We start from the raw sequence: 72089 nt of genomic DNA, 5'->3' as shown, positions 1-72089 counted from the left end.
GATCGAAACCAGGTTTTATTGACTGTTTCAGTGTGGTACCGCATTACTACGTGATACAATCCAGAAACAGCCCAGGATCTAGCCATGAAGTATGAGAAATATGCGAAAGTATGAGCCTGATGAGGGACAATCCTAGACCTAACCCAGACCTAACATGCGCTATCCTCTAAAATATTTATCATGACCAGGTTTAATTGACTGTTTCAGTGTGGTCCCACATTACTACGTGATCCAAACCAAAAAAACCCAGGACCCGTTCAACAAGTATGTGAAGAACGCGAAAGTATGAGTCTGATGAGTGAAAATCCCAGGCCTAACCTAGACCTAACATGCGTTATCCTCAAAATTATTGATCGAAACCTGGTTTAATCGACTGTTTCAGTGTGGTACCACATTATTACGTGACCCAAACCAGAAAAAACCCAGGATCTGTTCAACAAGTATGTGAAAAACGCGAAAGTATGAGCCTGATGAGGGCAAATCCCAGACCTATCCCTGACCAAACTTGCGTTATCCTCTAAAATATTGATCGAAACCAGGTTTAATCGACTGTCTCAGTGTGGTACCACATTGCTACGTGATCCAAACCAGAAAAAACCCAGGATCAGTTCAACAAGTACGTGAAAAACGCGAAAGTATGAGCCTGATGAGGGCGAATCCCAGACCTATCCCAGATCTAACTTGCGTTATCCTCTAAAATATTGATCGAAACCAGGTTTAATTGACTGTTTCAGCGTGGTACCGCATTACTACGTGATACAATCCAGAAACAGCCCAGGATCTAGCCATGAAGTATGAGAAATATGCGAAAGTATGAGCCTGATGAGGGCAAATCCCAGACCTATCCCAGACCTAACTTGCGTTATCCTCTAAAATATTGATCGAAACCAGGTTTAATGGACTGCCTCAGTGTGGTACCGCATTACTACGTGATACAATCCAGAAACAGCCCAGGATCTGGCCATGAAGTATGAGAAATATGCGAAAGTATGAGCCTGATGAGGGAAAATCCTAGACCTAACACAAACCTAACATGCGTTATCCTCTAAAATATTGATCCAAACAAGGTTTAATGGACTGCTTCAGTGTGGTACCACTTTACTACGTGATGCAAACGAGAAAAAACCCAGGATCAGTTCAACAAGTAAGTGAAAAACGCGAAAGATTGAGCCTGATGAGGGCAAATCCCAGACCTATCCCAGACCTAACTTGCGTTATCCTCTAAAATATTGATCGAAACCAGGTTTAATTGACTGTTTCAGTGTGGTACCACATTACTACGTGTCCAATCCAGAAATAGCCCAGGATCTAGCCATGAAGTATGAGAAACATGCGAAAGTATGAGCCTGACGAGGGCAAAGCCTAGACCTAACCCAGACCTAACATGCGCTATCCTCTAAAGTATTTATCATGACCAGGTTTAATTGACTGTTTCAGTGTGGTCCCACATTACTACGTGATCCAAACCAAAAAACCCAGGACCCGTTCAACAAGTATGTGAAGAACGCGAAAGTATGAGTCTGATGAGTGAAAATCCCAGGCCTAACCTAGACCTAACACGCGTTATCCTCAAAATTATTGATCGAAACCTGGTTTAATCGACTGTTTCAGTGTGGTACCACATTACTACGTGACCCAAACCAGAAAAAACCCAGGATCTGTTCAACAAGTATGTGATAAACGCGAAAGTATGAGCCTGATGAGGGCAAATCCCAGACCTATCCCTGACCAAACTTGCGTTATCCTCTAAAATATTGATCGAAACCAGGTTTAATCGACTGTCTCAGTGTGGTACCACATTGCTACGTGATCCAAACCAGAAAAAACCCAGGATCAGTTCAACAAGTACGTGAAAAACGCGAAAGTATGAGCCTGATGAGGGCGAATCCCAGACCTATCCCAGATCTAACTTGCGTTATCCTCTAAAATATTGATCGAAACCAGGTTTAATTGACTGTTTCAGCGTGGTACCGCATTACTACGTGATACAATCCAGAAACAGCCCAGGATCTAGCCATGAAGTATGAGAAATATGCGAAAGTATGAGCCTGATGAGGGCAAATCCTAGACCTAACCCAAACCTAACATGCGTTATCCTCTAAAATATTGATCCAAACCAGGTTTTATGGACTGCTTCAGTGTGGTACCACTTTACTACGTGATGCAAAGCAGAAAAAACCCTCGATCAGGTCAACATGTATGTTAAAACTGCGAAAGCATGACCCTGATGAGGGCAAATCCCAGGCCTATCCCAGACCTAACATGCGTTGTGCTCTAAAATATTGATGGAAACCAGGTTTAATTGGCTGTTTCAGAGTGGTACCACATTACTACGTGGTGCAATCAAGAAAAAGTCCAGGATCTAGCCATCAAGTATGAGAAAAATGCGAAAGAGTGAGCCTGATGAGAGCAAATCCCAGACCTAACCTAGACCTATCATGAATTATTCTCTAAAATATTTATCAAGACCAGGTTTAATCGACTGTCTCAGTGTGGTACCACATTGCTACGTGATACAAACCAGAAAAAACCCAGGATCAGTTCAACAAGTATGTGAAGAATGTGAAAGTATGAGTCTGATGAGTGAAAATCCCCGGCCTTACCTAGACCTAACATGCGTTATCCTCTAAAATATTGATCCAAACCAGGTTTAATGGACTGTTTCAGTGTGGTACCACATTTCTACGTGACGCAAACCAGAAAAAACCCAGGATCTGTTCAACAAGTATGTGAAAAACGCGAAAGTATGAGCCTGATGAGGGCAAATCCCAGACCTATCCCAGACCTAACATGCGTTGTCCTCTGAAACATTGATGCAAACCAGATTTAATTGACTGGTTCAGTGTTGTACTTCATTACTACGTGATGCAATCCAGAAAAAGCCCAGGATCTATCCATCAAGTATGAGAAATATGCGAAAGTATGAGCCTGATGAGGGAAAATCCTAGTCCTAACCCAAACCTAACATGCGTTATCCTCTAAAATATTGATCCAAACCAGGTTTAATAGACTGCTTCAGTGTGGTGCCACTTTACTACGTGATGCAAACCAGAAAAAACCCAGGATCAGTTCAACTAGTACGTGAAAAACGCGAAAGTATGAGCCTGATGTGAGCAAATCCCAGACCTAACCTAGACCTACCATGAATTATTCTCTAATATATTGATCGAAACCAGGTTTAATTGACTGTTTCAGTGTGGTCCCACATTACTACGTGATCCAAACCAGAAAAAACCCTGGATCCGTTCAACAAGTATGTGAAGAATGCGAAATTATGAGCCTGATGAGGGCGAATCCCAGACCTATGCCACACCTATCTTGCGTTATCCTCTAAAATATTGATCGAAACCAGGTTTAATTGACTGTTTCAGCGTGGTACCACATTACTACGTGATACAATCCAGAAACAGCCCAGGATCTAGCCATGAAGTATGAGAAATATGCGAAAGTATGAGCCTTATGAGGGCAAATCCTAGACCTAACCCAGACCTAACATGCGTTATCCTCTAAAATATTTATCAACACCAGGTTTCATGGACTGTTTCAGTGTGGTACCACTTTACTACGTGATCCAAAGCGGAAAAAACCCTCGATCAGACCAATATGTATGTTAAAACTTCGAAAGTATGTCCCTGATGAGAGCAAATCCCAGGCCTAACCTAGACCTGACATGCGTTGTCCTCTAAAATATTGATGGAAACCAGGTTTAATTGACTGTTTCAGTGTTGTACTTCATTACTACGTGATGCAATCCAGAGAAAGCCCAGGATCTAGCCATCAAGTATGAGATATATGCGAAAGAATGAGCCTGATGACAGCAAATCCCAGACCTAACCTAGACCTAACATGAATTATTCTCTAAAATATTTATCATGACCAGGTTTAATTGATTGTTTCAGTGTGGTCCCACATTACTACGTGATCCAAACCAGAAAAAACCCAGGATCAGTTCAACAAGTACGTGAAAAACGCGAAAGTATGAGCCTGATGAGGGCGAATCCCAGACCTATCCCAGATCTAACTTGCGTTATCCTCTAAAATATTGATCGAAACCAGGTTTAATTGACTGTTTCAGCGTGGTACCGCATTACTACGTGATACAATCCAGAAACAGCCCAGGATCTAGCCATGAAGTATGAGAAATATGCGAAAGTATGAGCCTGATGAGGGCAAATCCCAGACCTATCCCAGACCTAACTTGCGTTATCCTCTAAAATATTGATCGAAACCAGGTTTAATGGACTGCCTCAGTGTGGTACCGCATTACTACGTGATACAATCCAGAAACAGCCCAGGATCTAGCCATGAAGTATGAGAAATATGCGAAAGTATGAGCCTGATGAGGGACAATCCTAGACCTAACCCAAACCTAACATGCGTCATCCTCTAAAATATTGATCCAAACCAGGTTTAATGGACTGCTTCAGTGTGGTACCACTTTACTACGTGATGCAAACGAGAAAAAACCCACGATCAGTTCAACAAGTACGTGAAAAACGCGAAAGTATGAGCCTGACGAGGGCAAAGCCTAGACCTAACCCAGACCTAACATGCGCTATCCTCTAAAATATTTATCATGACCAGGTTTAATTGACTGTTTCAGTGTGGTCCCACATTACTACGTGATCCAAACCAAAAAAACCCAGGACCCGTTCAACAAGTATGTGAAGAACGCGAAAGTATGAGTCTGATGAGTGAAAATCCCAGACCTATCCCTGACCAAACTTGCGTTATCCTCTAAAATATTGATCGAAACCAGGTTTAATCGACTGTCTCAGTGTGGTACCACATTGCTACGTGATCCAAACCAGAAAAAACCCAGGATCAGTTCAACAAGTACGTGAAAAACGCGAAAGTATGAGCCTGATGAGGGCGAATCCCAGACCTATCCCAGATCTAACTTGCGTTATCCTCTAAAATATTGATCGAAACCAGGTTTAATTGACTGTTTCAGCGTGGTACCGCATTACTACGTGATACAATCCAGAAACAGCCCAGGATCTAGCCATGAAGTATGAGAAATATGCGAAAGTATGAGCCTGATGAGGGCAAATCCTAGACCTAACCCAAACCTAACATGCGTTATCCTCTAAAATATTGATCCAAACCAGGTTTTATGGACTGCTTCAGTGTGGTACCACTTTACTACGTGATGCAAAGCAGAAAAAACCCTCGATCAGGTCAACATGTATGTTAAAACTGCGAAAGCATGACCCTGATGAGGGCAAATCCCAGGCCTATCCCAGACCTAACATGCGTCGTGCTCTAAAATATTGATGGAAACCAGGTTTAATTGGCTGTTTCAGAGTGGTACCACATTACTACGTGGTGCAATCAAGAAAAAGTCCAGGATCTAGCCATCAAGTATGAGAAAAATGCGAAAGAGTGAGTCTGATGAGTGAAAATCCCCGGCCTTACCTAGACCTAACATGCGTTATCCTCTAAAATATTGATCCAAACCAGGTTTAATGGACTGTTTCAGTGTGGTACCACATTTCTACGTGACGCAAACCAGAAAAAACCCAGGATCTGTTCAACAAGTATGTGAAAAACGCGAAAGTATGAGCCTGATGAGGGCAAATCCCAGACCTATCCCAGACCTAACATGCGTTGTCCTCTGAAACATTGATGCAAACCAGATTTAATTGACTGGTTCAGTGTTGTACTTCATTACTACGTGATGCAATCCAGAAAAAGCCCAGGATCTATCCATCAAGTATGAGAAATATGCGAAAGTATGAGCCTGATGAGGGAAAATCCTAGTCCTAACCCAAACCTAACATGCGTTATCCTCTAAAATATTGATCCAAACCAGGTTTAATAGACTGCTTCAGTGTGGTGCCACTTTACTACGTGATGCAAACCAGAAAAAACCCAGGATCAGTTCAACTAGTACGTGAAAAACGCGAAAGTATGAGCCTGATGTGAGCAAATCCCAGACCTAACCTAGACCTACCATGAATTATTCTCTAATATATTGATCGAAACCAGGTTTAATTGACTGTTTCAGTGTGGTCCCACATTACTACGTGATCCAAACCAGAAAAAACCCTGGATCCGTTCAACAAGTATGTGAAGAATGCGAAATTATGAGCCTGATGAGGGCGAATCCCAGACCTATGCCACACCTATCTTGCGTTATCCTCTAAAATATTGATCGAAACCAGGTTTAATTGACTGTTTCAGCGTGGTACCACATTACTACGTGATACAATCCAGAAACAGCCCAGGATCTAGCCATGAAGTATGAGAAATATGCGAAAGTATGAGCCTTATGAGGGCAAATCCTAGACCTAACCCAGACCTAACATGCGTTATCCTCTAAAATATTTATCAACACCAGGTTTCATGGACTGTTTCAGTGTGGTACCACTTTACTACGTGATCCAAAGCGGAAAAAACCCTCGATCAGACCAATATGTATGTTAAAACTTCGAAAGTATGTCCCTGATGAGAGCAAATCCCAGGCCTAACCTAGACCTGACATGCGTTGTCCTCTAAAATATTGATGGAAACCAGGTTTAATTGACTGTTTCAGTGTTGTACTTCATTACTACGTGATGCAATCCAGAGAAAGCCCAGGATCTAGCCATCAAGTATGAGATATATGCGAAAGAATGAGCCTGATGACAGCAAATCCCAGACCTAACCTAGACCTAACATGAATTATTCTCTAAAATATTTATCATGACCAGGTTTAATTGATTGTTTCAGTGTGGTCCCACATTACTACGTGATCCAAACCAGAAAAAACCCAGGATCAGTTCAACAAGTACGTGAAAAACGCGAAAGTATGAGCCTGATGAGGGCGAATCCCAGACCTATCCCAGATCTAACTTGCGTTATCCTCTAAAATATTGATCGAAACCAGGTTTAATTGACTGTTTCAGCGTGGTACCGCATTACTACGTGATACAATCCAGAAACAGCCCAGGATCTAGCCATGAAGTATGAGAAATATGCGAAAGTATGAGCCTGATGAGGGCAAATCCCAGACCTATCCCAGACCTAACTTGCGTTATCCTCTAAAATATTGATCGAAACCAGGTTTAATGGACTGCCTCAGTGTGGTACCGCATTACTACGTGATACAATCCAGAAACAGCCCAGGATCTAGCCATGAAGTATGAGAAATATGCGAAAGTATGAGCCTGATGAGGGACAATCCTAGACCTAACCCAAACCTAACATGCGTCATCCTCTAAAATATTGATCCAAACCAGGTTTAATGGACTGCTTCAGTGTGGTACCACTTTACTACGTGATGCAAACGAGAAAAAACCCACGATCAGTTCAACAAGTACGTGAAAAACGCGAAAGTATGAGCCTGACGAGGGCAAAGCCTAGACCTAACCCAGACCTAACATGCGCTATCCTCTAAAATATTTATCATGACCAGGTTTAATTGACTGTTTCAGTGTGGTCCCACATTACTACGTGATCCAAACCAAAAAAACCCAGGACCCGTTCAACAAGTATGTGAAGAACGCGAAAGTATGAGTCTGATGAGTGAAAATCCCAGACCTATCCCTGACCAAACTTGCGTTATCCTCTAAAATATTGATCGAAACCAGGTTTAATCGACTGTCTCAGTGTGGTACCACATTGCTACGTGATCCAAACCAGAAAAAACCCAGGATCAGTTCAACAAGTACGTGAAAAACGCGAAAGTATGAGCCTGATGAGGGCGAATCCCAGACCTATCCCAGATCTAACTTGCGTTATCCTCTAAAATATTGATCGAAACCAGGTTTAATTGACTGTTTCAGCGTGGTACCGCATTACTACGTGATACAATCCAGAAACAGCCCAGGATCTAGCCATGAAGTATGAGAAATATGCGAAAGTATGAGCCTGATGAGGGCAAATCCTAGACCTAACCCAAACCTAACATGCGTTATCCTCTAAAATATTGATCCAAACCAGGTTTTATGGACTGCTTCAGTGTGGTACCACTTTACTACGTGATGCAAAGCAGAAAAAACCCTCGATCAGGTCAACATGTATGTTAAAACTGCAAAAGCATGACCCTGATGAGGGCAAATCCCAGGCCTATCCCAGACCTAACATGCGTTGTGCTCTAAAATATTGATGGAAACCAGGTTTAATTGGCTGTTTCAGAGTGGTACCACATTACTACGTGGTGCAATCAAGAAAAAGTCCAGGATCTAGCCATCAAGTATGAGAAAAATGCGAAAGAGTGAGCCTGATGAGAGCAAATCCCAGACCTAACCTAGACCTATCATGAATTATTCTCTAAAATATTTATCAAGACCAGGTTTAATCGACTGTCTCAGTGTGGTACCACATTGCTACGTGATACAAACCAGAAAAAACCCAGGATCAGTTCAACAAGTATGTGAAGAATGTGAAAGTATGAGTCTGATGAGTGAAAATCCCCGGCCTTACCTAGACCTAACATGCGTTATCCTCTAAAATATTGATCCAAACCAGGTTTAATGGACTGTTTCAGTGTGGTACCACATTTCTACGTGACGCAAACCAGAAAAAACCCAGGATCTGTTCAACAAGTATGTGAAAAACGCGAAAGTATGAGCCTGATGAGGGCAAATCCCAGACCTATCCCAGACCTAACATGCGTTGTCCTCTGAAACATTGATGCAAACCAGATTTAATTGACTGGTTCAGTGTTGTACTTCATTACTACGTGATGCAATCCAGAAAAAGCCCAGGATCTATCCATCAAGTATGAGAAATATGCGAAAGTATGAGCCTGATGAGGGAAAATCCTAGTCCTAACCCAAACCTAACATGCGTTATCCTCTAAAATATTGATCCAAACCAGGTTTAATAGACTGCTTCAGTGTGGTGCCACTTTACTACGTGATGCAAACCAGAAAAAACCCAGGATCAGTTCAACTAGTACGTGAAAAACGCGAAAGTATGAGCCTGATGTGAGCAAATCCCAGACCTAACCTAGACCTACCATGAATTATTCTCTAATATATTGATCGAAACCAGGTTTAATTGACTGTTTCAGTGTGGTCCCACATTACTACGTGATCCAAACCAGAAAAAACCCTGGATCCGTTCAACAAGTATGTGAAGAATGCGAAATTATGAGCCTGATGAGGGCGAATCCCAGACCTATGCCACACCTATCTTGCGTTATCCTCTAAAATATTGATCGAAACCAGGTTTAATTGACTGTTTCAGCGTGGTACCACATTACTACGTGATACAATCCAGAAACAGCCCAGGATCTAGCCATGAAGTATGAGAAATATGCGAAAGTATGAGCCTTATGAGGGCAAATCCTAGACCTAACCCAGACCTAACATGCGTTATCCTCTAAAATATTTATCAACACCAGGTTTCATGGACTGTTTCAGTGTGGTACCACTTTACTACGTGATCCAAAGCGGAAAAAACCCTCGATCAGACCAATATGTATGTTAAAACTTCGAAAGTATGTCCCTGATGAGAGCAAATCCCAGGCCTAACCTAGACCTGACATGCGTTGTCCTCTAAAATATTGATGGAAACCAGGTTTAATTGACTGTTTCAGTGTTGTACTTCATTACTACGTGATGCAATCCAGAGAAAGCCCAGGATCTAGCCATCAAGTATGAGATATATGCGAAAGAATGAGCCTGATGACAGCAAATCCCAGACCTAACCTAGACCTAACATGAATTATTCTCTAAAATATTTATCATGACCAGGTTTAATTGATTGTTTCAGTGTGGTCCCACATTACTACGTGATCCAAACCAGAAAAAACCCAGGATCAGTTCAACAAGTACGTGAAAAACGCGAAAGTATGAGCCTGATGAGGGCGAATCCCAGACCTATCCCAGATCTAACTTGCGTTATCCTCTAAAATATTGATCGAAACCAGGTTTAATTGACTGTTTCAGCGTGGTACCGCATTACTACGTGATACAATCCAGAAACAGCCCAGGATCTAGCCATGAAGTATGAGAAATATGCGAAAGTATGAGCCTGATGAGGGCAAATCCCAGACCTATCCCAGACCTAACTTGCGTTATCCTCTAAAATATTGATCGAAACCAGGTTTAATGGACTGCCTCAGTGTGGTACCGCATTACTACGTGATACAATCCAGAAACAGCCCAGGATCTAGCCATGAAGTATGAGAAATATGCGAAAGTATGAGCCTGATGAGGGACAATCCTAGACCTAACCCAAACCTAACATGCGTCATCCTCTAAAATATTGATCCAAACCAGGTTTAATGGACTGCTTCAGTGTGGTACCACTTTACTACGTGATGCAAACGAGAAAAAACCCACGATCAGTTCAACAAGTACGTGAAAAACGCGAAAGTATGAGCCTGACGAGGGCAAAGCCTAGACCTAACCCAGACCTAACATGCGCTATCCTCTAAAATATTTATCATGACCAGGTTTAATTGACTGTTTCAGTGTGGTCCCACATTACTACGTGATCCAAACCAAAAAAACCCAGGACCCGTTCAACAAGTATGTGAAGAACGCGAAAGTATGAGTCTGATGAGTGAAAATCCCAGGCCTAACCTAGACCTAACATGCGTTATCCTCAAAATTATTGATCGAAACCTGGTTTAATCGACTGTTTCAGTGTGGTACCACATTATTACGTGACCCAAACCAGAAAAAACCCAGGATCTGTTCAACAAGTATGTGAAAAACGCGAAAGTATGAGCCTGATGAGGGCGAATCCCAGACCTATCCCAGATCTAACTTGCGTTATCCTCTAAAATATTGATCGAAACCAGGTTTAATTGACTGTTTCAGCGTGGTACCGCATTACTACGTGATACAATCCAGAAACAGCCCAGGATCTAGCCATGAAGTATGAGAAATATGCGAAAGTATGAGCCTGATGAGGGAAAATCCTAGACCTAACCCAAACCTAACATGCGTTATCCTCTAAAATATTGATCCAAACCAGGTTTAATGGACTGCCTCAGTGTGGTACCACTTTACTACGTGATGCAAAGCAGAAAAAACCCAGGATCAGTTCAACAAGTACGTGAAAAACGCGAAAGTATGAGCCTGATGTGGACGAATCCCAGACCTATCCCAGACCTAACATGCGTTGTGCTCTAAAATATTGATGGAAACCAGGTTTAATTGCCTGTTTCAGTGTGGTACCACATTACTACGTGGTGCAATCCAGAAAAAGTCCAGGATCTAGCCATCAAGTATGAGAAATATGCGAAAGTATGAGCCTGATGAGGGAAAATCCTAGTCCTAACCCAAACCTAACATGCGTTATCCTCTAAAATATTGATCCAAACCAGGTTTAATAGACTGCTTCAGTGTGGTGCCACTTTACTACGTGATGCAAACCAGAAAAAACCCAGGATCAGTTCAACTAGTACGTGAAAAACGCGAAAGTATGAGCCTGATGTGAGCAAATCCCAGACCTAACCTAGACCTAACATGAATTATTCTCTAAAATATTTATCAAGACCAGGTTTAATTGATTGCTTCAGAGTGGGCCCACATTACTACGTGATGCAAACCAGGAAAAGCCCAGGATCCGTTCAACAAGTATGTGAAGAATGCGAAAGTATGAGTCTGATGAGTGAAAATCCCAGGCCTTACATAGACCTAACGTGCGTTATCCTCTAAAATATTGATCCAAACCAGGTATAATGGACTGCTTCAGTGTGGTACCACATTTCTACGTGACGCAAACCAGAAGAAACCCAGGATCTGTTCAACAAGTATGTGAAAAACGCGAAAGTATGAGCCTGATGAGGGCAAATCCCAGACCTATCCCAGACCTAACATGCGTTGTCCTCTAAAACATTGATGCAAACCAGGTTTAATTGACTGGTTCAGTGTTGTACTTCATTACTACGTGATGCAATCCAGAAAAAGCCCAGGATCTATCCATGAAGTATGAGAAATATGCGAAAGAATGAGCCTGATGAGAGCAAATCCCAGACCTAACCTAGACCTTACAAGAATTATTCTCTAAAATATTGATCAAAACCAGGTTTAATTGACTGTTTCAGTGTGGTACCACATTACTAGGTGATCCAATCCAGAAATAGCCCAGGATCCAGCCATGAAGTATGAGAAATATGCGAAAGTATGAGCCTGATGGGGGCAAATCCTAGACCTAACCCAGACCTAACATGCGTTATCCTCTAAAATATTTATCAAGACCAGGTTTAATTGAATGTTTCAGTGTTGTACCACATTACTACGTGATCCAAACCAGTAAAAACACAGGATCCGTTCAACAAGTATGTGAAGAATGCGAAAGTATGAGTCTGATGAGTGAAAATCTCCGGCCTAACCTAGACCTAACAAGCGTTGTCCTCAAAAATATTGATCGAAACCAGGTTTAATCGACTGTTTCAGTGTGGTACCACACTACTACGTGACCCAAACCTGAAAAAACCCAGGATCTGTTCAACAAGTATGTGAAAAACGCGAAAGTATGAGCCTGATGAGGGCAAATCCCAGACCTATCCCAGACCTAACTTGCGTTGTCCTCTCAGATATTGATGGAAACCAGGTTAAATTGACTGTTTCAGTGTTGTACTTCATTACTACGTGATGCAATCCAGAAAAAGCCCAGGATCTAGCCATGAAGTGTGAGAAATATGCGAAAGTATGAGCCTGATGAGGGGAAATCACAGGCCTATCCCAGACCTAACATGCGTTGTGCTCTAAAATATTGACGGAAACCAGGTTTAATTGAATGTTTCAGTGTGGTACCACATTACTACGTGAACCAAACCAGAAAAAACACAGGAGCCGTTCAACAAGTATGTGAAGAATGCGAAAGTATGAGTCTGATGTGTGAAAATCCCAGACCTAACCTAGACCTAGCATGCGTTATCCTCTAAAATATTGATCGAAACCAGGTTTAATTGACTGTTTCAGTGTGGTACCACATTACTACGTGACCCAAACCTGAAAAAACCCAGGATCTGTTCAACAAGTATGTGAAAAACGCGAAAGTATGAGCCTGATGAGGGCAAATCCCAGACCTATCCCTGACCAAACTTGCGTTATCCTCTAAAATATTGATCGAAACCAGGTTTAATCGACTGTCTCAGTGTGGTACCACATTGCTACGTGATCCAAACCAGAAAAAACCCAGGATCAGTTCAACAAGTACGTGAAAAACGCGAAAGTATGAGCCTGATGAGGGCGAATCCTAGACCTAACCCAAACCTAACATGCGTTATCCTCTAAAATATTGATCCAAACCAGGTTTTATGGACTGCTTCAGTGTGGTACCGCATTACTACGTGATACAATCCAGAAACAGCCCAGGATCTAGCCATGAAGTATGAGAAATATGCGAAAGTATGAGCCTGATGAGGGAAAATCCTAGACCTAACCCAAACCTAACATGCGTTATCCTCTAAAATATTGATCCAAACCAGGTTTAATTGATTGCTTCAGAGTGGGCCCACATTACTACGTGATGCAAACCAGAAAAAGCCCAGGATCTAGCCATCAAGTATGAGAAATATGCGATAGAATGAGCCTGATGAGAGCAAATCCCAGACCTAACCTAGACCTAACATGAATTATTCTCTAAAATATTGATCGAAACCAGGTTTAATTGACCGTTTCAGTGTGATCCCACATTACTACGTGATCCAAACCGGAAAAAACCCATGATCCGTTCAACAAGTATGTGAAGAATGCGAAAGTATGAGTCTGATGTGTGAAAATCCCAGACCTAACCTAGACCTAGCATGCGTTATCCTCAAAAATATTGACCGAAACCTGGTTTAATCGACTGTTTCAGTGTGGTACCACATTACAATGTGATCCAAACCAGAAAATAACCCAGGATCTGTTCAACGAGTATATGAAGTGTGCGAAAGTATGAGTCTGATGAGGTCAAATCCCAGATCAATCCCAGACTTAACTTGCGTTATACTCTAAAATATTGATCGAGACCTGGTTTAATCGACTGTTTCAGTGTGGTACCACATTACAATGTGATCCAAACCAGAAAATAACCCAGTATCTGTTCAACGAGTATGTGAAGTGTGCGAAAGTATGAGTCTGATGAGGTCAAATCCCAGATCAATCCCAGACTTAACTTGCGTTATCCTCTAAAATATTGATCGAAACCTGGTTTAATCGACTGTTTCAGTGTGGTACCACATTATTACGTGACCCAAACCAGAAAAAACCCAGGATCTGTTCAACAAGTATGTGAAAAACGCGAAAGTATGAGCCTGATGAGGGCAAATCCCAGACCTATCCCTGACTAAACTTGCGTTATCCTCTAAAATATTGATCGAAACCAGGTTTAATCGACTGTCTCAGTGTGGTACCACATTGCTACGTGATCCAAACCAGAAAAAACCCAGGATCAGTTCAACAAGTACGTGAAAAACGCGAAAGTATGAGCCTGATGAGGGCGAATCCCAGACCTATCCCAGATCTAACTTGCGTTATCCTCTAAAATATTGATCGAAACCAGGTTTAATTGACTGTTTCAGCGTGGTACCGCATTACTACGTGATACAATCCAGAAACAGCCCAGGATCTAGCCATGAAGTATGAGAAATATGCGAAAGTATGAGCCTAATGAGGGAAAATCCTAGACCTAACCCAAACCTAACATGCGTTATCCTCTAAAATATTGATCCAAACCAGGTTTAATGGACTGCTTCAGTGTGGTACCACTTTACTACGTGATGCAAAGCAGAAAAAACCCAGGATCAGTTCAACAAGTACGTGAAAAACGCGAAAGTATGAGCCTGATGTGGGCGAATCCCAGACCTATCCCAGACCTAACATGCGTTGTGCTCTAAAATATTGATGGAAACCAGGTTTAATTGCCTGTTTCAGTGTGGTACCACATTACTACGTGGTGCAATCCAGAAAAAGTCCAGGATCTAGCCATCAAGTATGAGAAAAATGCGAAAGAATGAGCCTGATGAGAGCAAATCCCAGACCTAACCTAGACCTATCATGAATTATTCTCTAAAATATTTATCAAGACCAGGTTTAATCGACTGTCTCAGTGTGGTACCACATTGCTACGTGATACAAACCAGAAAAAACCCAGGATCAGTTCAACAAGTATGTGAAGAATGTGAAAGTATGAGTCTGATGAGTGAAAATCCCAGGCCTTACCTAGACCTAACATGCGTTATCCTCTAAAATATTGATCCAAACCAGGTTTAATGGACTGTTTCAGTGTGGTACCACATTACTACATGACACAAGCCAGAAAAAACCCAGGATCTGTTCAACAAGTATGTGAAAAACGCGAAAGTATGAGCCTGATGAGGGCAAATCCCAGACCTATCCCAGACCTAACTTGCGTTATCCTCTAAAATATTGATCGAAACCAGTTTTAATTGACTGTTTCAGTGTGGTACCACATTACTACGTGTCCAATCCAGAAATAGCCCAGGATCTAGCCATGAAGTATGAGAAACATGCGAAAGTATGAGCCTGACGAGGGCAAAGCCGAGACCTAACCCAGACCTAACATGCGTTATCCTCTGAAATATGTATCATGACCAGGTTTAATTGACTGTTTCAGTGTGGTCCCACATTACTACGTGATCCAAACCAGAAAAAACCCAGGATCAGTTCAACAAGTACGTGAAAAACGCGAAAGTATGAGCCTGACGAGGGCAAATCCCAGACCTATCCCAGACCTAACTTGCGTTATCCTCTAAAATATTGATCGAAACCAGGTTTAATTGACTGTTTCAGTGTGGTACCGCATTACTACGTGATACAATCCAGAAACAGCCCAGGATCTAGCCATGAAGTATGAGAAATATGCGAAAGTATGAGCCTGATCAGGGAAAATCCTAGACCTAACCCAAACCTAACATGCGTTATCCTCTAAAATATTGATCCAAACCAGGTTTAATGGACTGCTTCAGTGTGGTACCACTTTACTACGTGATGCAAACGAGAAAAAACCCAGGATCAGTTCAAGAAGTAAGTGAAAAACGCGAAAGTATGAGCCTGATGAGGGCAAATCCCAGACCTATCCCAGACCTAACTTGCGTTATCCTCTAAAATATTGATCGAAACCAGGTTTAATTGACTGTTTCAGTGTGGTACCACATTACTACGTGTCCAATCCAGAAATAGCCCAGGATCTAGCCATGAAGTATGAGAAACATGCGAAAGTATGAGCCTGACGAGGGCAAAGCCTAGACCTAACCCAGACCTAACATGCGCTATCCTCTAAAGTATTTATCATGACCAGGTTTAATTGACTGTTTCAGTGTGGTCCCACATTACTACGTGATCCAAAGCAAAAAAACCCAGGACCCGTTCAACAAGTATGTGAAGAACGCGAAAGTATGAGTCTGATGAGTGAAAATCCCAGGCCTAACCTAGACCTAACATGCGTTATCCTCAAAATTATTGATCGAAACCTGGTTTAATCGACTGTTTCAGTGTGGTACCACATTACTACGTGACCCAAACCAGAAAAAACCCAGCATCTGTTCAACAAGTATGTGATAAACGCGAAAGTATGAGCCTGATGAGGGCAAATCCCAGACCTATCCCTGACCAAACTTGCGTTATCCTCTAAAATATTGATCGAAACCAGGTTTAATCGACTGTCTCAGTGTGGTACCACATTGCTACGTGATCCAAACCAGAAAAAACCCAGGATCACTTCAACAAGTACGTGAAAAACGCGAAAGTATGAGCCTGATGAGGGCGAATCCCAGACCTATCCCAGATCTAACTTGCGTTATCCTCTAAAATATTGATCGAAACCAGGTTTAATTGACTGTTTCAGCGTGGTACCGCATTACTACGTGATACAATCCAGAAACAGCCCAGGATCTAGCCATGAAGTATGAGAAATATGCGAAAGTATGAGCCTGATGAGGGCAAATCCTAGACCTAACCCAAACCTAACATGCGTTATCCTCTAAAATATTGATCCAAACCAGGTTTTATGGACTGCTTCAGTGTGGTACCACTTTACTACGTGATGCAAAGCAGAAAAAACCCTCGATCAGGTCAACATGTATGTTAAAACTGCGAAAGCATGACCCTGATGAGGGCAAATCCCAGGCCTATCCCAGACCTAACATGCGTTGTGCTCTAAAATATTGATGGAAACCAGGTTTAATTGGCTGTTTCAGAGTGGTACCACATTACTACGTGGTGCAATCCAGAAAAAGTCCAGGATCTAGCCATCAAGTATGAGAAAAATGCGAAAGAATGAGCCTGATGAGAGCAAATCGCAGACCTAACCTAGACCTATCATGAATTATTCTCTAAAATATTTATCAAGACCAGGTTTAATCGACTGTCTCAGTGTGGTACCACATTGCTACGTGATACAAACCAGAAAAAACCCAGGATCAGTTCAACAAGTATGTGAAGAATGTGAAAGTATGTGTCTGATGAGTGAAAATCCCCGGCCTTACCTAGACCTAACATGCGTTATCCTCTAAAATATTGATCCAAACCAGGTTTAATGGACTGTTTCAGTGTGGTACCACATTTCTACGTGACGCAAACCAGAAAAAACCCAGGATCTGTTCAACAAGTATTTGAAAAACGCGAAAGTATGAGCCTGATGAGGGCAAATCCCAGACCTATCCCAGACCTAACATGCGTTGTCCTCTAAAACATTGATGCAAACCAGATTTAATTGACTGGTTCAGTGTTGTACTTCATTACTACGTGATGCAATCCAGAAAAAGCCCAGGATCTATCCATGAAGTATGAGAAATATGCGAAAGAATGAGCCTGATGAGAGCAAATCCCAGACCTAACCTAGACCTTACAAGAATTATTCTCTAAAATATTGATCAAAACCAGGTTTAATTGACTGTTTCAGTGTGGTACCACATTACTAGGTGATCCAATCCAGAAATAGCCCAGGATCCAGCCATGAAGTATGAGAAATATGCGAAAGTATGAGCCTGATAGGGGCAAATCCTAGACCTAACCCAGACCTAACATGCGTTATCCTCTAAAATATTTATCAAGACCAGGTTTAATTGAATGTTTCAGTGTTGTACCACATTACTACGTGATCCAAACCAGTAAAAACACAGGATCCTTCAACAAGTATGTGAAGAATGCGAAAGTATGAGTCTGATGAGTGAAAATCTCCGGCCTAACCTAGACCTAACAAGCGTTGTCCTCAAAAATATTGATCGAAACCAGGTTTAATCGACTGTTTCAGTGTGGTACCACACTACTACGTGACCCAAACCTGAAAAAACCCAGGATCTGTTCAACAAGTATGTGAAAAACGCGAAAGTATGAGCCTGATGAGGGCAAATCCCAGACCTATCCCAGACCTAACTTGCGTTGTCCTCTCTGATATTGATGGAAACCAGGTTAAATTGACTGTTTCAGTGTTGTACTTCATTACTACGTGATGCAATCCAGAAAAAGCCCAGGATCTAGCCATGAAGTGTGAGAAATATGCGAAAGTATGAGCCTGATGTGGGGAAATCCCAGGCCTATCCCAGACCTAACATGCGTTGTGCTCTAAAATATTGACGGAAACCAGGTTTAATTGAATGTTTCAGTGTGGTACCACATTACTACGTGAACCGAACCAGAAAAAACACAGGAGCCGTTCAACAAGTATGTGAAGAATGCGAAAGTATGAGTCTGATGAGTGAAAATCCACGGCCTAACCTAGACCTAACATGCGTTATCCCCAAAAATATTGATCGAAACCAGGTTTCATTGAATGTTCCAGTGTTGTACCACATTACTACGTGATCCAAACCAGTAAAAACCCAGGATCCGTTCAACAAGTATGTGAAGAATGCGAAAGTATGAGTCCGATGAGTGAAAATCCCCGGCCTAACCTAGACCTAACATGCGTTATCCTCTAAAATATTGATCGAAACCAGGTTTAATCGACTGTTTCAGTGTGGTACCACATTACTACGTGACCCAAACCTGAAAAAACCCAGGATCTGTTCAACAAGTATGTGAAAAACGCGAAAGTATGAGCCTGATGAGGGCAAATCCCAGACCTATCCCTGACCAAACTTGCGTTATCCTCTAAAATATTGATCGAAACCAGGTTTAATCGACTGTCTCAGTGTGGTACCACATTGCTACGTGATCCAAACCAGAAAAAACCCAGGATCAGTTCAACAAGTACGTGAAAAACGCGAAAGTATGAGTCTGATGAGTGAAAATCCCAGACCTAACCTAGACCTAACATAAGTTATCCTCTAAAATATTGATCCAAACCAGGTTTAATGGACTGTCTCAGTGTGGTACCACACTACTACGTGATCCAAACCAGAAAAAACCCAGGATCTGTTCAACAAGTATGTGAAAAACGCGAAAGTATGAGCCTGATGAGGGCAAATCCCAGACATATCCCAGACCTAACTTGCGTTGTCCTCTAAGATATTGATGGAAACCAGGTTTAATTGGCTGTTTCAGAGTGGTACCACATTACTACGTGGTGCAATCCAGAAAAAGTCCAGGATCTAGCCATCAAGTATGAGAAAAATGCGAAAGAATGAGCCTGATGAGAGCAAATCCCAGACCTAACCTAGACCTATCATGAATTATTCTCTAAAATATTTATCAAGACCAGGTTTAATCGACTGTCTCAGTGTGGTACCACATTGCTACGTGATACAAACCAGAAAAAACCCAGGATCAGTTCAACAAGTATGTGAAGAATGTGAAAGTATGAGTCTGATGAGTGAAAATCCCCGGCCTTACCTAGACCTAACATGTGTTATCCTCTAAAATATTGATCCAAACCAGGTTTAATGGACTGTTTCAGTGTGGTACCACATTTCTACGTGACGCAAACCAGAAAAAACCCAGGATCTGTTCAACAAGTATGTGAAGAACGCGAAAGTATGAGCCTGATGAGGGCAAATCCCAGACCTATCCCAGACCAAACTTGCGTTATCCTCTAAAATATTGATCGAAACCAGGTTTAATCGACTGTCTCAGTGTGGCACCACATTGCTACGTGATCCAAACCAGAAAAAACCCAGGATCCGTTCAACAAGTATGTGAAGAATACGAGAGCATGTGTCTGATGAGTGAAAATCCCAGGCCTAACCTAGACCTAACATGCGTTATCCTCAAAAATATTGATCGAAACCTGGTTTAATCGACTGTTTCAGTGTGGTACCACATTACTACATGACCCAAGCCAGAAAAAACCCAGGATCTGTTCAACAAGTATGTGAAAAACGCGAAAGTATGAGCCTGGTGAGGGCAAATCCCAGACCTATCCCAGACCTAACTTGCGTTATCCTCTAAAATATTGATCGAAACCAGTTTTAATTGACTGTTTCAGTGTGGTACCACATTACTACGTGTCCAACCCAGAAATAGCCCAGGATCTAGCCATGAAGTATGAGAAACATGCGAAAGTATGAGCCTGACGAGGGCAAAGCCTAGACCTAACCCAGACCTAACATGCGTTATCCTCTAAAATATTTATCATGACCTGGTTTAATTGACTGTTTCAGTGTGGTCCCACATTACTACGTGATCCTAACCAGAAAAAACCCAGGATCAGTTCAACAAGTACGTGAAAAACGCGAAAGTATGAGCCTGATGAGGGCAAATCCCAGACCTATCCCAGACCTAACTTGCGTTATCCTCTAAAATATTGATCGAAACCAGTTTTAATTGACTGTTTCAGTGTGGTACCACATTACTACGTGTCCAATCCAGAAATAGCCCAGGATCTAGCCATGAAGTATGAGAAACATGCGAAAGTATGAGCCTGACGAGGGCAAAGCCTAGAACTAACCCAGACCTAACATGCGTTATCCTCTAAAATATGTATCATGACCAGGTTTAATTGACTGTTTCAGCGTGGTCCCACATTACTACGTGATCCAAACCAGAAAAAACCCAGGATCAGTTCAACAAGTACGTGAAAAACGCGAAAGTATGAGCCTGATGAGGGCAAATCCCAGACCTATCCCAGACCTAACTTGCGTTATCCTCTAAAATATTGATCGAAACCAGGTTTTATTGACTGTTTCAGTGTGGTACCGCATTACTACGTGATACAATCCAGAAACAGCCCAGGATCTAGCCATGAAGTATGAGAAATATGCGAAAGTATGAGCCTGATGAGGGACAATCCTAGACCTAACCCAAACCTAACATGCGTCATCCTCTAAAATATTGATCCAAACCAGGTTTAATGGACTGCTTCAGTGTGGTACCACTTTACTACGTGATGCAAACGAGAAAAAACCCACGATCAGTTCAACAAGTACGTGAAAAACGCGAAAGTATGAGCCTGACGAGGGCAAAGCCTAGACCTAACCCAGACCTAACATGCGCTATCCTCTAAAATATTTATCATGACCAGGTTTAATTGACTGTTTCAGTGTGGTCCCACATTACTACGTGATCCAAACCAAAAAAACCCAGGACCCGTTCAACAAGTATGTGAAGAACGCGAAAGTATGAGTCTGATGAGTGAAAATCCCAGGCCTAACCTAGACCTAACATGCGTTATCCTCAAAATTATTGATCGAAACCTGGTTTAATCGACTGTTTCAGTGTGGTACCACATTATTACGTGACCCAAACCAGAAAAAACCCAGGATCTGTTCAACAAGTATGTGAAAAACGCGAAAGTATGAGCCTGATGAGGGCAAATCCCAGACCTATCCCTGACCAAACTTGCGTTATCCTCTAAAATATTGATCGAAACCAGGTTTAATCGACTGTCTCAGTGTGGTACCACATTGCTACGTGATCCAAACCAGAAAAAACCCAGGATCAGTTCAACAAGTACGTGAAAAACGCGAAAGTATGAGCCTGATGAGGGCGAATCCCAGACCTATCCCAGATCTAACTTGCGTTATCCTCTAAAATATTGATCGAAACCAGGTTTAATTGACTGTTTCAGCGTGGTACCGCATTACTACGTGATACAATCCAGAAGCAGCCCAGGATCTAGCCATGAAGTATGAGAAATATGCGAAAGTATGAGCCTGATGAGGGAAAATCCTAGACCTAACCCAAACCTAACATGCGTTATCCTCTAAAATATTGATCCAAACCAGGTTTAATGGACTGCCTCAGTGTGGTACCACTTTACTACGTGATGCAAAGCAGAAAAAACCCAGGATCAGTTCAACAAGTACGTGAAAAACGCGAAAGTATGAGCCTGATGTGGGCGAATCCCAGACCTATCCCAGACCTAACATGCGTTGTGCTCTAAAATATTGATGGAAACCAGGTTTAATTGCCTGTTTCAGTGTGGTACCACATTACTACGTGGTGCAATCCAGAAAAAGTCCAGGATCTAGCCATCAAGTATGAGAAAAATGCGAAAGAATGAGCCTGATGAGAGCAAATCCCAGACCTAACCTAGACCTATCATGAATTATTCTCTAAAATATTTATCAAGACCAGGTTTAATCGACTGTCTCAGTGTGGTACCACATTGCTACGTGATACAAACCAGAAAAAACCCAGGATCAGTTCAACAAGTATGTGAAGAATGTGAAAGTATGAGTCTGATGAGTGAAAATCCCAGGCCTTACCTAGACCTAACATGCGTTATCCTCTAAAATATTGATCCAAACCAGGTTTAATGGACTGTTTCAGTGTGGTACCACATTACTACATGACACAAGCCAGAAAAAACCCAGGATCTGTTCAACAAGTATGTGAAAAACGCGAAAGTATGAGCCTGATGAGGGCAAATCCCAGACCTATCCCAGACCTAACTTGCGTTATCCTCTAAAATATTGATCGAAACCAGTTTTAATTGACTGTTTCAGTGTGGTACCACATTACTACGTGTCCAATCCAGAAATAGCCCAGGATCTAGCCATGAAGTATGAGAAACATGCGAAAGTATGAGCCTGACGAGGGCAAAGCCTAGACCTAACCCAGACCTAACATGCGTTATCCTCTAAAATATGTATCATGACCAGGTTTAATTGACTGTTTCAGTGTGGTCCCACATTACTACGTGATCCAAACCAGAAAAAACCCAGGATCAGTTCAACAAGTACGTGAAAAACGCGAAAGTATGAGCCTGATGAGGGCAAATCCCAGACCTATCCCAGACCTAACTTGCGTTATCCTCTAAAATATTGATCGAAACCAGGTTTAATTGACTGTTTCAGTGTGGTACCGCATTACTACGTGATACAATCCAGAAACAGCCCAGGATCTGGCCATGAAGTATGAGAAATATGCGAAAGTATGAGCCTGATGAGGGAAAATCCTAGACCTAACCCAAACCTAACATGCGTTATCCTCTAAAATATTGATCCAAACCAGGTTTAATGGACTGCTTCAGTGTGGTACCACTTTACTACGTGATGCAAACGAGAAAAAACCCAGGATCAGTTCAACAAGTAAGTGAAAAACGCGAAAGTATGAGCCTGATGAGGGCAAATCCCAGACCTATCCCAGACCTAACTTGCGTTATCCTCTAAAATATTGATCGAAACCAGGTTTAATTGACTGTTTCAGTGTGGTACCACATTACTACGTGTCCAATCCAGAAATAGCCCAGGATCTAGCCATGAAGTATGAGAAACATGCGAAAGTATGAGCCTGACGAGGGCAAAGCCTAGACCTAACCCAGACCTAACATGCGCTATCCTCTAAAGTATTTATCATGACCAGGTTTAATTGACTGTTTCAGTGTGGTCCCACATTACTACGTGATCCAAACCAAAAAACCCAGGACCCGTTCAACAAGTATGTGAAGAACGCGAAAGTATGAGTCTGATGAGTGAAAATCCCAGGCCTAACCTAGACCTAACACGCGTTATCCTCAAAATTATTGATCGAAACCTGGTTTAATCGACTGTTTCAGTGTGGTACCACATTACTACGTGACCCAAACCAGAAAAAACCCAGCATCTGTTCAACAAGTATGTGATAAACGCGAAAGTATGAGCCTGATGAGGGCAAATCCCAGACCTATCCCTGACCAAACTTGCGTTATCCTCTAAAATATTGATCGAAACCAGGTTTAATCGACTGTCTCAGTGTGGTACCACATTGCTACGTGATCCAAACCAGAAAAAACCCAGGATCAGTTCAACAAGTACGTGAAAAACGCGAAAGTATGAGCCTGATGAGGGCGAATCCCAGACCTATCCCAGATCTAACTTGCGTTATCCTCTAAAATATTGATCGAAACCAGGTTTAATTGACTGTTTCAGCGTGGTACCGCATTACTACGTGATACAATCCAGAAACAGCCCAGGATCTAGCCATGAAGTATGAGAAATATGCGAAAGTATGAGCCTGATGAGGGCAAATCCTAGACCTAACCCAAACCTAACATGCGTTATCCTCTAAAATATTGATCCAAACCAGGTTTTATGGACTGCTTCAGTGTGGTACCACTTTACTACGTGATGCAAAGCAGAAAAAACCCTCGATCAGGTCAACATGTATGTTAAAACTGCGAAAGCATGACCCTGATGAGGGCAAATCCCAGGCCTATCCCAGACCTAACATGCGTTGTGCTCTAAAATATTGATGGAAACCAGGTTTAATTGGCTGTTTCAGAGTGGTACCACATTACTACGTGGTGCAATCAAGAAAAAGTCCAGGATCTAGCCATCAAGTATGAGAAAAATGCGAAAGAATGAGCCTGATGAGAGCAAATCCCAGACCTAACCTAGACCTATCATGAATTATTCTCTAAAATATTTATCAAGACCAGGTTTAATCGACTGTCTCAGTGTGGTACCACATTGCTACGTGATACAAACCAGAAAAAACCCAGGATCAGTTCAACAAGTATGTGAAGAATGTGAAAGTATGAGTCTGATGAGTGAAAATCCCCGGCCTTACCTAGACCTAACATGCGTTATCCTCTAAAATATTGATCCAAACCAGGTTTAATGGACTGTTTCAGTGTGGTACCACATTTCTACGTGACGCAAACCAGAAAAAACCCAGGATCTGTTCAACAAGTATGTGAAAAACGCGAAAGTATGAGCCTGATGAGGGCAAATCCCAGACCTATCCCAGACCTAACATGCGTTGTCCTCTGAAACATTGATGCAAACCAGATTTAATTGACTGGTTCAGTGTTGTACTTCATTACTACGTGATGCAATCCAGAAAAAGCCCAGGATCTATCCATCAAGTATGAGAAATATGCGAAAGTATGAGCCTGATGAGGGAAAATCCTAGTCCTAACCCAAACCTAACATGCGTTATCCTCTAAAATATTGATCCAAACCAGGTTTAATAGACTGCTTCAGTGTGGTGCCACTTTACTACGTGATGCAAACCAGAAAAAACCCAGGATCAGTTCAACTAGTACGTGAAAAACGCGAAAGTATGAGCCTGATGTGAGCAAATCCCAGACCTAACCTAGACCTAACATGAATTATTCTCTAAAATATTTATCAAGACCAGGTTTAATTGATTGCTTCAGAGTGGGCCCACATTACTACGTGATGCAAACCAGGAAAAACCCAGGATCCGACCAACAAGTATGTGAAGAATGCGAAAGTATGAGTCTGATGAGTGAAAATCCCAGGCCTTACCTAGACCTAACGTGCGTTATCCTCTAAAATATTGATCCAAACCAGGTATAATGGACTGCTTCAGTGTGGTACCACATTTCTACGTGACGCAAACCAGAAGAAACCCAGGATCTGTTCAACAAGTATGTGAAAAACGCGAAAGTATGAGCCTGATGAGGGCAAATCCCAGACCTATCCCAGACCTAACATGCGTTGTCCTCTAAAACATTGATGCAAACCAGGTTTAATTGACTGGTTCAGTGTTGTACTTCATTACTACGTGATGCAATCCAGAAAAAGCCCAGGATCTATCCATGAAGTATGAGAAATATGCGAAAGAATGAGCCTGATGAGAGCAAATCCCAGACCTAACCTAGACCTTACAAGAATTATTCTCTAAAATATTGATCAAAACCAGGTTTAATTGACTGTTTCAGTGTGGTACCACATTACTAGGTGATCCAATCCAGAAATAGCCCAGGATCCAGCCATGAAGTATGAGAAATATGCGAAAGTATGAGCCTGATGGGGGCAAATCCTAGACCTAACCCAGACCTAACATGCGTTATCCTCTAAAATATTTATCAAGACCAGGTTTAATTGAATGTTTCAGTGTTGTACCACATTACTACGTGATCCAAACCAGTAAAAACACAGGATCCGTTCAACAAGTATGTGAAGAATGCGAAAGTATGAGTCTGATGAGTGAAAATCTCCGGCCTAACCTAGACCTAACAAGCGTTGTCCTCAAAGATATTGATCGAAACCAGGTTTAATCGACTGTTTCAGTGTGGTACCACACTACTACGTGACCCAAACCTGAAAAAACCCAGGATCTGTTCAACAAGTATGTGAAAAACGCGAAAGTATGAGCCTGATGAGGGCAAATCCCAGACCTATCCCAGACCTAACTTGCATTGTCCTCTCAGATATTGATGGAAACCAGGTTAAATTGACTGTTTCAGTGTTGTACTTCATTACTACGTGATGCAATCCAGAAAAAGCCCAGGATCTAGCCATGAAGTGTGAGAAATATGCGAAAGTATGAGCCTGATGAGGGGAAATCCCAGGCCTATCCCAGACCTAACATACGTTGTGCTCTAAAATATTGACGGAAACCGGGTTTAATTGAATGTTTCAGTGTGGTACCACATTACTACGTGAACCAAACCAGAAAAAACACAGGAGCCGTTCAACAAGTATGTGAAGAATGCGAAAGTATGAGTCTGATGAGTGAAAATCCACGGCCTAACCTAGACCTAACATGCGTTATCCCCAAAAATATTGATCGAAACCAGGTTTCATTGAATGTTTCAGTGTTGTACCACATTACTACGTAATCCAAACCAGTAAAAACCCAGGATCCGTTCAACAAGTATGTGAAAAACGCGAAAGTATGAGCCTGATGAGGGCGAATCCTAGACCTAACCCAAACCTAACATGCGTTATCCTCTAAAATATTGATCCAAACCAGGTTTTATGGACTGCTTCAGTGTGGTACCGCATTACTACGTGATACAATCCAGAAAAAACCCAGGATCAGTTCAACAAGTATGTGAAAAACGCGAAAGTATGAGCCTGATGAGGGCAAATCCCAGACCTATCCCTGACCAAACTTGCGTTATCCTCTAAAATATTGATCGAAACCAGGTTTAATCGACTGTCTCAGTGTGGTACCACCTTGCTACGTGATCCAAACCAGAAAAAACCCAGGATCAGTTCAACAAGTACGTGAAAAACGCGAAAGTATGAGCCTGATGAGGGCGAATCCTAGACCTAACCCAAACCTAACATGCGTTATCCTCTAAAATATTGATCCAAACCAGGTTTTATGGACTGCTTCAGTGTGGTACCGCATTACTACGTGATACAATCCAGAAACAGCCCAGGATCTAGCCATGAAGTATGAGAAATATGCGAAAGTATGAGCCTGATGAGGGAAAATCCTAGACCTAACCCAAACCTAACATGCGTTATCCTCTAAAATATTGATCCAAACCAGGTTTAATTGATTGCTTCAGAGTGGGCCCACATTACTACGTGATGCAAACCAGAAAAAGCCCAGGATCTAGCCATCAAGTATGAGAAATATGCGATAGAATGAGCCTGATGAGAGCAAATCCCAGACCTAACCTAGACCTAACATGAATTATTCTCTAAAATATTGATCGAAACCAGGTTTAATTGGCCGTTTCAGTGTGATCCCACATTACTACGTGATCCAAACCGGAAAAAACCCATGATCCGTTCAACAAGTATGTGAAGAATGCGAAAGTATGAGTCTGATGTGTGAAAATCCCAGACCTAACCTAGACCTAGCATGCGTTATCCTCAAAAATATTGACCGAAACCTGGTTTAATCGACTGTTTCAGTGTGGTACCACATTACAATGTGATCCAAACCAGAAAATAACCCAGGATCTGTTCAACGAGTATATGAAGTGTGCGAAAGTATGAGTCTGATGAGGTCAAATCCCAGATCAATCCCAGACTTAACTTGCGTTATACTCTAAAATATTGATCGAGACCAGGTTTAATCGACTGTTTCAGTGTGGTACCACATTACAATGTGATCCAAACCAGAAAATAACCCAGTATCTGTTCAACGAGTATGTGAAGTGTGCGAAAGTATGAGTCTGATGAGGTCAAATCCCAGATCAATCCCAGACTTAACTTGCGTTATCCTCTAAAATATTGATCGAAACCTGGTTTAATCGACTGTTTCAGTGTGGTACCACATTATTACGTGACCCAAACCAGAAAAAACCCAGGATCTGTTCAACAAGTATGTGAAAAACGCGAAAGTATGAGCCTGATGAGGGCAAATCCCAGACCTATCCCTGACCAAACTTGCGTTATCCTCTAAAATATTGATCGAAACCAGGTTTAATTGACTGTTTCAGCGTGGTACCGCATTACTACGTGATACAATCCAGAAAAAACCCAGGATCAGTTCAACAAGTACGTGAAAAACGCGAAAGTATGAGCCTGACGAGGGCAAATCCCAGACCTATCCCAGACCTAACTTGCGTTATCCTCTAAAATATTGATCGAAACCAGGTTTAATTGACTGTTTCAGTGTGGTACCGCATTACTACGTGATACAATCCAGAAACAGCCCAGGATCTAGCCATGAAGTATGAGAAATATGCGAAAGTATGAGCCTGATGAGGGAAAATCCTAGACCTAACCCAAACCTAACATGCGTTATCCTCTAAAATATTGATCCAAACCAGGTTTAATGGACTGCTTCAGTGTGGTACCACTTTACTACGTGATGCAAACGAGAAAAAACCCAGGATCAGTTCAACAAGTACGTGAAAAACGCGAAAGTATGAGCCTGATGTGGGCGAATCCCAGACCTATCCCAGACCTAACATGCGTTGTGCTCTAAAATATTGATGGAAACCAGGTTTAATTGCCTGTTTCAGTGTGGTACCACATTACTACGTGGTGCAATCCAGAAAAAGTCCAGGATCTAGCCATCAAGTATGAGAAAAATGCGAAAGAATGAGCCTGATGAGAGCAAATCCCAGACCTAACCTAGACCTATCATGAATTATTCTCTAAAATATTTATCAAGACCAGGTTTAATCGACTGTCTCAGTGTGGTACCACATTGCTACGTGATACAAACCAGAAAAAACCCAGGATCAGTTCAACAAGTATGTGAAGAATGTGAAAGTATGAGTCTGATGAGTGAAAATCCCAGGCCTTACCTAGACCTAACATGCGTTATCCTCTAAAATATTGATCCAAACCAGGTTTAATGGACTGTTTCAGTGTGGTACCACATTACTACATGACACAAGCCAGAAAAAACCCAGGATCTGTTCAACAAGTATGTGAAAAACGCGAAAGTATGAGCCTGATGAGGGCAAATCCCAGACCTATCCCAGACCTAACTTGCGTTATCCTCTAAAATATTGATCGAAACCAGTTTTAATTGACTGTTTCAGTGTGGTACCACATTACTACGTGTCCAATCCAGAAATAGCCCAGGATCTAGCCATGAAGTATGAGAAACATGCGAAAGTATGAGCCTGACGAGGGCAAAGCCTAGACCTAACCCAGACCTAACATGCGTTATCCTCTAAAATATGTATCATGACCAGGTTTAATTGACTGTTTCAGTGTGGTCCCACATTACTACGTGATCCAAACCAGAAAAAACCCAGGATCAGTTCAACAAGTACGTGAAAAACGCGAAAGTATGAGCCTGACGAGGGCAAATCCCAGACCTATCCCAGACCTAACTTGCGTTATCCTCTAAAATATTGATCGAAACCAGGTTTAATTGACTGTTTCAGTGTGGTACCGCATTACTACGTGATACAATCCAGAAACAGCCCAGGATCTAGCCATGAAGTATGAGAAATATGCGAAAGTATGAGCCTGATGAGGGAAAATCCTAGACCTAACCCAAACCTAACATGCGTTATCCTCTAAAATATTGATCCAAACCAGGTTTAATGGACTGCTTCAGTGTGGTACCACTTTACTACGTGATGCAAACGAGAAAAAACCCAGGATCAGTTCAAGAAGTAAGTGAAAAACGCGAAAGTATGAGCCTGATGAGGGCAAATCCCAGACCTATCCCAGACCTAACTTGCGTTATCCTCTAAAATATTGATCGAAACCAGGTTTAATTGACTGTTTCAGTGTGGTACCACATTACTACGTGTCCAATCCAGAAATAGCCCAGGATCTAGCCATGAAGTATGAGAAACATGCGAAAGTATGAGCCTGACGAGGGCAAAGCCTAGACCTAACCCAGACCTAACATGCGCTATCCTCTAAAGTATTTATCATGACCAGGTTTAATTGACTGTTTCAGTGTGGTCCCACATTACTACGTGATCCAAAGCAAAAAAACCCAGGACCCGTTCAACAAGTATGTGAAGAACGCGAAAGTATGAGTCTGATGAGTGAAAATCCCAGGCCTAACCTAGACCTAACATGCGTTATCCTCAAAATTATTGATCGAAACCTGGTTTAATCGACTGTTTCAGTGTGGTACCACATTACTACGTGACCCAAACCAGAAAAAACCCAGGATCTGTTCAACAAGTATGTGATAAACGCGAAAGTATGAGCCTGATGAGGGCAAATCCCAGACCTATACCTGACCAAACTTGCGTTATCCTCTAAAATATTGATCGAAACCAGGTTTAATCGACTGTCTCAGTGTGGTACCACATTGCTACGTGATCCAAACCAGAAAAAACCCAGGATCAGTTCAACAAGTACGTGAAAAACGCGAAAGTATGAGCCTGATGAGGGCGAATCCCAGACCTATCCCAGATCTAACTTGCGTTATCCTCTAAAATATTGATCGAAACCAGGTTTAATTGACTGTTTCAGCGTGGTACCGCATTACTACGTGATACAATCCAGAAACAGCCCAGGATCCAGCCATGAAGTATGAGAAATATGCGAAAGTATGAGCCTGATGAGGGCAAATCCTAGACCTAACCCAAACCTAACATGCGTTATCCTCTAAAATATTGATCCAAACCAGGTTTTATGGACTGCTTCAGTGTGGTACCACTTTACTACGTGATGCAAAGCAGAAAAAACCCTCGATCAGGTCAACATGTATGTTAAAACTGCGAAAGCATGACCCTGATGAGGGCAAATCCCAGGCCTATCCCAGACCTAACATGCGTTGTGCTCTAAAATATTGATGGAAACCAGGTTTAATTGGCTGTTTCAGAGTGGTACCACATTACTACGTGGTGCAATCCAGAAAAAGTCCAGGATCTAGCCATCAAGTATGAGAAAAATGCGAAAGAATGAGCCTGATGAGAGCAAATCGCAGACCTAACCTAGACCTATCATGAATTATTCTCAAAAATATTTATCAAGACCAGGTTTAATCGACTGTCTCAGTGTGGTACCACATTGCTACGTGATACAAACCAGAAAAAACCCAGGATCAGTTCAACAAGTATGTGAAAAACGCGAAAGTATGAGCCTGATGAGGGCAAATCCCAGACCTATCCCAGACCTAACATGCGTTGTCCTCTAAAACATTGATGCAAACCAGATTTAATTGACTGTTTCAGTGTGGTACCACATTACTAGGTGATCCAATCCAGAAATAGCCCAGGATCCAGCCATGAAGTATGAGAAATATGCGAAAGTATAAGCCTGATGGGGGCAAATCCTAGACCTAACCCAGACCTAACATGCGTTATCCTCTAAAATATTTATCAAGACCAGGTTTAATTGAATGTTTCAGTGTTGTACCACATTACTACGTGATCCAAACCAGTAAAAACACAGGACCCGTTCAACAAGTATGTGAAGAATGCGAAAGTATGAGTCTGATGAGTGAAAATCTCCGGCCTAACCTAGACCTAACAAGCGTTGTCCTCAAAAATATTGATCGAAACCAGGTTTAATCGACTGTATCAGTGTGGTACCACACTACTACGTGACCCAAACCTGAAAAAACCCAGGATCTGTTCAACAAGTATGTGAAAAACGCGAAAGTATGAGCCTGATGAGGGCAAATCCCAGACCTATCCCAGACCTAACTTGCGTTGTCCTCTCTGATATTGATGGAAACCAGGTTAAATTGACTGTTTCAGTGTTGTACTTCATTACTACGTGATGCAATCCAGAAAAAGCCCAGGATCTAGCCATGAAGTGTGAGAAATATGCGAAAGTATGAGCCTGATGTGGGGAAATCCCAGGCCTATCCCAGACCTAACATGCGTTGTGCTCTAAAATATTGACGGAAACCAGGTTTAATTGAATGTTTCAGTGTGGTACCACATTACTACGTGAACCAAACCAGAAAAAACACAGGAGCCGTTCAACAAGTATGTGAAGAATGCGAAAGTATGAGTCTGATGAGTGAAAATCCACGGCCTAACCTAGACCTAACATGCGTTATCCCCAAAAATATTGATCGAAACCAGGTTTCATTGAATGTTCCAGTGTTGTACCACATTACTACGTGATCCAAACCAGTAAAAACCCAGGATCCGTTCAACAAGTATGTGAAGAATGCGAAAGTATGAGTCCGATGAGTGAAAATCCCCGGCCTAACCTAGACCTAACATGCGTTATCCTCTAAAATATTGATCGAAACCAGGTTTAATCGACTGTTTCAGTGTGGTACCACATTACTACGTGACCCAAACCTGAAAAAACCCAGGATATGTTCAACAAGTATGTGAAAAACGCGAAAGTATGAGCCTGATGAGGGCAAATCCCAGACCTATCCCTGACCAAACTTGCGTTATCCTCTAAAATATTGATCGAAACAAGGTTTAATCGACTGTCTCAGTGTGGTACCACATTGCTACGTGATCCAAACCAGAAAAAACCCAGGATCAGTTCAACAAGTACGTGAAAAACGCGAAAGTATGAGTCTGATGAGTGAAAATCCCAGACCTAACCTAGACCTAACATGCGTTATCCTCTAAAATATTGATCCAAACCAGGTTTAATGGACTGTCTCAGTGTGGTACCACACTACTACGTGATCCAAACCAGAAAAAACCCAGGATCTGTTCAACAAGTATGTGAAAAACGCGAAAGTATGAGCCTGATGAGGGCAAATCCCAGACATATCCCAGACCTAACTTGCGTTGTCCTCTAAGATATTGATGGAAACCAGGTTTAATTGGCTGTTTCAGAGTGGTACCACATTACTACGTGGTGCAATCCAGAAAAAGTCCAGGATCTAGCCATCAAGTATGAGAAAAATGCGAAAGAATGAGCCTGATGAGAGCAAATCCCAGACCTAACCTAGACCTATCATGAATTATTCTCTAAAATATTTATCAAGACCAGGTTTAATCGACTGTCTCAGTGTGGTACCACATTGCTACGTGATACAAACCAGAAAAAACCCAGGATCAGTTCAACAAGTATGTGAAGAATGTGAAAGTATGAGTCTGATGAGTGAAAATCCCCGGCCTTACCTAGACCTAACATGCGTTATCCTCTAAGATATTGATCCAAACCAGGTTTAATGGACTGTTTCAGTGTGGTACCACATTTCTACGTGACGCAAACCAGAAAAAACCCAGGATCTGTTCAACAAGTATGTGAAAAACGCGAAAGTATGAGCCTGATGAGGGCAAATCCCAGACCTAACATGCGTTGTCCTCTAAAACATTGATGCAAACCAGATTTAATTGACTGGTTCAGTGTTGTACTTCATTACTACGTGATGCAATCCAGAAAAAGCCCAGGATCTATCCATCAAGTATGAGAAATATGCGAAAGTATGAGCCTGATGAGGGAAAATCCTAGTCCTAACCCAAACCTAACATGCGTTATCCTCTAAAATATTGATCCAAACCAGGTTTAATAGACTGCTTCAGTGTGGTGCCACTTTACTACGTGATGCAAACCAGAAAAAACCCAGGATCAGTTCAACTAGTACGTGAAAAACGCGAAAGTATGAGCCTGATGTGAGCAAATCCCAGACCTAACCTAGACCTAACATGAATTATACTCTAAAATATTTATCAAGACCAGGTTTAATTGATTGCTTCAGAGTGGGCCCACATTACTACGTGATGCAAACCAGGAAAAACCCAGGATCCGTTCAACAAGTATGTGAAGAATGCGAAAGTATGAGTCTGATGAGTGAAAATCCCAGGCCTTACCTAGACCTAACGTGCGTTATCCTCTAAAATATTGATCCAAACCAGGTATAATGGACTGCTTCAGTGTGGTACCACATTTCTACGTGACGCAAACCAGAAAAAACCCAGGATCTGTTCAACACGTATGTGAAAAACGCGAAAGTATGAGCCTGATGAGGGCAAATCCCAGACCTATCCCAGACCTAACATGCGTTGTCCTCTAAAACATTGATGCAAACCAGGTTTAATTGACTGGTTCAGTGTTGTACTTCATTACTACGTGATGCAATCCAGAAAAAGCCCAGGATCTATCCATGAAGTATGAGAAATATGCGAAAGAATGAGCCTGATGAGAGCAAATCCCAGACCTAACCTAGACCTTACAAGAATTATTCTCTAAAATATTGATCAAAATCAGGTTTAATTGACTGTTTCAGTGTGGTACCACATTACTAGGTGATCCAATCCAGAAATAGCCCAGGATCCAGCCATGAAGTATGAGAAATATGCGAAAGTATGAGCTTGATGGGGGCAAATCCTAGACCTAACGCAGACCTAACATGCGTTATCCTCTAAAATATTTATCAAGACCAGGTTTAATTGAATGTTTCAGTGTTGTACCACATTACTACGTGATCCAAACCAGTAAAAACACAGGATCCGTTCAACAAGTATGTGAAGAATGCGAAAGTATGAGTCTGATGAGTGAAAATCTCCGGCCTAACCTAGACCTAACAAGCGTTGTCCTCAAAAATATTGATCGAAACCAGGTTTAATCGACTGTTTCAGTGTGGTACCACACTACTACGTGACCCAAACCTGAAAAAACCCAGGATCTGTTCAACAAGTATGTGAAAAACGCGAAAGTATGAGCCTGATGAGGGCAAATCCCAGACCTATCCCAGACCTAACTTGCGTTGTCCTCTCAGATATTGATGGAAACCAGGTTAAATTGACTGTTTCAGTGTTGTACTTCATTACTACGTGATGCAATCCAGAAAAAGCCCAGGATCTAGCCATGAAGTGTGAGAAATATGCGAAAGTATGAGCCTGATGAGGGGAAATCCCAGGCCTATCCCAGACCTAACATGCGTTGTGCTCTAAAATATTGACGGAAACCAGGTTTAATTGAATGTTTCAGTGTGGTACCACATTACTACGTGAACCAAACCAGAAAAAACACAGGAGCCGTTCAACAAGTATGTGAAGAATGCGAAAGTATGAGTCTGATGAGTGAAAATCCACGGCCTAACCTAGACCTAACATGCGTTATCCCCAAAAATATTGATCGAAACCAGGTTTCATTGAATGTTTCAGTGTTGTACCACATTACTACGTGATCCAAACCAGTAAAAACCCAGGATCCGTTCAACAAGTATGTGAAGAATGCGAAAGTATGAGTCCGATGAGTGAAAATCCCCGGCCTAACCTAGACCTAACATGCGTTATCCTCTAAAATATTGATCGAAACCAGGTTTAATCGACTGTTTCAGTGTGGTACCACATTACTACGTGACCCAAACCTGAAAAAACCCAGGATCTGTTCAACAAGTATGTGAAAAACGCGAAAGTATGAGCCTGATGAGGGCAAATCCCAGACCTATCCCTGACCAAACTTGCGTTATTCTCTAAAATATTGATCGAAACCAGGTTTAATTGACTGTTTCAGCGTGGTACCGCATTACTACGTGATACAATCCAGAAACAGCCCAGGATCTAGCCATGAAGTATGAGAAATATGCGAAAGTATGAGCCTGATGAGGGAAAATCCTAGACCTAACCCAAACCTAACATGCGTTATCCTCTAAAATATTGATCCAAACCAGGTTTAATGGACTGCTTCAGTGTGGTACCACTTTACTACGTTATGCAAACCAGAAAAAGCCCAGGATCTAGCCATCAAGTATGAGAAATATGCGAAAGAATGAGCCTGATGAGAGCAAATCCCAGACCTAACCTAGACCTAACATGAATTATTCTCTAAAATATTGATCGAAACCAGGTTTAATTGACCGTTTCAGTGTGGTACTACATTACTACGTGGTGCAATCCAGAAAAAGTCCAGGATCTAGCCATCAAGTATGAGAAAAATGCGAAAGAATGAGCCTGATGAGAGCAAATCCCAGACCTAACCTAGACCTATCATGAATTATTCTCTAAAATATTTATCAAGACCAGGTTTAATCGACTGTCTCAGTGTGGTACCACATTGCTACGTGATACAAACCAGAAAAAACCCAGGATCAGTTCAACAAGTATGTGAAGAATGTGAAAGTATGAGTCTGATGAGTGAAAATCCCCGGCCTTACCTAGACCTAACATGCGTTATCCTCTAAAATATTGATCCAAACCAGGTTTAATGGACTGTTTCAGTGTGGTACCACATTTCTACGTGACGCAAACCAGAAAAAACCCAGGATCTGTTCAACAAGTATGTGAAAAACGCGAAAGTATGAGCCTGATGTGGGGAAATCCCAGGCCTATCCCAGACCTAACATGCGTTGTGCTCTAAAATATTGACGGAAACCAGGTTTAATTGAATGTTTCAGTGTGGTACCACATTACTACGTGAACCAAACCAGAAAAAACACAGGAGCCGTTCAACAAGTATGTGAAGAATGCGAAAGTATGAGTCTGATGAGTGAAAATCCACGGCCTAACCTAGACCTAACATGCGTTATCGCCAAAAATATTGATCGAAACCAGGTTTCATTGAATGTTCCAGTGTTGTACCACATTACTACGTGATCCAAACCAGTAAAAACCCAGGATCCGTTCAACAAGTATGTGAAGAATGCGAAAGTATGAGTCCGATGAGTGAAAATCCCCGGCCTAACCTAGACCTAACATGCGTTATCCTCTAAAATATTGATCGAAACCAGGTTTAATCGACTGTTTCAGTGTGGTACCACATTACTACGTGACCCAAACCTGAAAAAACCCAGGATCTGTTCAACAAGTATGTGAAAAACGCGAAAGTATGAGCCTGATGAGGGCAAATCCCAGACCTATCCCTGACCAAACTTGCGTTATCCTCTAAAATATTGATCGAAACCAGGTTTAATCGACTGTCTCAGTGTGGTACCACATTGCTACGTGATCCAAACCAGAAAAAACCCAGGATCAGTTCAACAAGTACGTGAAAAACGCGAAAGTATGAGCCTGATGAGGGCGTATCCTAGACCTAACCCAAACCTAACATGCGTTATCCTCTAAAATATTGATCCAAACCAGGTTTTATGGACTGCTTCAGTGTGGTACCACTTTACTACGTGATGCAAAGCAGAAAAAACCCTCGATCAGGTCAACATGTATGTTAAAACTGCGAAAGCATGACCCTGATGAGGGCAAATCCCAGGCCTATCCCAGACCTAACATGCGTTGTGCTCCAAAATATTGATGGAAACCAGGTTTAATTGGCTGTTTCAGAGTGGTACCACATTACTACGTGGTGCAATCCAGAAAAAGTCCAGGATCTAGCCATCAAGTATGAGAAAAATGCGAAAGAATGAGCCTGATGAGAGCAAATCCCAGACCTAACCTAGACCTATCATGAATTATTCTCTAAAATATTTATCAAGACCAGGTTTAATCGACTGTCTCAGTGTGGTACCACATTGCTACGTGATACAAACCAGAAAAAACCCAGGATCAGTTCAACAAGTATGTGAAGAATGTGAAAGTATGAGTCTGATGAGTGAAAATCCCCGGCCTTACCTAGACCTAACATGCGTTATCCTCTAAAATATTGATCCAAACCAGGTTTAATGGACTGTTTCAGTGTGGTACCACATTTCTACGTGACGCAAACCAGAAAAAACCCAGGATCTGTTCAACAAGTATGTGAAAAACGCGAAAGTATGAGCCTGATGAGGGCAAATCCCAGACCTAACATGCGTTGTCCTCTAAAACATTGATGCAAACCAGATTTAATTGACTGGTTCAGTGTTGTACTTCATTACTACGTGATGCAATCCAGAAAAAGCCCAGGATCTATCCATCAAGTATGAGAAATATGCGAAAGTATGAGCCTGATGAGGGAAAATCCTAGTCCTAACCCAAACCTAACATGCGTTATCCTCTAAAATATTGATCCAAACCAGGTTTAATAGACTGCTTCAGTGTGGTGCCACTTTACGACGTGATGCAAACCAGAAAAAACCCAGGATCAGTTCAACTAGTACGTGAAAAACGCGAAAGTATGAGCCTGATGTGGGCAAATCCCAGGCCTATCCCAGACCTAACATGCGTTGTGCTCTAAAATATTGATGGCAACCAGGTTTAATTGACTGTTTCAGTGTGGTACCACATTACTACGTGGTGCAAAGCAGAAAATGTCCAGGATCTAGCCATCAAGTATGAGAAAAATGCGAAAGAATGAGCCTGATGTGAGCAAATCCCAGACCTAACCTAGACCTAACATGAATTATTCTCTAAAATATTTATCAAGACCAGGTTTAATTGATTGCTTCAGAGTGGGCCCACATTACTACGTGATGCAAACCAGGAAAAACCCAGGATCCGTTCAACAAGTATGTGAAGAATGCGAAAGTATGAGTCTGATGAGTGAAAATCCCAGGCCTTACCTAGACCTAACGTGCGTTATCCTCTAAAATATTGATCCAAACCAGGTTTAATGGACTGCTTCAGTGTGGTACCACATTTCTACGTGACGCAAACCAGAAAAAACCCAGGATCTGTTCAACAAGTATGTGAAAAACGCGAAAGTATGAGCCTGATGAGGGCAAATCCCAGACCTATCCCAGACCTAACATGCGTTGTCCTCTAAAACATTGATGCAAACCAGGTTTAATTGACTGGTTCAGTGTTGTACTTCATTACTACGTGATGCAATCCAGAAAAAGCCCAGGATCTATCCATGAAGTATGAGAAATATGCGAAAGAATGAGCCTGATGAGAGCAAATCCCAGACCTAACCTAGACCTTACAAGAATTATTCTCTAAAATATTGATCAAAACCAGGTTTAATTGACTGTTTCAGTGTGGTACCACATTACTAGGTGATCCAATCCGGAAATAGCCCAGGATCCAGCCATGAAGTATGAGAAATATGCGAAAGTATGAGCCTGATGGGGGCAAATCCTAGACCTAACCCAGACCTAACATGCGTTATCCTCTAAAATATTTATCAAGACCAGGTTTAATTGAATGTTTCAGTGTTGTACCACATTACTACGTGATCCAAACCAGTAAAAACACAGGATCCGTTCAACAAGTATGTGAAGAATGCGAAAGTATGAGTCTGATGAGTGAAAATCTCCGGCCTAACCTAGACCTAACAAGCGTTGTCCTCAAAAATATTGATCGAAACCAGGTTTAATCGACTGTTTCAGTGTGGTACCACACTACTACGTGACCCAAACCTGAAAAAACCCAGGATCTGTTCAACAAGTATGTGAAAAACGCGAAAGTATGAGCCTGATGAGGGCAAATCCCAGACCTATCCCAGACCTAACTTGCGTTGTCCTCTCAGATATTGATGGAAACCAGGTTAAATTGACTGTTTCAGTGTTGTACTTCATTACTACGTGATACAATCCAGAAAAAGCCCAGGATCTAGCCATGAAGTGTGAGAAATATGCGAAAGTATGAGCCTGATGAGGGGAAATCCCAGGCCTATCCCAGACCTAACATGCGTTGTGCTCTAAAATATTGACGGAAACCAGGTTTAATTGAATGTTTCAGTGTGGTACCACATTACTACGTGAACCAAACCAGAAAAAACACAGGTGCCGTTCAACAAGTATGTGAAGAATGCGAAAGTATGAGTCTGATGAGTGAAAATCCACGGCCTAACCTAGACCTAACATGCGTTATCCCCAAAAATATTGATCGAAACCAGGTTTCATTGAATGTTTCAGTGTTGTACCACATTACTACGTGATCCAAACCAGTAAAAACCCAGGATCCGTTCAACAAGTATGTGAAGAATGCGAAAGTATGAGTCTGATGAGTGAAAATCCCCGGCCTAACCTAGACCTAACATGCGTTATCCTCTAAAATATTGATCGAAACCATGTTTAATCGACTGTGTCAGTGTGGTACCACATTACTACGTGACCCAAACCTGAAAAAACCCAGGATCTGTTCAACAAGTATGTGAAAAACGCGAAAGTATGAGCCTGATGAGGGCAAATCCCAGACCTATCCCTGACCAAACTTGCGTTATCCTCTAAAATATTGATCGAAACCAGGTTTAATCGACTGTCTCAGTGTGGTACCACATTGCTGCGTGATCCAAACCAGAAAAAACCCAGGATCAGTTCAACAAGTACGTGAAAAACGCGAAAGTATGAGCCTGATGAGGGCGAATCCCAGACCTATCCCAGACCTAACTTGCGTTATCCTCTAAAATATTGATCGAAACCAGGTTTAATTGACTGTTTCAGCGTGGTACCGCATTACTACGTGATACAATCCAGAAACAGCCCAGGATCTAGCCATGAAGTATGAGAAATATGCGAAAGTATGAGCCTGATGAGGGAAAATCCTAGACCTAACCCAAACCTAACATGCGTTATCCTCTAAAATATTGATCCAAACCAGGTTTAATGGACTGCTTCAGTGTGGTACCACTTTACTACGTGATGTAAACCAGAAAAAGCCCAGGATCTAGCCATCAAGTATGAGAAATATGCGAAAGAATGAGCCTGATGAGAGCAAATCCCAGACCTAACCTAGACCTAACATGAATTATTCTCTAAAATATTGATCGAAACCAGGTTTAATTGACCGTTTCAGTGTGATCCCACATTACTACGTGATCCAAACCAGAAAAAACCCATGATCCGTTCAACAAGTATGTGAAGAATGCGAAAGTATGAGTCTGATGAGTGAAAATCCCAGACCTAACCTAGACCTAGCATGCGTTATCCTCAAAAATATTGACCGAAACCTGGTTTAATCGACTGTTTCAGTGTGGTACCACATTACAATGTGATCCAAACCAGAAAATAGCCCAGGATCTGTTCAACGAGTATGTGAAGTGTGCGAAAGTATGAGTCTGATGAAGTCAAATCCCAGATCAATCCCAGACTTAACTTGCGTTATCCTCTAAAATATTGATCGAGACCAGGTTTAATCGACTGTTTCAGTGTGGTACCACATTACTACGTGATCCAAACCAGAAAAAACCCATGATCCGTTCAACAAGTATGTGAAGAATGCGAAAGTATGAGTCTGATGAGAGAAAATCCCAGACCTAACCTAGACCTAACATGCGTTATCCTCTAAAATATTGATCCAAACCAGGTTTAATGGACTGTTTCACTGTGGTACCACACTACTACGTGATCCACACCAGAAAAAACCCAAGATCCGTTCAACAAGTATGTGAAGAATGCGAAAGTATGAGTCTGATGAGTGAAAATCCCAGGCCTAACCTAGACCTAACATGAATTATTCTCTAAGATATTGATCGAAACCAGGTTTATTTGACTGTTTCAGTGTGGTCCCACATTACTTCGTGATCCAAACCAGAAAAAACCCAGGATCCGTTCAACAAGTATGTGAAGAATGCGAAAGTATGAGTCTGATGAGTGAAAATCCCAGACCTAACCTAGACCTAACATGCGTTATCCTCTAAAATATTGATCCAAACCAGGTTTAATGGACTGTCTCAGTGTGGTAACACACTACTACGTGATCCAAACCAGAAAAAACCCAGGATCTGTTCAACAAGTATGCGAAAAACGCGAAAGTATGAGCCTGATGAGGGCAAATCCCAGACATATCCCAGACCTAACTTGCGTTGTCCTCTAAGATATTGATGGAAACCAGGTTTAATTGACTGTTTCAGTGCTGTACTTCATTACTACGTGATGCAATCCAGAAAAAGCCCAGGATCTAGCCATCAAGTATGAGAAATATGCGAAAGAATGAGCCTGATGAGAGCAAATCCCAGACCTAACCCAGACCTAAGATGCGTTATCCTCTAAAATATTTATTTAGACCAGGTTTCATTGAATGTTTCAGTGTGGTACCACTTTACTACGTGATCCAATCCAGAAATAGCCCAGGATCTAGCCATGAAGTATGAGAAATATGCGAAAGTAAGAGCCTGATGAGGGCAAATCCTAGACCTATCCCAGACCTAACTTGCGTTATCCTCTAAAATATTGATCGAAACCAGGTTTAATTGACTGTTTCAGCGTGGTACCACATTACTACGTGATACAATCCAGAAACAGCCCAGGATCTGTTCAACATGTACGAGAAATATGCGAAAGAAAGAGCCTGATGAGAGCAAATCCCAGACCTAACCTAGACCTAACATGAATTATTCTCTAAAATATTGATCGAAACCAGGTTTAATTGACTGTTTCAGTGTGGTCCCACATTACTACGTGATCCAAACCAGAAAAAACCCAGGATCCGTTCAACAAGTATGTGAAGAATGCGAAAGTATGAGTCTGATGAGTGAAAATCCCAGGCCTAACCTAGACCTAACATGCGTTATCCTCTAAAATATTGAGCGAATCCAGGTTTAATGGACTGTTTCAGCGTGGTACCACATTACTACGTGATACAATCCAGAAACAGCCCAGGATCTGTTCAACATGTACGAGAAATATGCGAAAGAAAGAGCCTGATGAGAGCAAATCCCAGACCTAACCTAGACCTAACATGCGTTATCCCCTAAAATATTGAGCGAAACCAGGTTTAATGGACTGCTTCAGTGTGGTACCACACTACTTTGTGATCCAAACCAGACAAAACCCAGGATCTGTTCAACAAGAATGTGAAAAACGCGAAACTGTGAGCCTGATGAGGGCAAATCTTAGACCTAACCCAGACCTAAGATGCGTTATCCTCTAAAATATTTATCCAGACCAGGTTTCATTGAATGTTTCAGTGTGGTACCACTTTACTACGTGATGCAATACAGAAATAGCCCAGGATCTAGCCATGAAGTATGAGAAATATGCGAAAGTAAGAGCCTGATGAGGGCAAATCCTAGACCTATCCCAGACCTAACTTGTGTTATCCTCTAAAATATTGATCGAAACCAGGTTTAATTGACTGTTTCAGCGTGGTACCACATTACTACGTGATACAATCCAGAAACAGCCCAGGATCTGTTCAACATGTACGAGAAATATGCGAAACAAAGAGCCTGATGAGAGCAAATCCCAGACCTAACCTAGACCTAACATGAATTATTCTCTAAAATATTGATCGAAACCAGGTTTAATTGACTGTTTCAGTGTTGTACTTCATTACTACGTGATGCAATCCAGAAAAAGCCCAGGATCTAGCCATGAAGTGTGAGAAATATGCGAAAGTATGAGCCTGATGAGGGGAAATCCCAGGCCTAACCTAGACCTAACATGCGTTATCCTCTAAAATATTGATCAAAACCTGGTTTAATCGACTGTTTCAGTGTGGTACCACATTACTGTGTGATCCAAACCAGAAAATAACCCAGGATCTGTTCAAGGAGTATGTGAAGGGTGCGAAAGTATGAGTCTGATGAGGTCAAATCCCAGACCTATCCCAAACCTAACTTGCGTTATCCTCTAAAATTTTGATCGGAACCAGGTTTAATCGACTGTTTCAGTGTGGTACCACATTACTACGTGATCCAAACCAGAAAAAACCCAGGATCCGTTCAACAAGTATGTGAAGAATGCGAAAGTATGAGTCTGATGAGTGAAAATCCCAGACCTATCCTAGACCTAACATGCGTTATCCTCAAAAATATTGATCGAAACCAGGTTTAATCGACTGTTTCAGTGTGGTACCACATTACTACGTGATCCAAACCAGAAAAAACCCATGATCTGTTCAACAAGTATGTGAAAAACGCGAAAGTATGAGCCTGATGAGGGCAAATCCCAGACCTATCCCAGACCTAACTTGCGTTATCCTCTAAAATATTGATCGAAACCAGGTTTAATTGGCCGTTTCAGTGTGGTACCTCATTACTACGTGATCCAAACCAGAAAAAACCCAGGATCCGTTCAACAAGTATGTGAAGAATGCGAAAGTATGAGTCTGATGAGTGAAAATCTCAGGCCTTACCTAGACCTAACTTGCGTTGTCCTCTAAAATAGTGGTGGAAAACAGGTTTCATTGACTGTTTCAGTGTGGTACTACATTACTACGTGATGCAATCCAGAAAAAGCCCAGGATCTAGCCATCAAGTATGAGAAATATGCGAAAGAATGAGCCTGATGAGAGCAAATCCCAGACCTAACCTAGACCTAACATGCGTTATCCTCTAAAATATTGAGCGAAACCAGGTTTAATGGACTGCTTCAGTGTGGTACCACACTACTTTGTGATCCAAACCAGACAAAACCCAGGATCTGTTCAACAAGAATGTGAAAAACGCGAAACTGTGAGCCTGATGAGGGCAAATCTTAGACCTAACCCAGACCTAAGATGCGTTATCCTCTAAAATATTTATCCAGACCAGGTTTCATTGAATGTGTCAGTGTGGTACCACTTTACTACGTGATCCAATCCAGAAATAGCCCAGGATCTAGCCATGAAGTATGAGAAATATGCGAAAGTATGAGCCTGTTGAGGGCAAATCCCAGACATATCCCAGACCTAACTTGCGTTGTCCTCTAAGATATTGATGGAAACCAGGTTTAATTGACTGTTTCAGTGTTGTACTTCATTACTACGTGATGCAATCCAGAAAAAGCCCAGGATCTAGCCATCAAGTATGAGAAATGTGCGAAAGAATGAGCCTGATGAGAGCAAATCCCAGACCTAACCTAGACCTAACATGAATTATTCTCTAAAATATTGATCGAAACCAGGTTTAATCGACTGTTTCAGTGTGGTACCACATTACTACGTGATCCAAACCAGAAAAAACCCAGGATCCGTTAAACAAGTATGTGAAGATTGCGAAAGTATGAGTCTGATCAGTGAAAATCTCAGGCCTTACCTAGACCTAACTTGCGTTGTCCCCTAAAATAGTGATGGAAACCAGGTTTCATTGACTGTTTCAGTGTGGTACTACATTATTACGTGATGCAATCCAGAAAAAGCCCAGGATCTAGCCATCAAGTATGAGAAATATGCGAAGGAATGAGCCTGATGAGAGCAAATCCCAGACCTAACCTAGACCTAGCATGCGTTATCCTCTAAAATATTGATCCAAACCAGGTTTAATGGACTGTTTCAGTGTGGTACCACACCACTTCGTGATCCAAACCAGACACAACCCAGGATCTGTTCATGAAGAATGTGAAATATGCGAAAGTAAGAGCCTGATGAGGGCAAATCTTAGACCTATCCCAGACCTAACTTGCGTTATCCTCTAAAATATTGATCGAAACCAGGTTTAATTGACTGTTTCAGTGTGGTACCACATTACTACGTGATACAATCCAGAAACAGCCCAGGATCTAGCCATGAAGTATGAGAAATATGCGAAAGTATGAGCCTGATGAGGGCAAATCCTAGACCTGACCCAGATCTAACATGCGTTATCCTCTAAAATATTTATCAAGACCAGGTTTAATTGATTGTTTCAGTGTGGTCCCACATTACTACGGGTTCCATACCAGCAAAATCCCAGGATCTGTTCAAGATGTATGAAAAATATGCGAAAGAAGGAGCCTGATGAGAGCAAATCCCAGACCTAACCTAGACCTAACATGAATTATTCTCTAAAATATTGATCGAAACCAGGTTTAATTGACTGTTTCAGTGTGGTACCACATTACTACGTGATCCAAACCAGAAAAAACCCAGGATCAGTTCAACAAGTATGTGAAGAATGCGAAACTATGAGTCTGATGAGTGAAAATCCCAGACCTAACCTAGACCTAACATGCGTTATCCTCTAAAATATTGATCCAAACCAGGTTTAATGGACTGTTTCAGTGTGGTACCACACTACTACGTGTTCCAAACCAGAAAAACCCAGGATCTGTTCAACAAGTATGTGAAAAACGCGAAAGTATGAGCCTGATGAGGGCAAATCCCAGACATATCCCAGACCTAACTTGCGTTGTCCTCTAAGATATTGATGGAAACCAGGTTTAATTGACTGTTTCAGTCTTGTACTTCATTACTACGTGATGCAATCCAGAAAAAGCCCAGGATCTAGCCATCAAGTATGAGAAATATGCGAAAGAATGAGCCAGATGAGAGCAAATCCCAGACCTAACCTAGACCTAACATGCGTTAGCCTCTAAAATATTGAGCGAAACCAGGTTTAATGGACTGTTTCAGTGTGGTACCACACTACTTCGTGATCCAAACCAGACAAAACCCAGGATCTGATCAACAAGTATGTGAAGAATGCGAAAGTATGAGCCTGATGAGGGCAAATCCCAGACCTAACCTAGACCTAACATGAGTTATACTCTAAAATATTGATCGAAAGCTGGTTTAATCGACTGTCTCAGTGTGGTACCACATTACTACGTGATACAATCCAGAAACAGCCCAGGATCTAGCCATCAAGTATGAGAAATATGCGAAAGAATGAGCCTGATGAGAGCAAATCCCAGACCTAACCTAGACCTAACATGAATTATTCTCTAAAATATTGATCGAAACCAGGTTTAATCGACTGTTTCAGTGTGGTACCACATTACTACGTGATCCAAACCAGAAAAAACCCAGGATCCGTTAAACAAGTATGTGAAGAATGCGAAAGTATGAGTCTGATCAGTGAAAATCTCAGGCCTTACCTAGACCTAACTTGCGTTGTCCTCTAAAATAGTGATGGAAACCAGGTTTCATTGACTGTTTCAGTGTGGTACTAGATTACTACGTGATGCAATCCAGAAAAAGCCCAGGATCTAGCCATCAAGTATGAGAAATATGCGAAAGAATGAGCCTGATGAGAGCAAATCCCAGACGTAACCTAGACCTAACATGCGTTATCCTCTAAAATATTTATCCAGACCAGGTTTCATTGAATGTTTCAGTATGGTACCACTTTACTACGTGATCCAATCCAGAAATAGCCCAGGATCTAGTCATTAAGTATGAGAAATATGCGAAAGTAAGAGCCTCATGAGGGCAAATCCTAGACCTATCCCAGACCTAACTTGCGTTATCCTCTAAAATAATGATCGAAGCCAGGTTTAATTGACTGTTTCAGCGTGGTACCACATTACTACGTGATACAATCCAGAAACAGCCCAGGATCTAGCCATGAAGTATGAGAAATATGCGAAAGTATGAGCCTGATGTGGGCAAAGCCCAGGCCTATCCCAGACCTAACATGCGTTGTGCTCTAAAATATTGATGGAAACCAGGTTTAATTGACTGTTTCAGTGTGGTACCACATTACTACGTGGTGCAATCCAGAAAATGTCCAGGATCTAGCCATCAAGTATGAGAAAAATGCGAAAGAATGAGCCTGATGTGAGCAAATCCCAGACCTAACCTAGACCTAACATGAATTATTCTCTAAAATATTTATCAAGACCAGGTTTAATTGATTGCTTCAGAGTGGGCCCACATTACTACGTGATGCAAACCAGAAAAAACCCAGGATCCGTTCAACAAGTATGTGAAGAATGCGAAAGTATGAGTCTGATGGGTGAAAATCCCTGGCCTAACCAAGACCTAACATGCGTTATCTTAAAAAAATATTCATCGAAACCTGGTTTAATCGACTGTTTCAGCGTGGTACCACATTACTATGTGATCCAAATCAGAAAATAACCCAGGATCCGTTTACAAGTATGTGAAGAATGCGAAAGTATGTGTCTGATCAGTGAAAATCCCAGGCCTAACCTAGACCAAACATGAGTTATACTCTAAAATATTGATCGAAACCTGGTTTAATCGACTGTTTCAGTGTGGTACCACACTACTTCGTGATCCAAACCAGAAAAAACCCAGGATCTGTTCAACAAGTATGTGAAAAACGCGAAACTGTGAGCCTGATGAGGGCAAATCTTAGACCTAACCCAGACCTAAGATGCGTTATCCTCTAAAATATTTATCAAGACCAGGTTTAATTGATTGTTTCAGTGTGGTACCACTTTACTACGTGATCCAATCCAGAAATAGCCCAGGATCTAGCCATGAAGCATGAGAAATATGCGAAAGAATGAGCCTGATGAGAGCAAATCCCAGACGTAACCTAGACCTAACATGAATTATTCTCTAAAATATTGATCGAAATCAGGTTTAATTGACTGTTTCAGTGTGGACCCACATTACAACGTGATCCAAACCAGAAAAAACCCAGGATCTGTTCAACAAGTATGTGAAGAATGCGAAAGTATGAGTCTGATGAGGGCAAATCCCAGACCTATCCCAGACCTAACTTGCGTTGTCCTCTAAAATATTGATCGAAGCAGGTTTAATTGACCGTTTCAGTGTGGTACCACATTACTACGTGATCCAAACCAGAAAAAACCCAGGATCCGTTCAACAAGTATGCGAAGAATGCGAAAGTATGAGTCTGATCAGTGAAAATCCCAGGCCTAACCTAGACCTAACATGAGTTATACTCTAAAATATTGATCGAAACCTGGTTTAATCGACTGTTTCAGTGTGGTACCACATTACTATGTGTTCCAAACCAGAAAATAACCCAGGATCTGTTCAACGAGTATGTGAAGTGTGCGAAAGTATGAGTCTGATGAGGTCAAAGCCCAGACCTATCCCAGACCTAACTTGCGTTGTCCTCTAAGATATTGATGGAAACCAGGTTTAATTGACTGTTTCAGTGTTGTACTTTATTACTACGTGATGCAATCCAGAAGAAGCCCAGGATCTAGCCATCAAGTTTGAGAAATATGCGAAAGAATGAGCCTGATGAGGGCAAACCCTAGACCTAACCTAGACCTAGCATGCGTTATCCTCTAAAATATTTATCAAGATCAGGTTTAATTGAATGTTTCAGTGTGGTACCACATTACTACGTGAACCAAACCAGAAAAAACCCAGGATCCGTTCATCAAGTATGTGAAGAATGCGAAAGTATGAGTCTGATGAGTGATAATCCCAGGGCTAACCTAGACCTAACATGCGTTATCCTCTAAAATATTGATCCAAACCAGGTTTAATGGACTGTTTCAGTGTGGTACCACTTTACTACGTCATCCAAAGCAGAAAAAACCCTCGATCAGGTCAACATGTATGTTAAAACTGCGAAAGAATGCCCCTGATGTGGGCAAATCCCAGGCCTAACCTAGACCAAACATGCGTTGTCCTCTAAAATATTGATGGAAACCAGGTTCAATTGACTGTTTCAGTGTTGTACTTCATTACTACGTGATGCAATCCAGAAAAAGCCCAGGATCTAGCCATCAAGTATGAGAAATATGCGAAAGAATGAGCCTGATGAGAGCAAATCCCAGACCTAACCTAGACCTAACATGAATTATTCTCTAAAATATTTATCAAAACCAGGTTTAATTGACTGTTTCAGTGTGGTACCACATTACTACGTGATCCAATCCAGAAATAGCCCAGGATCTAGCCATGAAGTATGAGAAATATGCGAAAGTATGAGCCTGATGAGGGCAAATCCTAGACCTAACCCCGACCTAACATGCGTTATCCTCTAAAATATTGATCGCAACCAGGTTTAATGGACTGTTTCAGTGTGGTACCACACTACTACGTGATCCAAACCAGAAAAAACCGAGGATCTGTTCAACAAGTATGTGAAAAACGGGAAAGTATGAGTCTGATGAGGTCAAATCCCAGACCTAACCTAGACTTAACTTGCGTTATCCTCTAAAATATTGATGGAAACCAGGTTTAATTGACTGTTTCAGTGTTGTACATCATTACTACGTGATGCAATCCAGAGAAAGCCCAGGATCTATCCATCAAGTATGAGAAATATGCGAAAGAATGAGCCTGATGAGAGCAAATCCCAGACCTATCCCAGACCTAACTTGCGTTATCCTCTAAAATTTTGATCGAAACCAGGTTTAATCGACTGTTTCAGTGTGGTACCACATTACTACGTGATCCAAACCAGAAAAAACCCAGGATCCGTTCAACAAGTATGTGAAGAATGCGAAAGTATGAGTCTGATGAGTGAAAATCCCAGACCTAACCTAGACCCAACATGCGTTATCCTCAAAAATATTCATCGAAACCTGGTTTAATCGACTGTTTCAGTGTGGTACCACATTACTATGTGATCCAAACCAGAAAATAACCCAGGATCTGTTCAACGAGTATGTGAAGTGTGCGAAAGTATGAGTCCGATGAGGGCAAATCCCAGACCCATCCCAGTCCTAACATGCGTTATCCTCTAAAATATTTATCAAGACCATGTTTAATTGATTGTTTCAGTGTGGTTCCACATTACTACGTGATCCAAACCAGAAAAAAACCCAGGATCCGTTGAACAAGTATGTGAAGAATGCGAAAGTATGAGTCTGATGAGTGAAAGTCCCAGACCTAACCTAGACCTAACATACGTTATCCTCTAAAATATTTATCCAAACCAGGTTTGATGGACTGTTTCCGTGTGGTGCCACACTACTACGTGATCCAAACCAGAAAAAACCCAGGATCTGTTCAACAAGTATGTGAAAAAGGCGAAAGTATGAGCCTGATGAGGGCAAATCCCAGACCTATCCCAGACCTAACTTGCGTTGTCCTCTAAGATATTGATGGAAACCAGGTTTAATTGACTGTTTCATTGTTGCACTTCATTACTACGTGATGCAATCCAGAAATAGCCCAGGAACTAGCCATCATGTATGAGAAATATGCGAAAGAATGAGCCTGATGAGAGCAAATCCCAGACCTAACCTAGAACTAACATGAATTATTCTCTAAAATATTGGTCGAAACCAGGTTTAATTGACTGTTTCAGTGTGGTCCCACATTACTACGTGATCCAAACCAGAGAAAACCCAGGATCCGTTCAACAAGTATGTGAAGAATACGAAAGCATGTGTCTGATGAGTGAAAATCCCAGGCCTAACCTAGACCTAACATGCGTTATCCTCAAAAATATTGATCGAAACCTGGTTTAATCGACTGTTTCAGTGTGGTACCACATTACTACATGACCCAAACCAGAAAAAACCCAGGATCTGTTCAACAAGTATGTGAAAAACGCGAAAGTATGAGCCTGATGAGGGCGAATCCCAGACCTATCCCAGACCTAACTTGCGTTATCCTCTAAAATATTGATCGAAACCAGGCTTAATTGACTGTTTCAGTGTGGTACCACATTACTACATGTCCAATCCAGAAATAGCCCAGGATCTAGCCATGAAGTATGAGAAACATGCGAAAGTATGAGCCTGACGAGGGCAAAGCCTCGACCTAACCCAGACCTAACATGCGTTATCCTCTAAAATATTTATCATGACCAGGTTTAATTGACTGTTTCAGTGTGGTCCCACATTACTACGTGATCCAAACCAGAAAAAACCCAGGATCCGTTCAACAAGTATGTGAAAAACGCGAAAGTATGAGTCTGATGAGTGAAAATCCCAGGCCTAACCTAGACCTAACATGCGTTATCCTCAAAATTATTGATCGAAACCTGGTTTAATCGACTGTTTCAGTGTGGTACCACATTACTACGTGACCCAAACCAGAAAAAACCCAGGATCTGTTCAACAACTATGTGAAAAACGCGAAAGTATGAGCCTGATGAGGGCAAATCCCAGACCTATCCCAGACCAAACTTGCGTTATCCTCTAAAATATTGATCGAAACCAGGTTTAATCGACTGTCTCAGTGTGGCACCACATTGCTACGTGATCCAAACCAGAAAAAACCCAGGATCCGTTCAACAAGTATGAGAAGAATACGAGAGCATGTGTCTGATGAGTGAAAATCCCAGGCCTAACCTAGACCTAACATGCGTTATCCTCAAAAATATTGATCGAAACCTGGTTTAATCGACTGTTTCAGTGTGGTACCACATTACTACATGACCCAAGCCAGAAAAAACCCAGGATCTGTTCAACAAGTATGTGAAAAACGCGAAAGTATGAGCCTGGTGAGGGCAAATCCCAGACCTATCCCAGACCTAACTTGCGTTATCCTTTAAAATATTGATCGTAACCAGTTTTAATTGACTGTTTCAGTGTGGTACCACATTACTACGTGTCCAATCCAGAAATAGCCCAGGATCTAGCCATGAAGTATGAGAAACATGCGAAAGTATGAGCCTGACGAGGGCAAAGCCTAGACCTAACCCAGACCTAACATGCGTTATCCTCTAAAATATTTATCATGACCAGGTTTAATTGACTGTTTCAGTGTGGTCCCACATTACTACGTGATCCAAACCAGAAAAAACCCAGGATCCGTTCAACAAGTATGTGAAAAACGCGAAAGTATGAGTCTGATGAGTGAAAATCCCAGGCCTAACCTAGACCTAACATGCGTTATCCTCAAAATTATTGATCGAAACCTGGTTTAATCGACTGTTTCAGTGTGGTACCACATTACTACGTGACCCAAACCAGAAAAAACCCAGGATCTGTTCAACAAGTATGTGAAAAACGCGAAAGTATGAGCCTGATGAGGGCAAATCCCAGACCTATCCCAGACCAAATTTGCGTTATCCTCTAAAATATTGATCGAAACCAGGTTTAATCGACTGTCTCAGTGTGGCACCACATTGCTACGTGATCCAAACCAGAAAAAACCCAGGATCCGTTCAACAAGTATGTGAAAAACGCGAAAGTATGAGTCTGATGAGTGAAAATCCCAGGCCTAACCTAGACCTAACATGCGTTATCCTCAAAAATATTGATCGAAACCTGGTTTAATCGACTGTTTCAGTGTGGTACCACATTACTACATGACCCAAGCCAGAAAAAACCCAGGATCTGTACAACAAGTATGTGAAAAACGCGAAAGTATGAGCCTGATGAGGGCAAATCCTAGACTTAACCCAAACCTAACATGCGTTATCCTGTCAAATATTTATCAAGATCAGGTTTAATTGAATGTTTCAGTGTGGTACCACATTACTACGTGAACCAAAGCAGAAAAAACCCAGGATCCGTTCAACAAGTATGTGAAGAATGCGAAAGTATGAGTCTGATGAGTGATAATCCCAGGGCTAACCTAGACCTAACATGCGTTATCCTCTAAAATATTGATCCAAACCAGGTTTAATGGACTGTTTCAGTGTGGTACCACTTTACTACGTCATCCAAAGCAGAAAAAACCCTCGATCAGGTCAACATGTATGTTAAAACTGCGAAAGAATGCCCCTGATGTGGGCAAATCCCAGGCCTAACCTAGACCAAACATGCGTTGTCCTCTAAAATATTGATGGAAACCAGGTTCAATTGACTGTTTCAGTGTTGTACTTCATTACTACGTGATGCAATCCAGAAAAAGCCCAGGATCTAGCCATCAAGTATGAGAAATATGCGAAAGAATGAGCCTGATGAGAGCAAATCCCAGACCTAACCTAGACCTAACATGAATTATTCTCTAAAATATTGATCGAAACCAGGTTTAATCGACTGGTTCAGTGTGGTACCACATTACTACGTGATCCAAACCAGAAAAAACCCAGGATCTGTTCAACAAGTATGTGAAAAACGCGAAAGTATGAGCCTGATTAGGGCGAATCCAGGATCTATCCCAGACCTAACTTGCGTTGTCCTCTAAAATATTGATGGAAACCAGGTTTAATTGACTGCTTCAGTGTTGTACTTCATTACTACGTTATGCAATCCAGAAAAAGCCCAGGATCTAGCCATCAAGTATGAGAAATATGCGAAACGATGAGCCTGATAAGAGCAAATCCCAGACCTAACCTAGACCTAACATGAATTATTCTCTAAAATATTGATCGAAACCAGGTTTAATTGACTGTTTCAGTGTGGTCCACATTACTACGTGATCCAAACCAGAAAAAACCCAGGATCCGTTCAACAAGTATGTGAAGAATGCGAAAGTATGAGTCTGATGAGAGCAAATCCTAGACCTAACCCAGACCTAACATGCGTTATCCTCTAAAATATTTATCAAGACCAGGTTTAATTGAATGTTTCAGTGTGGTACCACATTACTACGTGATGTAATCCAGAAAAAGCCCAGGATCTAGCCATGAAGTTTGAGAAATATGCGAAAGAATGAGCCTGATGAGGGCAAATCCTAGAGCTAACCCAGACCTAACATGCGTTGTCCTCTAAAATATTGATCGCAACCAGGTTTAATGGACTGTTTCAGTGTGGTACCACACTACTACGTGATCCAAACCAGAAAAAACCCAGGATCTGTTCAACAAGTATGTGAAAAACGCGAAAGTATGAGTCTGATGAGGTCAAATTGCAGACCTGTCCCAGACTTAACTTGCGTTATCCTCTAAAATATTGATCGAAACCGGGTCTAATCGACTGTTTCAGCGTGGTACCACATTACTACGTGATCCAAACCAGAAAAATCCCAGGATCTGTTCAACAAGTATGTGAAAAACGCGAAAGTATGAGCCTGATGAGGGCAAATTTCAGACCTATCCAAGACCTAACTTGCGTTGTCCTCTAAGATATTGATGGAAACCAGGTTTAAGTGACTGTTTCAGTGTTGTACTTCATTACTACGTGATGCGATCAAGAAAAAGCCCAGGATCTAGCCATCATGTATGAGACATATGCGAAAGAATAAGCCTGATGATGGCAATTCCTAGACCTAACCCAGACCTAACATGCGTTATCCTCTAAAATATTTATCCAGACCAGGTTTCATTGAATGTTTCAGTGTGGTACCACTTTACTACGTGATCCAATCCAGAAATAGCCCAGGATCTAGCCATGGAGTATGAGAAATATGCGAAAGTAAGAGCCTGATGAGGGCAAATCCTAGACCTATCCCAGACCTAACTTACGTTATCCTCCAAAATATTGATCGAAACCAGGTTTAATTGACTGTTTCAGCGTGGTACCACATTACTACGTGATACAATCCAGAAACAGCCCAGGATCTAGCCATGAAGTATGAGAAATATGCGAAAGTATGAGCCTGATGAGGGCAAATCCTAGACCTAACCCAGACCTAACATGCGTTATCCTCCAAAATATTTATCAAGACCAGGTTTAATTGATTGTTTCAGTGTGGTCCCACATTACTACGTGATCCAAACCAGAAAAAACCCAGGATCCGTTCAACAAGTATGTGAAGAATGCGAAAGTATGAGTCTGATGAGTGAAAAGCCCAGGCCTAACCTAGACCTAACATGAATTATTCTCTAAAATATTGATCGAAACCAGATTTAATTGACTGTTTCAGTGTGGTCCCACATTACTACGTGATGCAAACCAGAAAAAACCCAGGCTCCGTTCAACAAGTATGTGAAGAATGCGAAAGTATGAGTCTGATGAGTGAAAATCCCAGGCCTAATCTAGACCTAACCTGCGTTATCCTCAAAAATATTGACCGAAACCTGGTTTAATCGACTGTTTCAGTGTGGTACCATATTACTGTGTGATCCAAACCAGAAAATAACCCAGGATCTGATCAACGAGTATGTGAAGGGTGCGAAAGTATGAGTCTGACGAGGTCAAATCCCAGACCTATTCCAGACCTAACATGCGTTATCCTCTAAAATATTGATCGAAACCAGGTTTAATCGACTGTTTCAGTGTGGTACCACATTACTACATGATCCAAACCAGAAAAAAACCAGGATCTGTTCAACAAGTATGTGAAAAACGCGAAAGTATGAGCCTGATTAGGGCGAATCCCAGATCTATCCCAGACCTAACTTGCGTTGTCCTCTAAGATATTGATGGAAACCAGGTTTAAGTGACTGTTTCAGTGTTGTACTTCATTACTACGTTATGCGATCAAGAAAAAGCCCAGGATCTAGCCATCATGTATGAGACATATGCGAAAGAATAAGCCTGATGAGGGCAATTCCTAGACCTAACCCAGACCTAACATGCGTTATCCTCTAAAATATTTATCCAGACCAGGTTCCATTGAATGTTTCAGTGTGGTACCACTTTACTACGAGATCCAATCCAGAAATAGCCCAGGATCTAGCCATGAAGTATGAGAAATATGCGAAAGTATGAGCCTGATGAGGGCAAATCCTAGACCTAACCCAGACCTAACATGCGTTATCTTCTGAAATATTTATCAAGACCAGGTTTAATTGAATGTTTCAGTGTGGTACCACATTACTACGTGATGCAATCCAGAAAAAGCCCAGGATCTAGCCATCATGTATGAGACATATGCGAAAGAATAAGCCTGATGAGGGCAAATAATAGACCTAACCCAGACCTAACATGCGTTATCTTCTAAAATATTTATCAAGACCAGGTTTAATTGAATGTTTCAGTGTGGTACCACACTACTACGTGATCCAAACCAGAAAAAACCCAGGATCTGTTCAACAAGTATGTGAAAAACGCGAAAGTATGAGTCTGATGAGGTCAAATCCCAGACCTATCCCAGACTTAACTTGCGTTATCCTCTAAAATATTCATCAAGACCAGGTTTAATTGATTGTTTCAGGGTGGTACCACATTACTACATGATCCAAACCAGAAAAAACCCAGGATCTGTTCAACAAGTATGTGAAAAACGCGAAAGTATGAGCCTGATTAGGGCGAATCCCAGATCTATCCCAGACCTAACTTGCGTTGTCCTCTAAGATATTGATGGAGACCAGGTTCAATTGACTGTTTCAGCTTGATACCACATTACTACGTGATACAATCCAGAAACAGCCCAGGATCTAGCCATGAAGTATGAGAAATATGCGAAAGTATGAGCCTGATGAGGGCAAATCGTAGACCTAACCCAGATCTAACATGCGTTATCCTCTAAAATATTGATCGAAACCTGGTTTAATCGACTGTCTCAGAGTGGTACCACATTACTATGTGATCCAAACCAGAAAATATCCCAGGATCTGTTCAACGAGTATGTGAAGTGTGCGAAAGTAAGAGTCTGATGAGGTCATATCCCAGACCTATCCCAGACCTAACTTGCGTTATCCTCTAAAATATTGGTCGAAACCAGGTTTAGTCAACTGTTTCAGTGTGGTACCACATTACTACGTGATCCAAACCGGAAAAAACCCAGGATCTGTCCAACAAGTATGTGAAAAACGCGAAAGTATGAGCCTGATTAGGGCGAATCCCAGATCTATCCCAGACCTAACTTGCGTTGTCCTCTAAAATATTGATGGAAACCAGGTTTAATTGACTGTTTCAGTGTTGTACTTCATTACTGCGTTATGCAATCCAGAAAAAGCCCAGGATCTAGCCATCAAGTATGAGAAATATGCGAAAGAATGAGCCTGATAAGAGCAAATCCCAGACCTAACCTAGACCTAACATGAATTATTCTCTAAAATATTGATCGAAACCAGGTTTAATTGACTGTTTCAGTGTGGTCCCACATTACTACCTGATCCAAACCAGAAAAAACCCAGGATCTGTTCAACAAGTATGTGAAGAATGCGAAAGTATGAGTCTGATGTGTGAAAATCCCAGACCTAACCCAGATCTAACATGCGTTATCCTCTAAAATATTGATCGAGACCTGGTTTAATCGACTGTCTCAGAGTGGTACCACATTACTATGTGATCCAAACCAGAAAATATCCCAGGATCTTTTCAACGGGTATGAGTAATATGCGAAAGTATGAGCCAGATGAGGGCAAATCCTAGACCTAACCCAGACCTAACATGCGTTATCCTCTAAACTATTGATCGCAACCAGGTTTAATGGACTGTTTCAGTGTGGTACCACACTACTACGTGATCCAAACCAGAAAAAACCCAGGATCTGTTCAACAAGTATGTGAAGGGTGCGAAAGTATGAGTCTGACGAGGTCAAATCCCAGACCTATCCCAGACCAAACTTGCGTTATCCTCTAAAATATTGATCGAAACCAGGTTTAATGGACTGTTTCAGTGTGGCACCACTTTACTACGTGATCCAAAGCAGAAAAAACCCTCGATCAGGCCAACATGTATGATGAAACTGCGAAAGTATGACCCTGATGAGGGCAAATCCCAGGCCTAACCTACACCTAATATGCGTTGTCCTCTAAAATATTGATGGAAACCAGGTTTAATTAACCGTTTCAGTGTTGTACTTCATTACTACGTTATGCAATCCAGAAAAAGCCCAGGATCTAGCCATCAAGTATGCGAAATGTGCGAAACAATGAGCCTGATAAGAGCAAATACCAGACCTAACCTAGACCTAACATGAATTAGTCTCTAAAATACTGATCGAAACCAGGTTTAATTGACTGTCTCAGTGTGGTCCCACATTACTACGTGATCCAAACCAGAAAAAACCCAGGATCCGTTCAACAAGTATGTGAAGAATGCGAAAGTATGAGTCTGATGAGAGCAAATCCTAGACCTAACCCAGACCTAACATGCGTTATCCTCTAAAATATTTATCAAGACCAGGTTTAATTGAATGTTTCAGTGTGGTACCACATTACTACGTGATGTAATCCAGAAAAAGCCCAGGATCTAGCCATGAAGTTTGAGAAATATGCGAAAGAATGAGCCTGATGAGGGCAAATCCTAGAGCTAACCCAGACCTAACATGCGTTATCCTCTAAACTATTGATCGCAACCAGGTTTAATGGACTGTTTCAGTGTGGTACCACACTACTACGTGATCCAAACCAGAAAAAACCCAGGATCTGTTCAACAAGTATGTGAAAAACGCGAAAGTATGAGCCTGATGAGGGCAAAATTTCAGACCTATCCAAGACCTAACTTGCGTTGTCCTCTAAGATATTGATGGAAACCAGGCTTAAGTGACTGTTTCAGTGTTGTACTTCATTACTACGTGATGCGATCAAGAAAAAGCCCAGGATCTAGCCATCATGTATGAGACATATGCGAAAGAATAAGCCTGATGATGGCAATTCCTAGACCTAACCCAGACCTAACATGAATTATTCTCTAAAATACTGATCGAAACCAGGTTTCATTGAATGTTTCAGTGTGGTACCACTTTACTACGTGATCCAAACCAGAAAAAACCCAGGATCTGTTCAACAAGTATGTGAAAAACGCGAAAGTATGAGCCTGATTAGGGCGAATCCCAGATCTATCCCAGACCTAACTTGCGTTGTCCTCTAAAATATTGATGGAAACCAGGTTTAATTGACTGTTTCAGTGTTGTACTTCATTACTACGTTATGCAATCCAGAAAAAGCCCAGGATCTAGCCATCAAGTATGAGAAATATGCGAAAGAATGAGCCTGATGAGTGAAAATCCCAGGCCTAACCTAGACCTAACATGAATTATTCTCTAAAATATTGATCGAAACCAGATTTAATTGACTGTTTCAGTGTGGTCCCACATTACTACGTGATGCAAACCAGAAAAAACCCAGGCTCCGTTCAACAAGTATGTGAAGAATGCGAAAGTATGAGTCTGATGAGTGAAAATCCCAGGCCTAATCTAGACCTAACCTGCGTTATCCTCAAAAATATTGATCGAAACCAGGTTTAATCGACTGTTTCAGTGTGGTACCACATTACTACGTGATCCAAACCAGAAAAAACCCAGGATCTTTTCAACGGGTATGAGTAATATGCGAAAGTATGAGCCAGATGAGGGCAAATCCTAGACCTAACCCAGACCTAACATGCGTTATCCTCTAAACTATTGATCGCAACCAGGTTTAATGGACTGTTTCAGTGTGGTACCACACTACTACGTGATCCAAACCAGAAAAAACCCAGGATCTGTTCAACAAGTATGTGAAGGGTGCGAAAGTATGAGTCTGACGAGGTCAAATCCCAGACCTATCCCAGACCAAACTTGCGTTATCCTCTAAAATATTGATCGAAACCAGGTTTAATGGACTGTTTCAGTGTGGCACCACTTTACTACGTGATCCAAAGCAGAAAAAACCCTCGATCAGGCCAACATGTATGATGAAACTGCGAAAGTATGACCCTGATGAGGGCAAATCCCAGGCCTAACCTACACCTAATATGCGTTGTCCTCTAAAATATTGATGGAAACCAGGTTTAATTAACCGTTTCAGTGTTGTACTTCATTACTACGTTATGCAATCCAGAAAAAGCCCAGGATCTAGCCATCAAGTATGCGAAATGTGCGAAACAATGAGCCTGATAAGAGCAAATACCAGACCTAACCTAGACCTAACATGAATTAGTCTCTAAAATACTGATCGAAACCAGGTTTAATTGACTGTCTCAGTGTGGTCCCACATTACTACGTGATCCAAACCAGAAAAAACCCAGGATCCGTTCAACAAGTATGTGAAGAATGCGAAAGTATGAGTCTGATGAGAGCAAATCCTAGACCTAACCCAGACCTAACATGCGTTATCCTCTAAAATATTTATCAAGACCAGGTTTAATTGAATGTTTCAGTGTGGTACCACATTACTACGTGATGTAATCCAGAAAAAGCCCAGGATCTAGCCATGAAGTTTGAGAAATATGCGAAAGAATGAGCCTGATGAGGGCAAATCCTAGAGCTAACCCAGACCTAACATGCGTTATCCTCTAAACTATTGATCGCAACCAGGTTTAATGGACTGTTTCAGTGTGGTACCACACTACTACGTGATCCAAACCAGAAAAAACCCAGGATCTGTTCAACAAGTATGTGAAAAACGCGAAAGTATGAGCCTGATGAGGGCAAAATTTCAGACCTATCCAAGACCTAACTTGCGTTGTCCTCTAAGATATTGATGGAAACCAGGCTTAAGTGACTGTTTCAGTGTTGTACTTCATTACTACGTGATGCGATCAAGAAAAAGCCCAGGATCTAGCCATCATGTATGAGACATATGCGAAAGAATAAGCCTGATGATGGCAATTCCTAGACCTAACCCAGACCTAACATGAATTATTCTCTAAAATACTGATCGAAACCAGGTTTCATTGAATGTTTCAGTGTGGTACCACTTTACTACGTGATCCAAACCAGAAAAAACCCAGGATCTGTTCAACAAGTATGTGAAAAACGCGAAAGTATGAGCCTGATTAGGGCGAATCCCAGATCTATCCCAGACCTAACTTGCGTTGTCCTCTAAAATATTGATGGAAACCAGGTTTAATTGACTGTTTCAGTGTTGTACTTCATTACTACGTTATGCAATCCAGAAAAAGCCCAGGATCTAGCCATCAAGTATGAGAAATATGCGAAAGAATGAGCCTGATGAGTGAAAATCCCAGGCCTAACCTAGACCTAACATGAATTATTCTCTAAAATATTGATCGAAACCAGATTTAATTGACTGTTTCAGTGTGGTCCCACATTACTACGTGATGCAAACCAGAAAAAACCCAGGCTCCGTTCAACAAGTATGTGAAGAATGCGAAAGTATGAGTCTGATGAGTGAAAATCCCAGGCCTAATCTAGACCTAACCTGCGTTATCCTCAAAAATATTGATCGAAACCAGGTTTAATCGACTGTTTCAGTGTGGTACCACATTACTACGTGATCCAAACCAGAAAAAACCCAGGATCTGTTCAAGAAGTATGTGAAAAACGCGAAAATATGAGCCTGATTAGGGCGAATCCCAGATCTATCCCAGACCTAACTTGCATTGTCGTCTAAAATATTGATGGAAACCAGGTTTAATTGACTGTTTCAGTGTTGTACTTCATTACTACGTTATGCAATCCAGAAAAAGCCCAGGATCTAGCCATCAAGTATGAGAAATATGCGAAAGAATGAGCCTGATAAGAGCAAATCCCAGACCTAACCTAGACCTAACATGAATTATTCTCTAAAATATTGATCGAAACCAGGTTTAATTGACTGTTTCAGTGTGGTCCCACATTACTACGTGATCCAAACCAGAAAAAACCCAGGATACGTTCAACAAGTATGTGAAGAATGCGAAAGTATGAGTCTGATGAGAGCAAATCCTAGACCTAACCCAGACCTAACATGCGTTATCCTCTAAAATATTTATCAAGACCAGGTTTAATTGAATGTTTCAGTGTGGTACCACATTACTACGTGATGCAATCCAGAAAAAGCCCAGGATCTAGCCATGAAGTTTGAGAAATATGCGAAAGAATGAGCCTGATGAGGGCAAATCCTAGAGCTAACCCAGACCTAACATGCGTTATCCTCTAAAATATTGACCGCAACCAGGTTTAATGGACTGTTTCAGTGTGGTACCACACTACTACGGGATCCAAACCAGAAAAAACCCAGGATCTGTTCAACAAGTATGTGAAAAACGCGAAAGTAGGAGTCTGATGAGGTCAAATTCCAGACCTATCCCAGACTTAACTTGCGTTATCCTCTAAAATATTGATCGAAACCGGGTCTAATCGACTGTTTCAGCGTGGTACCACATTACTACGTGATCCAAACCAGAAAAAACCCAGGATGTGTTCAACAAGTATGTGAAAAACGCGAAAGTATGAGCCTGATGAGGGCAAATTTCAGACCTATCCCAGACCTAACTTGCGTTGTCCTCTAAGGTATTGATGGAAACCAGGTTTAAGTGACTGTTTCAGTGTTGTACTTCATTACTACGTTATGCGATCAAGAAAAAGCCCAGGATCTAGCCATCATGTATGAGACATATGCGAAAGAATAAGCCTGATGAGGGCAATTCCTAGACCTAACCCAGACCTAACATGCGTTATCTTCTAAAATATTTATCCAGACCAGGTTTCATTGAATGTTTCAGTGTGGTACCACTTTACTACGTGATCCAATCCAGAAATAGCCCAGGATCTAGCCATGAAGTATGAGAAATATGCGAAAGTATGAGCCTGATGAGGGCAAATCCAAGACCTATCCCAGACCTAACTTGCGTTGTCCTCTAAGATATTGATGGAGACCAGGTTTAATTGAATGTTTCAGTGTGGTACTATATTACTACGTGATGCAATCCAGAAAAAGCCCAGGATCTAGCCATCAAGTTTGAGAAATATGCGAAAGAATGAGCCTGATGAGGGCAAATAATAGACCTAACCCAGACCTAACATGCGTTATCCTCTAAAATATTGATCGCAACCAGGTTTAATGGACTGTTTCAGTGTGGTACCACACTACTACGTGATCCAAACCAGAAAAAACCCAGGATCTGTTCAACAAGTATGTGAAAAACGCGAAAGTATGAGTCTGATGAGGTCAAATCCCAGACATATCCCAGACTTAACTTGCGTTATCCTCTAAAATATTTATCAAGACCAGGTTTAATTGAATGTTTCAGTGTGGTACCACATTACTACGTGAACCAAACCAGAAAAAACCCAGGATCCGTTCAACAAGTATGTTAAAACTGCGACAGTATGACCCTGATGAGGGCAAATCCCAGGCCTAACCTAGACCTAACATGCGTTGTCCTCTAAAATATTGATGGAAACCAGGTTTAATTGACTGTTTCAGTGTTGTACTTCATTGCTACGTTATGCAATCCAGAAAAAGCCCAGGATCTAGCCATCAAGTATGAGAAATATGCGAAAGTATGAGCCTAATGAGGGCAAATCCTAGACCTAACCCAAACCTAACATGCGTTATCCTCTAAAATATTTATCAAGACAGGTTTAATTGAATGTTTCAGTGTGGTACCACATTACTACGTGAACCAAACCAGAAAAAACCCAGGATCCATTCAACAAGTATGTTAAAACTGCGGCAGTATGACCCTGATGAGGGCAAATCCCAGGCCTAACCTAGACCTAACATGCGTTGTCCTCTAAAATACTGATGGAAACCAAGTTTAATTGACTGTTTCAGTGTTGTACTTCATTACTACGTGATGCAATCCAGAAAAAGCCCAGGATCTAGCCATCAAGTATGAGAAATATGCGAAAGAATGAGCCTGATGAGAGCAAATCCCTGACCTAACCTAGACCTAACATGAATTATTCTCTAAAATATTGATCAAAACCAGGTTTAATTGACTGTTTCAGTGCGGTGCCACATTACTACGTGATCCAATCCAGAAATAGCCCAGGATCTAGCCATGAAGTATGAGAAACATGCGAAAGTATGAGCCCGATGAGGGCAAAACCCTGACCTAACCTAGACCTAACATGAATTATTCTCTAAAATATTGATCAAAACCAGGTTTAATTGACTGTTTCAGTGCGGTGCCACATTACTACGTGATCCAATCCAGAAATAGCCCAGGATCTAGCCATGAAGTATGAGAAACATGCGAAAGTATGAGCCCGATGAGGGCAAATCCTAGACCTGACCTAGACCTAAGATGCATTATCCTCTAAAATATTTATCCAGACCAGGTTTCATTGAATGTTTCAGTGTGGTACCACTTTACTTCGTGATCCAATCCAGAAATAGCCCAGGATCCAGCCATGAAGTATGAGAAATATGCGAAAGTAAGAGCCTGATGAGGGCAAATCCTAGACCTATCCCAGACCTAACTTGCGTTATCCTCCAAAATATTGATCGAAACCAGGTTTAATTGACTGTTTCAGCGTGGTACCACATTACTACGTGATACAATCCAGAAACAGCCCAGGATCTAGCCATGAAGTATGAGAAATATGCGAAAGTATGAGCCTGATGAGGGCAAATCCTAGACCTAACCCAGACCTAACATGCGTCATCCTCCGAAATATTTATCAAGACCAGGTTTAATTGATTGTTTCAGTGTGGTCCCACATTCCTACGTGATCCAAACCAGAAAAAACCCAGGATCCGTTCAACAAGTATGTGAAGAATGCGAAAGTATGAGTCTGATGAGTGAAAATCCCAGGCCTAACCTAGACCTAACATGAATTATTCTCTAAAATATTGATCGAAACCAGATTTAATTGACTGTTTCAGTGTGGTCCCACATTACTACGTGATGCAAACCAGAAAAAACCCAGGCTCCGTTCAACAAGTATGTGAAGAATGCGAAAGTATGAGTCTGATGAGTGAAAATCCCAGGCCTAATCTAGACCTAACCTGCGTTATCCTCAAAAATATTGACCGAAACCTGGTTTAATCGACTGTTTCAGTGTGGTACCATATTACTGTGTGATCTAAACCAGAAAATAACCCAGGATCTGATCAACGAGTATGTGAAGGGTGCGAAAGTATGAGTCTGACGAGGTCAAATCCCAGACCTATTCCAGACCTAACATGCGTTATCCTCTAAAATATTGATCGAAACCAGGTTTAATCGACTGTTTCAGTGTGGTACCACATTACTACGTGATCCAAACCAGAAAAAACCCAGGATCTGTTTAACAAGTATGTGAAAAACGCGAAAGTATGAGCCTGATTAGGGCGAATCCCAGATCTATCCCAGACCTAACTTGCATTGTCGTCTAAAATATTGATGGAAACCAGGTTTAATTGACTGTTTCAGTGTTGTACTTCATTACTACGTTATGCAATCCAGAAAAAGCCCAGGATCTAGCCATCAAGTATGAGAAATATGCGAAAGAATGAGCCTGATAAGAGCAAATCCCAGACCTAACCTAGACCTAACATGAATTATTCTCTAAAATATTAATCGAAACCAGGTTTAATTGACTCTTTCAGTGTGGTCCCACATTACTACGTGATCCAAACCAGAAAAAACCCAGGATCCGTTCAACAAGTATGTGAAGAATGCGAAAGTATGAGTCTGATGAGAGCAAATCCTAGACCTAACCCAGACCTAACATGCGTTATCCTCTAAAATATTTATCAAGACCAGGTTTAATTGAATGTTTCAGTGTGGTACCACATTACTACGTGATGCAATCCAGAAAAAGCCCAGGATCTAGCCATGAAGTTTGAGAAATATGCGAAAGAATGAGCCTGATGAGGGCAAATCCTAGAGCTAACCCAGACCTAACATGCGTTATCCTCTAAAATATTGACCGCAACCAGGTTTAATGGACTGTTTCAGTGTGGTACCACACTACTACGTGATCCAAACCAGAAAAAACCCAGGATCTGTTCAACAAGTATGTGAAAAACGCGAAAGTATGAGTCTGATGAGGTCAAATTCCAGACCTATCCCAGAATTAACTTGCGTTATCCTCTAAAATATTGATCGAAACCGGGTCTAATCGACTGTTTCAGCGTGGTACCACATTACTACGTGATCCAAACCAGAAAAAACCCAGGATCTGTTCAACAAGTATGTGAAAAACGCGAAAGTATGAGCCTGATGAGGGCAAATTTCAGACCTATCCCAGACCTAACTTGCGTTGTCCTCTAAGATATTGGTGGAAACCAGGTTTAAGTGACTGTTTCAGTGTTGTACTTCATTACTACGTTATGCGATCAAGAAAAAGCCCAGGATCTAGCCATCATGTATGAGACATATGCGAAAGAATAAGCCTGATGAGGGCAATTCCTAGACCTAACCCAGACCTAACATGCGTTATCCTCTAAAATATTTATCCAGACCAGGTTCCATTGAATGTTTCAGTGTGGTACCACTTTACTACGAGATCCAATCCAGAAATAGCCCAGGATCTAGCCATGAAGTATGAGAAATATGCGAAAGTATGAGCCTGATGGGGGCAAATCCTAGACCTAACCCAGACCTAACATACGTTATCTTCTAAAATATTTTTCAAGACCAGGTTTAATTGAATGTTTCAGTGTGGTACCAGATTACTACGTGATGTAATCCAGAAAAAGCCCAGGATCTAGCCATCAAGTTTGAGAAATATGCGAAAGAATGATCCTGATGAGGGCAAATAATAGACCTAACCCAGACCTAACATGCGTTATCCTCTAAAATATTGATCGCAACCAGGTTTAATGGACTGTTTCAGTGTGGTACCACACTACTACGTGATCCAAACCAGAAAAAACCCAGGATCTGTTCAACAAGTATGTGAAAAACGCGAAAGTATGAGCCTGATGAGTGCAAATCCTAGACCTAACCCAGACCTAACATGCGTTATCCTCTGAAATATTTATCAAGACCAGGTTTAATTGAATGTTTCAGTGTGGTACTACATTACTACGTGATGCAATCCAGAAAAAGCCCAGGATCTAGCCATCAAGTTTGAGAAATATGCGAAAGAATGAGCCTGATGAGGGCAAATACTAGACCTAACCCAGACCTAACATGCGTTATCCTCTAAAACATTGATCGCAACCAGGTTTAATGGACTGCTTCAGTGTGGTACCACACTACTACGTGATCCAAAGCAGAAAAAACCCAGGATCTGTTCAACAGGTATGTGAAAAACGCGAAAGTATGAGCCTTTTGAGTGCAAATCCTAGAGCTAACCCAGACCTAACATGCGTTATCCTCTGAAATATTTATCAAGACCAAGTTTAATTGAATGTTTCAGTGTGGTACTACATTACTACGTGATGCAATCCAGAAAAAGCCCAGGATCTAGCCATGAAGTATGAGAAATATGCGAAAGTATGAGCCTAATGAGGGCAAATCCTAGACCTAACCCAAACCTAACATGCGTTATCCTCTAAAATATTTATCAAGACCAGGTTTAATTGAATGTTTCAGTGTGGTACCACATTACTACGTGAACCAAACCAGAAAAAACCCAGGATCCGTTCAACAAGTATGTTAAAACTGCGACAGTATGACCCTGATGAGGGCAAATCCCAGGCCTAACCTAGACCTAACATGCGTTGTCCTCTAAAATATTGATGGAAACCAGGTTTAATTGACTGTTTCAGTGTTGTACTTCATTACTACGTGATGCAATCCAGAAAAAGCCCAGGATCTAGCCATGAAGTATGAGAAATATGCGAAAGTAAGAGCCTGATGAGGGCAAATCCTAGACCTATCCCAGACCTAACATGCGTTATCCTCTAAAATATTTATCCAGACCAGGTTTCATTGAATGTTTCAGTGTGGCACCACTTTACTACGTGATCCAATCCAGAAATAGCCCAGGATCTAGCCATGAAGTATGAGAAATATGCGAAAGTATGAGCCTGATGAGGGCAAATCCAAGACCTATCCCAGACCTAACTTGCGTTGTCCTCTAAGATATTGATGGAGACCAGGTTCAATTGGCTGTTTCAGTGTTGTACTTCATTACTACGTGATGCAATCCAGAAAAAGCCCAGGATCTAGCTATGAAGTATGAGATATATGCGAAAGTATGAGCCTGATGAGTGCAAATCCTAGACCTAACCCAGACCTAACATGCGTTATCCTCTGAAATATTTATCAAGACCAGGTTTAATTGAATGTTTCAGAGTGGTACTACATTACTACGTGATGCAATCCAGAAAAAGCCCAGGATCTAGCCATCAAGTTTGAGAAATATGCGAAAGAATGAGCCTGATGAGGGCAAATACTAGACCTAACCCAGACCTAACATGCGTTATCCTCTAAAATATTGATCGCAACCAGGTTTAATGGACTGTTTCAGTGTGGTACCACTTTACTACGTGATCCAATCCAGAAATAGCCCAGGATCTAGCCATGAAGTATGAGAAATATGCGAAAGTAAGAGCCTGATGAGGGCAAATCCAAGACATATCCCAGACCTAACTTGCGTTGTCCTCTAAGATATTGATGGAGACCAGGTTCAATTGACTGTTTCAGTGTGCTGCTACATTACAACGTGATGCAATCCAGCAAACGCCCAGGATCTAGCCATCAAGTATGAGAAATATGCAGAAGAATGAGCCTGATGAGGGCAAATCCTAGACCTAACCCAGACCTAACATGCGTTATCCTCTAAAATATTTATCCAGACCAGGTTTCATTGAATGTTTCAGTGTGGTACCACTTTACTACGTGATCCAATCCAGAAATAGCCCAGGATCTAGCCATGAAGTATGAGAAATATGCGAAAGTATGAGCCTGATGAGGGCAAATCCAAGACATATCCCAGACCTAACTTGCGTTGTCCTCTAAGATATTGATGGAGACCAGGTTCAATTGACTGTTTCAGTGTTGTACTTCATTACTACGTGATGCAATCCAGAAAAAGCCCAGGATCTAGCCATCAAGTATGAGAAATATGCGAAAGAATGAGCCTGATAAGAGCAAATCCCAGACCTAACCTAGACCTAACATGAATTATTCTCTAAAATATTAATCGAAACCAGGTTTAATTGACTGTTTCAGTGTGGTCCCACATTACTACGTGATCCAAACCAGAAAAAACCCAGGATCCGTTCAACAAGTATGTGAAGAATGCGAAAGTATGAGTCTGATGAGAGCAAATCCTAGACCTAACCCAGACCTAACATGCGTTATCCTCTAAAATATTTATCAAGACCAGGTTTAATTGAATGCTTCAGTGTGGTACCACATTACTACGTGATGCAATCCAGAAAAAGCCCAGGATCTAGCCATGAAGTTTGAGAAATATGCGAAAGAATGAGCCTGATGAGGGCAAATCCTAGAGCTAACCCAGACCTAACATGCGTTATCCTCTAAAATATTGACCGCAACCAGGTTTAATGGACTGTTTCAGTGTGGTACCACACTACTACGTGATCCAAACCAGAAAAAACCCAGGATCTGTTCAACAAGTATGTGAAAAACGCGAAAGTATGAGTCTGATGAGGTCAAATTCCAGACCTATCCCAGAATTAACTTGCGTTATCCTCTAAAATATTGATCGAAGCCGGGTCTAATCGACTGTTTCAGCGTGGTACCACATTACTACGTGATCCAAACCAGAAAAAACCCAGGATCTGTTCAACAAGTATGTGAAAAACGCGAAAGTATGAGCCTGATGAGGGCAAATTTCAGACCTATCCCAGACCTAACTTGCGTTGTCCTCTAAGATATTGGTGGAAACCAGGTTTAAGTGACTGTTTCAGTGTTGTACTTCATTACTACGTTATGCGATCAAGAAAAAGCCCAGGATCTAGCCATCATGTATGAGACATATGCGAAAGAATAAGCCTGATGAGGGCAATTCCTAGACCTAACCCAGACCTATCATGCGTTATCCTCTAAAATATTTATCCAGACCAGGTTCCATTGAATGTTTCAGTGTGGTACCACTTTACTACGAGATCCAATCCAGAAATAGCCCAGGATCTAGCCATGAAGTATGAGAAATATGCGAAAGTATGAGCCTGATGGGGGCAAATCCTAGACCTAACCCAGACCTAACATACGTTATCTTCTAAAATATTTATCAAGACCAGGTTTAATTGAATGTTTCAGTGTGGTACCAGATTACTACGTGATGTAATCCAGAAAAAGCCCAGGATCTAGCCATCAAGTTTGAGAAATATGCGAAAGAATGATCCTGATGAGGGCAAATAATAGACCTAACCCAGACCTAACATGCGTTATCCTCTAAAATATTGATCGCAACCAGGTTTAATGGACTGTTTCAGTGTGGTACCACACTACTACGTGATCCAAACCAGTAAAAACCCAGGATCTGTTCAACAAGTATGTGAAAAACGCGAAAGTGTGAGCCTGATGAGTGCAAATCCTAGACCTAACCCAGACCTAACATGCGTTATCCTCTGAAATATTTATCAAGACCAGGTTTAATTGAATGTTTCAGTGTGGTACTACATTACTACGTGATGCAATCCAGAAAAAGCCCAGGATCTAGCCATCAAGTTTGAGAAATATGCGAAAGAATGAGCCTGATGAGGGCAAATACTAGACCTAACCCAGACCTAATATGCGTTATCCTCTAAAACATTGATCGCAACCAGGTTTAATGGACTGCTTCAGTGTGGTACCACACTACTACGTGATCCAAAGCAGAAAAAACCCAGGATCTGTTCAACAGGTATGTGAAAAACGCGAAAGTATGAGCCTGATGAGTGCAAATCCTAGACCTAACCCAGACCTAACATGCGTTATCCTCTGAAATATTTATCAAGACCAGGTTTAATTGAATGTTTCAGTGTGGTACTACATTACTACGTGATGCAATCCAGAAAAAGCCCAGGATCTAGCCATCAAGTTTGAGAAATATGCGAAAGAATGAGCCTGATGAGGGCAAATACTAGACCTAACCCAGACCTAACATGCGTTATCCTCTAAAACATTGATCGCAACCAGGTTTAATGGACTGCTTCAGTGTGGTACCACACTACTACGTGATCCAAAGCAGAAAAAACCCAGGATCTGTTCAACAGGTATGTGAAAAACGCGAAAGTATGAGCCTTTTGAGTGCAAATCCTAGAGCTAACCCAGACCTAACATGCGTTATCCTCTGAAATATTTATCAAGACCAAGTTTAATTGAATGTTTCAGTGTGGTACTACATTACTACGTGATGCAATCCAGAAAAAGCCCAGGATCTAGCCATGAAGTATGAGAAATATGCGAAAGTATGAGCCTAATGAGGGCAAATCCTAGACCTAACCCAAACCTAACATGCGTTATCCTCTAAAATATTTATCAAGACCAGGTTTAATTGAATGTTTCAGTGTGGTACCACATTACTACGTGAACCAAACCAGAAAAAACCCAGGATCCGTTCAACAAGTATGTTAAAACTGCGACAGTATGACCCTGATGAGGGCAAATCCCAGGCCTAACCTAGACCTAACATGCGTTGTCCTCTAAAATATTGATGGAAACCAGGTTTAATTGACTGTTTCAGTGTTGTACTTCATTACTACGTGATGCAATCCAGAAAAAGCCCAGGATCTAGCCATGAAGTATGAGAAATATGCGAAAGTAAGAGCCTGATGAGGGCAAATCCTAGACCTATCCCAGACCTAACATGCGTTATCCTCTAAAATATTTATCCAGACCAGGTTTCATTGAATGTTTCAGTGTGGCACCACTTTACTACGTGATCCAATACAGAAATAGCCCAGGATCTAGCCATGAAGTATGAGAAATATGCGAAAGTATGAGCCTGATGAGGGCAAATCCAAGACCTACCCAGACCTAACTTGCGTTGTCCTCTAAGATATTGATGGAGACCAGGTTCAATTGGCTGTTTCAGTGTTGTACTTCATTACTACGTGATGCAATCCAGAAAAAGCCCAGGATCTAGCTATGAAGTATGAGATATATGCGAAAGTATGAGCCTGATGAGTGCAAATCCTAGACCTAACCCAGACCTAACATGCGTTATCCTCTGAAATATTTATCAAGACCAGGTTTAATTGAATGTTTCAGTGTGGTACTACATTACTACGTGATGCAATCCAGAAAAAGCCCAGGATCTAGCCATCAAGTATGAGAAATATGCGAAAGAATGAGCCTGATGAGAGCAAATCCCAGACC

Source organism: Colletes latitarsis, unplaced genomic scaffold (genome assembly GCF_051014445.1).
Source record: "Colletes latitarsis isolate SP2378_abdomen unplaced genomic scaffold, iyColLati1 scaffold0006, whole genome shotgun sequence".
Taxonomy (NCBI): domain Eukaryota; kingdom Metazoa; phylum Arthropoda; class Insecta; order Hymenoptera; family Colletidae; genus Colletes; species Colletes latitarsis.
The sequence above is the reverse complement of the archived record's forward strand: the minus strand, read 5'-3'. Positions refer to the sequence as shown.